Source organism: Chelonia mydas, chromosome 1 (assembly GCF_015237465.2).
Source record: "Chelonia mydas isolate rCheMyd1 chromosome 1, rCheMyd1.pri.v2, whole genome shotgun sequence".
In the NCBI taxonomy this organism is placed as follows: Eukaryota; Metazoa; Chordata; order Testudines; family Cheloniidae; genus Chelonia; species Chelonia mydas.
In genome coordinates, this window is record NC_057849.1 from 195435813 (window position 1) to 195507901 (window position 72089).

Below are 72089 nucleotides of genomic sequence, written 5' to 3' on the forward strand. Positions count from 1 at the left end.
CGCTTATAGGAATAGAGTCTGTCAGTGACCTGGTATTTGAAAGAAAGGGAGAGCTTAAAAGTGCCAAGAGATTAGCTGTTGCCTATTGATTTCCACTTTCCTAAGTCACAAGAGGAGGATCTTTAAAATGCCCTCTCTCTCCCCAGTTCAGCAGGAGCCTAGATTTTGAACAGAGCTCATCCAATTTTAATTTCATGTGTCCATTCGTTTTGGCTTATTATTGTCATTTTAAAAAAGCCATTTTGGTCCATTCATTTCCAATACTAGTCATGATCTCACCACAGTCCTTGGGAAGTAGCAGTAGACCTTTTCGGCTGGACTAATTCAGTCTGCCTCCCTTCGATACATAAAATTGTTTAGAAAACGGTAACTATCTGAGTTGGACTTTTGCTACCCTGGACAACTTGAAGTCCACACCTCTGCACAACATGGTGAAAACATCTCTGAAGTAGTAATGGAGAAATCCACAAAGATAGAGGAGGAGAGCTGGACCCAGGGAGAAGAGGACAGATGGAGTACATCTTTCCCAGCCAGGGGAATGTGTAACCCAGGCCAATATAGTGCTGGCTGGGCCACATATATAGGGAGTGGATGTGGAATTATCTATGGGAAAATGGGGATAAAAAATAATGGAAATTCTGCTCTAATACAGAGGTAGATGAGCCTGCTACAGCCTGGACTAACAGAACTGGATCTTTTAGCTCAGGCAGTAGGGGATCATGCTTTAAGAACCAGAGGCCCCAGGCTCATGCCCTGCTGCTAATGACCCAACCAGGGACTGAGCATTACACTTGGTCTATGCTATTGTAGCACCTTGAAGGGTGCTTGTGTCACACTTTACCACCTAACCAGGGTAGGGTTGCCAACTTTCTAATTGCAGAAAACTGAATACCCTTGCCCTGCCCCGCCCCTGCTCACTCCATCCCCCCTCCCTCAGTCCCTCAATCTCCCCTACCCTCACTCATTTTCACTGGGCTGGGGCAGGGGGTTGGGGTGCGGTATGGGGTGAGGGCTCCAACTGGGGTGGGGCTGGGGATGAGGGTTTAAGAGGAGGCTCCGGGCTGGAGATGAGGGTTGGGGTGCAGGAGGGGGTGAGGGCTCTGGGCTGGTGGTGTGAGCTCCAGGATGGGGCCAGAAATGAGGGGTTCAGGGTGCAGAAGGGGGCAAGGGGTTGGGGTGTGGGAGGGGGTGAGGGCTCTGGATGGTGCTGACCTCAGGTGGCTCCGGGGAAGCGGCAACATGTCCCTCTGGCTCCTAGGTGGAGGCATGGCCAGGGGGCTCCATGAGCTGCCCCCACTCACTGGCACCGCCCCTGCCACTCCCATTGGCTGTGGTTCCCAACCAATGGGAGCTGCAGAGCTGGCACTCAGGGTTGGGGCAATGCATGGAGCCTTCCTGGCTGCTTCCCGGGAGTCGTGTGGAGCCAGGCAGGGAGCCTGCCAGCCCTGCTGCACCACCAGCCGGAGTTTTAATGGCCCGGTAAGCAGTGCTGACTAGAGCTGCCAGGGTCCCTTTTCAACCGGGTTTTCCAGTTGAAAACCGGACACCTGGCAACCCTAAACCAGGGTGGTGCTAAGTCAGAATATGAATGGGTGCTGTGAAAAGTGGTGCTGATGACAGAGGGGGCAGCACTCTTCCCTGTAAGAAGGAGAGATCTTTGAGGGGGCAGGGACCTTCTTTTTGCTCAGTGTTTGTACAGCACCTAGCACAATGGGGTACTGGTCCATAATGGGGGCTCCTAGGTGCTACGGTAATTCAAATATAAATGAACAACAACAACTTCTGTGGGTGTGTAAGCCACTTATATTCTTTTAAAAACATAGTTTTCAAACTAACAGTCCAAACACAATTTCTGTAACTTGCAAATTATTACACTGTCCTGTGCAGCCAACCCTGTGCATTTAATTCAGATGATTTTGGAAAGGTACTCTCCAAATTACTATTGCACATTATCAACCTCACAGAAACACTATTTTAAGGTTGGGGTTTTTTCAGTTTGGACCTTTATTTATGACAATTGAAACCAGTTCTTAAAGGCTAGGTGCCTAAATAGAAGCCTCTAACCAAACGAAGTTTTGTATTCCCTCCCCCCCACACACACATCCGGCTCTGACAAACACATAGACATGTGCTCTAGTGCCATCTAGCTAGACGTCCATTCACCACACCTTCACCTATCCCTATAGCCTTTTTCTTTCAACTCAGCCCTGGTCTACACTAGGGGGTTAGGTCAAAATTAGCCACGTTGCGTTCATTTTAAAATGAACGCATCTACACAACCACCCCTGTTCCATCGACCTAAAGGACTCTTAAAATCGACTTCTGTACCCCTCCCCAGCAAGGGGAGTAGCACTAAAATCGACCTTGCTGAGTCGAATTTGGGATAGTGCAGACACAATTCGACGGTATTGGCCTCTGGGAGCTATCCCAGAGTGCTCCAATGTGACCGCTCTGGACAGCAGTTTGAACTAGCACTAGCCAGGTGCCCAGGAAAAGCCCCGGGAAATTTTGAATTTCATTTCCTGTTTGGTCAGCGTGGCGAGCTCAGCAGTACAGGTGACCATACAGTCCCTCCAGAATCACAAACGAGCTCCAGCATGGACCAAACGGGAGACACTGGATCTGATTGCTGTATGGGGAGAAGAATCTGTGCAGGTCGAACGCCGATCAAAAAGAAGAAATGCAAATATATATGCTAAAATTGCACAGGGCATGGTGGAGAGAGGCTACAACAGGGCCACACAGCAGTGCCACATGAAAGTTAAGGAGCTCAGGCAAGCCTACCAAAAGACAAAAGAGGCAAACAGTCACTCTGGGTCAGAACCCCATACATGCCGCTTCTATGATCAGCTGCATGGCATTCTAGGGCAGGACCCTACCACTACCCCACCACTGTTCGTGGACACCTGCAAGGGGGGAGGTCTCATGCAACAGGGAGGAGGATTTTGTGGATGAGGAAGAGGAGGAGGAGAATGCGCAGCAGGCAAGTGGTGAATCTGTTCTCCCTGGCAGCCAGGACCTTTTCATCACCCTGGAGCCAATACCCTCCCAAGGTGGGATCCCCGACCCTGAAGCCGGAGAAGGCAGTTCTGTTGAGTGCACATTTGTAACTACAGTACAGGGTTTAAAAGCAATAGTGTTTAATGTCTGATTTGCCCTGAAGACTTGGGATGCATTTGCAGCCAATGCAGCTACTGGAAAAGTCTGTTAATGTGTCTAAGGATGGAGCGGGAATCCTCCAGGGCCATCTCTATGAAGCTCTCATGGAGGTACTCTGAAAGCCTTTGCAGAAGGTTTCTGAGGAGGGCTGCCTTATTTCGTCCTCCACAGTAGGACACTTTACCATGCCAAGCCAGTAGCAAGTAGTCTGGAATCACTGCAACACAAAGCATGGCAGCAAATGGTCCTGGGTTTTGGTCTCATTCAAGCAACATTCGGTCTTTATCTTTCTGTGTTAGCCTTAGGAGAGTGATATCATTCATGGTCACCTGGTTGAAATCAGGGTCCTTTTACTATTCCCTTACAAAAATTCCCCTTTCATGCTGGGTTGTTTGTGCTTGGCTAAAAGGGATCATCCCAGAGAATAGCCATGGGGTGAGGTGAAGGGATCATCCCAGAGAATAGCTTGCTATAGGAAAGGATGGCGCTGCAATTTGAAACCATTCCCGCATGTTATGAAGGTGTAAGAAGCCAACCCCACGTACCAAAAGGCTTACCATGGCTGCCTGGAAACCAAATTCTGTTACCCAGCCATTAGTGATGTGTCACCATACCGAGAGGCACCAGATATAAAAGGCAAAATGCGACCTTGTATCTAAAGCACATGTGCTGTCTGCTGTGAATTGCCTGATTCACTGTGAAAGAGTCTCCCTTTTGTTCTCAGAAAATGTACCATCTTAAATTTTACTCTCCCTTTTTATCTCCCCCCAGGTGCAAATGTTTCTATGCTCCCCCTATCATCTCTGTCTCTGAGGTTATCGCAGATTAGAAGGCGAAAAAAACAACACTCATGACGACATGTTTTCCAAGCTCATGCAGTCCTCCTGCACTGATAGGGCACAGCTTAATCCATGGAGGCATTCAGTGGCAGAGGCCAGGAAAGCATTAAGTGAGCACGAAGAGCGGAGGCAATGTTGAGGCTGAGAGCAATAGGGGAGCAAACGGACATGATGAAGCGTCTGTTGGAGCTGCAGGAAAGCCAACAAGAGCACAGACCCCCACTGCATCCATTGTATAACCACCTGCCCTCCTCCCCAAGTTCCATATCCTCCTCACCCAGATGCCCAAGAACGCAGTGGGGAGGCTCCAGGCATCCAGCCACTCCACTCCAGAGGATTGCCCAAGCAACAGAAGGCTGTCGTTCAAACAGTTTTGATTTGTAGCATGGCTACAATAAGGCATGTGGCCTTGTCCTTCCCTCCTCCTGCACCACCTTGTCAGTTCTCACTTTTTTTTTTTAATTAATAAAGAAAGAATGCATGCATGGTTTCAAAACAATAGTTACTTTATTTCCTTTGCCAGCTGTGATCAAAGAGGGGAGGGTGGTTGGCTTACAGGGAATTAAAAATCAACAAAGGGGGTGGGTTTGCAGCAAGGACAAACCCACACAGCTGTCACACCGTAGCCTGGCCAGTCATGAAACTGGTTTTCAAAGCCTCTCTGATGCGCAGCGCACCTAGCTGTGCTCTTCTAATTGCCCTGGTGTCTGGCTGCCCAAAATGGGTGGCCAGGCGATTTGCCTCAACCTCCCACCCCACCATAAACATCTCCCCCTTACTCTGTCAGATATTATGGAGCACCCAGCAAGCAGCAATAACAATGGGAATGTTGGTTGCGCTGAGCTCTAACCTAGTCAGCAAACAGCACCAGTGAACTTTTAAACGTCCAAATGCACATTCTACCACCATTCTGCACTTGCTCAACCTATAGTTGAACTACTCCTTACTTCTGTCCAGGCTGCCTGTGTACGGATTCATGAGCCATGGGAGCAAGGGGTAGGCTGGGTCCCCAAGGATAACTATTAGCATTTCAACATCCGCAATGGTAATTTTCTGGTCTGGGAAGTAAGTCCCTTCTTGCAACTGCTCAAACAGCCGAGAGTTCCTAAAGATGTGAGCATCATGCACCTTTCCCGGCCGTCTCATGTTGACGTCAGTGAAACATCCCTTGTGATCCACCAGTGCTTGCAGCACCATTGAGAAGTACCCCTCGTGGTTTATGTACTGGTTGACAAGGTGGTCTGGCGCCAAGATAGGGATGTGTTTTCTGTCTATCACCCCACCACAGTTAGGGAACCCCATTGCAGCAAAGCCATCCAGTATGACCTGCACATTTCTCAGAGTCACTACCCTTGATAGAACGTCAGTGATTGCACTGGCTACTTGAATCACAGCAGTCCCCACAGTAGACTTGCCCACTCCAAATTGATTCCTGACTGAGCAGTAGCAGTCAGGCGTTACAAGCTTCCACAGGGCTATTGCCACTCGCTTCTCAACTGCCAGGCAGCTCTCATCTTGGTATTCCTACGCTTCAGGGCAGGGGAAAGCAACTCACAAAGTTCAAGGAAAGCGGCCTTACATATGCAAAAGTTTCACACCCACTGTGAATCATCCCATACTTGCAACACTATGTGGTTCCACCAGTCTGTGCTTGTTTGCCGAGCCCAGAATCGGTGTTCCACTATATCAACCAGCTCCACTGCCTTCATGATGTCCCAGTTAGCACAGCCCATGCTTTCAGGAACATCCGTGTTCATGTCCTCAACAAAATCGTCCTCATGCTGGTGTTTCTTATCCTGGAGTATGTGCAGACCCAGGCTAACGCGTGAGGTGTTTACAACGCTCACAACAGCAGCGATGAGCTGAGCGGGCTCCATGCTTGCCGTGGTATGGCATCTGCAGGGTAACCCAGGAAAAAAGGTGCAAAATGATTGTCTGCGTTGTTTTCACAGAGGGAGGGGCAACTGATGACATGTACCCAAAACCATCCTCGACAATGTTTTTGCCCCATCAGGCACTGGGAGCTTAACCCAGAATTCCAATGGGCAGCAGATACTGTGGGATAGCTACCCACAGTCCACCGCTCCATAAGTCAATGCTAGCCACATTATTGAGAACACACTCCGCCGACTTAATGTACTTGGTGGGGACATACACAATTGACTGTATAAAAATGATTTCTAAAAATAGACTTCTATAAAATCGACCTAATTTTGTAGTGTAGACATACCCTTAGGGTGACTACCTGTCTTGTACTTTAACGTATATCCCTTGTTTGCTGTGTGATGTCCTGTATCCTCTGTCAACATAACACGCTTTCTTCCTATCTCAAGGAAGTACTGTCACCCTGCAGATCTGGCCATCAGGCAATTTTAAGTGGTTGGGGGCAGCCCTGGGTGCCATTCCACCTAACAGGCCCCAGTGTAGAAGGAGTGGCTAAGTGAAAGAGGGTGTGGCTGGAGCACCCCTGCAAAATGGTTATTTTGAGCTGCTGAAACAGCCCCTTGGGGGTGTGGTCACCAGGCATAGGTAGCACCGAGTCTGTCCTAATTTATCTGTCCTTTTCGTCCCAGTTGGGGCTTGTCCAAACACAGCTCAACTGGACCTAAGGATCAGAATCACTATATCCACAGACTGTATCCAAGCAGCAGGGGAATTTTAGGTTGGCAGAAATAATTACCCAAGTGGAATGAGGCCAGGACACGGGGTTTATTGCCCCTACTCCCCAGGTAAACAGCATCCCAGTGTTCTTCTGCAGAAAATGACAGCCTACTCTGTGCAATCAGTCACACACAGTTCCTGAGCTGAACTGGTGCCATCCAAATGCTGTGTGTGCTCCCTCTGTGTGGTGACATTGAGGTAGCACAGCAGGGCATGAGATGAGACTGCAATATCCCAGAAAACCCACAGTCCTCATTTCCTACATGCTAAAGTCCCTGACCTGGGTAAATTTCCATTGGATGCAGCACTTTCCCATTCTGACTCAGCATTTCTGATACTCCACTGCAGCTTTTAGTACAGTCTCCTCTTACTCGTTTGATCATTTCTCAGTAGGAGGAGGAGCTAACAGACATTGCTGGAGTGATCTGGCTGCTGTCCAGCAGTGTGTATATTACTCACAGGTTTTCCTGCTGGCAAAGGGCTTTTCTTTTCTCTCAGTCCAGCAGCAGCCTCGTCATCAGCATCATTGGATAACTCAGAAGGCCAAGGCTAAAAGAAATCTCAGGCTTTACAATCAGGAAAGGAAAAATCCAACTCCTGATGAATCTTTACTAGGCTCATTCTCTGACACAGCTGAAAATGTGACTCTGGAAAAACAGATATTTATAAAGATGTGCTGCCCTGACTGGGAAAGTCTCAAGGTCATCAGGTGAAAGCAATGGCCAGATAAAGCTTTTGTTACCCAAAAACAAAAGGGGGGACTGCAAGACTTTCACCTCCACCTTTGAAATTTACAAACAAAATAGGATCCTACCCTTTCCTTGACAACCACCTTTCCTGAAGCTGGATCAAGGAAACCTCAGACCCAGAAGCTGGGCTGCTCAAAATGCCTGGATGACTTTGCACCAAGAGAATGCTGTGATTTTAATGCTAATCCTCTCAGAGAGGAAAGCCAGCCCATCCACAAATTCATTTCACATTCTGGCTCTTTTGAGTTTGGCTGAAGAAGTGAAGGACCCTAGAGGCCGAAATGCCAGCATTTCGGTTTGTGAGCCCTTTCTGCCTCTTGAGTTTTCTAGAGGGGCATAAAAGCTGTAGGCCAGCCACTGTGGGGTTGTACAAAGGGGAGAGAGTGTCCAAGGAATCTCCTTCCACCACACCCCATTGCGCTCCAGCAAAAGGACTGGTCAGAATCCTGTTAGGGGAATGCAGTCCTCTCTCCATCCTAGTGTCAACTCTTTATCTAAAGAATTTATACAGCCTCCATTACCATAGTATCTGAGCACCTCACACTCTGATGTAATATATTCATCCTCAGAACACCACTGTGGCGTAGGAACATGCTCTTATCCCCATTCTACAGATAAGGCACAGAGAGGATAAGCAACTTGCTTGAAGTCATACAGGAAATCTTGGGCAGAGCAAGAGCCATTAACCCAGCTACTCCCAAGTACTAGGCGTGTGCTGTAACCACTCGACCATCCTTCTTCTCCCTAATATTGTCAATTTTCCTCCTATATTGCTTGTGATCTTCTCCACAATAGCATTCATTTCTTCATTGCATGTATATGTGTATTTGAGTGTTTTATATCTAGCTATCAATTAAACATAAGAACAGCCACACTGGGTCAGACCAAAGGTCCATCTAGCCCAGTATCCTGTCTTCTGACAGTGGCCAGTGCCAGGTGCCCTAGAGGGAATAAACAGAACAGGTAATCATCAAGTGATCCATTCCCTGTCGCCCATTCCCAGCTTCCGGCAAACAGAGGATAGGGACACCAACATAATACCACGTTACAATTCTATGCCAAAGAGGCAATGGATGCACAACTCAAAGCGCTTGCTCAGGGTGACAGTGTGGTAACCAGTGCACTCCACTGCAAAGCAGCCATCAAAACCAAATGAGGCTAAACACAAAAGTCAGTATATGTTGCAGTAACCTGTTCTGGGCAGGAGAATAGTTGTGTGAAAATAGTACAATGACTAATGTGAATAATATGAAACACATACAGCAAAGTTTAGCATTTGCAAAAGCACAGGATGCTGAGCATGTGTCTTCACTGCAGAGTTAACTTGGATGATCAGCCACCAGGGTGGCGCACTCATCTTGGCCTAGCATGGGTGTGGCGGCCACCACCACTTGAGTGTGTGTCCACTCAACTAGGTCCACACTGGCTCTGAACTCATTCATGTGAAGAAGTAGCACTTCTGGGGTCATACCCTATGGTTCTTGGTGCTACACCATTGCTGCACCACTGTAGGAATTCTTTCCCAGTGTACTATGTGAGAACTTGTCTGTCCTTCCTGAGCACCTGCGCAAAAGTAGTAGAAATGTTGCCAGTACAGCAAGCTGCATGCAAGGTGAGGTTTAAACACCAACCTCGTGTATACGAATTAGTAGGTGACTTACAATGCAGAGCCAGGTAGATGGCAAGAAAATACAGCCCAGGGGAATTGTGAGAAGGCACTGGAGGACTAGCAGCACCCGAGTTGATTAGTCAGCATCCAGGCCTCAGTGTGGGCAGATTACCAGGTCAAGTATAAGCAGCACGTGAGCCCTGTAGCTCTAGATGGACCAGCTAGCCCATGCTGAAAGGACCACCAAAACAGAGGTGAGAGGTTCTTGTGTGGGAGCAGGTTAGGCACAACACCTGAGTAAGTTAACTCTGCAGTGAAGACAGGCCTTAACTGTGACAAGTGTGGTACTGTGCTGACAAGAATGTACGCATATGTAAGAAACTGAGAAATAGAATAAGACAGTGTTGCATCATTCTAGGTCAGAGATCAACCCACACTTAGTGCTCTGACAAGAAAGATAACAGACAGTCCCAAAACATGGACTTAGATATTCTTCCTTAATGACAAGTCAGTACCATTCAAAACAGACACAGTAGCAGAGTGTAAGATTATTGGAAAGGATGGACTAAGAACTGTGCCTGACCTCCCTGTGAAAAAAAGAAAAAAAAAAAAATCATAGCAGCTAGAAGTCAAAGATGAATCCTCATGGAAGAGCAATGCTGGCATGACACTCTGAAGAAGCTTGGAGCATGAGCACCTGCTCTAGAATGTTCTCTTAGTGCTAGGACTTGCCACATGTGTGATACTGAACACGCTTAAGAGAATCCATACCATGAAGGCTGTAACTAGGTCACATGGCATTCTCAAGTATTACAAAGCATTTCGTGGGCTAGATTGCATCAAAGGGGTAGTCTCCGTCATATCAGGGTGAATCCTAATATCCAGCCCATACTCACACAGCAAAGCGAGAGCAACACTAGGGCACAAAGTTTAAAACAAAAACAAAAACACACCTTAATTTTGTGGAAGAGAATGGTGATATTGAACATGTCCTAGACCCTGCTGGTTGGGTCAATGGGTGACTAGTGAAATAAATCATAATTCAGATTGGTCTGTAAAATGTGTAGATTCACCATAGAATCATAAAAATGTAGGGCTGGAAGAGACCTTGAGAAGTCATCAAGTCCAAACCCCTGCACTGAGGCAGAACCAAGTAAACCTAAACCATTCTTGACAGGTGTTCAACCTGTTTTTTTAAAAAAAAAAAGCCTTCCAATGATGGAGATTCCACAGCCTCACTTGGAAGCATATTCCACTACACTTATAGATGGAAAGTTTTTCCTAATATCTCATTTAAATCTCCCTTGTTGAGATTAAGCCCATTACTTGTTGGCCTACCTTCTGCGGACATGGAGAACAATTGATCACAGTCTTCTTTATAACAACCATTAACATATTTTGTGATAGACCCAGGCCAGTTAGGTACAACAAAGTAGTCCTGTTGGTATCCAGGAAGTGGGTGGGCGAATGCTGCCCACTGCTAAAGGGCCTCCCCACAGCCTAAAGGGAGGATCCACAGGTCTGGGAAACCAAATAATTCCAGGGGACAACTAATGAGATAACAGGAACAGGAGTGAGGTCACAGGGCTAAACGAAGGGAACCTGACGGGGACACCGAGCAGAGAACCCTGGACAGCGCCCACTGCTCCTCAAAGGTGTCAAGGGAACCAGTGGACGCCGCCCAGAGGAACTCTGCCCAGATATGTGAACGTACTGAGAAACGGAAATAGGCCCCACAGTCGCAGGAAACCCCGTCAGCCAACCTCCTCTCCCTGGTTTTGTAGGGATTTTGGCCAGAGCTAGGAGGAAGTTGACAAGGAGGTCCCGCAACTTTGTGGGGCCACGGATGGGGAGTGCGTAGATGAACAGGTGCAACCAAAAACGCAAAAGTATATCTAAGAGGAGCCGAAATAGGGACTGCAACCTGGTGCACTCCAGGTATACATGCGCCAGGGTTTCCCTCACGCTGCAAAAGGGGCAGGTGTCCGGGAGGGGAGTGAACCGTGCCAAGTACATGCCCATGCTCACAGCTCCCTGAAGGAGCTGCCAGCTGACATCTCTGGTGGGCCTCAGGCCCAGGGTGGAATATAGGCTGTCCCACTGGGGCTCCTCACCCTGCAGAGGTGGCAGAAGATCCCGCCACTTTATATCGGGGCGGGACGTGCGGGTGACGATGTGAAGGGTATGGAGCATGAGCGTGTACAGATGTTCCCTTGGCGCGGTCTAGAAATGAACTGGCTGCAAGTTGTGCAGACGACTCACGGTAAAGGGGCGGGATGGCCGGGAAGGTCCACAGGGCAGGGGCCCGATGAAAAGGACCAGAGGGCCTGGAGTCAAGGGTGGGCGAGGCGTGCCCTCTCACAGGACCCGGTCAAGGAAAACTGAAGCAGTGGGCGATAAAGCGGCCCTCACCTCCTGAAGTATGCACCAGGGAGTATGAGGTCTGGAGAACCCCAGGCACCGAGCGAGAGTCAGGGGATCCAGCCAGTCTCCCTGGTCGTAGTCCAGGAGATCTCTGACTCTGGTGACTTCTGCCAGGACCAACCTCTGTCGCACTGAGGGGGACTCCACCACCTGCACACGGAGCTGGGGATTGTGTAGCAGGGGCTCTGTGAGGAGATCCACCCCCTCGGTGACCGTCATGGACCTGGTTGCCGAGAGCAGATTCCAGGTCCAGAGGGGGTCCTGGTAGAAGACTGGCAGCCAGGAGAGGTCTCGTGGAAGATCTCTCAAATGGAGATAAAGAAGCTGCCCGTTGTATTGGAGCCCTTGGAAGCGACCAGGAAGGCGTGCGCCAGTATGCGCCACGCCGGACTACCTGCACCATAAAGGAGCCTCTGCAGGGCCTGAAGGCAGAAGACGTGGACCTGAGTGCACAGACACTTCAGGCCCTGTCCTCCCTCCTCCAGGGGCAGGTGGAGGACCCCTGCAGAGACTCAGTGCAGTCCTGGCCAGAAGAACTCCAGAACTAATTTCTGGAGGTTGGCCAGGAAGTCTGGGGCTGGGACCAGGGTGTTGAGCCAGTGCCAGAGCATGGACAGGACTAGCTGATTGAGCACAAGTGCCCTCCCTCAGAACCTCTAAACCTTGCTAGTTGTCTGGCAGAGACAGATGCATGGCAGAAAGGTAAACGCCGAGATAGAGCAGCGGACCCACGCTCCATCGGATGGCCTGAAGCGCGGGTGGGAGGGAGCTCGCCTGCCACCCATCCCCGACCACCAGGTTAGAGCACTTGACCCAGTTGACCTGGGTGGAGGAGGCTGCCAAGTAGATGGCCTGGCAAGCCTCCACCCGCACCAAGTCACTCGGGTCCTGGACCATGAGGAGCACATCGTTGGCATATACCGACAGGACCAGCTGTAGTTCCAGCTCCCACAGCACCAACCCCGTCAGCCTCCGGCAGAGGAGACAGAGGAAGGGCTTGATCACCAGAGTGTACAGCTGGCCCGAGAGGAGGCACCCCTGCCGTACTCCCTGCCTGAAGCTGACCGGCTCGGTCAGGGTCCAGTTGAGCTTGACCAGACACTCTGCAGAGGCATACAGCACCTGGAGAAAGCCCACAAACTGGGGTCCAAAGCCAAATGCTTGCAGAGTGCCCAGGAGATACCCATCGTCTACCCTGTCGAACATCTTCTCCTGATCAAGGGACAGAAGGGTGAATGACAGACCATCCCTACACCCGAGCGCCAAGAAATCCCAGACCAAATACAGTTTGTCAAAGATGGTACGGCCTGGGACGGTGTAGGTCTGGTTGGGGTGTACCACGTCTGCCAGCATGGACCCCAGCTGCAGCAAGATGGCCTTTGCTACGACTTTGTAGTCCGTGCTGAGGAGCAAGACGGGATGCCAATTCTGAAGGTCGCGGGGGTTTCCCTTCTTCAGGAGCAAGGCAAGCATGGCTTGCCTGCATGACTGGGGGAGGACCCCGCTCTCTGAGGACTCTGCCCAGACGGTGACGAGGTCTGTGCAGAGGATGTCCCAGAACATGTGGTAGAACTCCACAGTCAGCCCGTCCATGCCTGGCGGAGGGCTTCCGAGAACTCAGCCAGAGCGAGAGGCAGCTCTAGCCGGTCTCGGTCGCCCACACTGACTGTCGGGAGTCCGTCCCAGAGCACTCTGCAAGCGTCAGGATCGGTCGGATCCGGGGAGAAAAGGCCTGCCTAGAAGGCCCTGGCCCTCCCGCACATCTCTGCCAGATCCATGAGGGGGGTGCCGTTCTCTGTCAGGAGGCAGGTGACACGCTTCTTGGCCCCCCTCCTTTTCTCCAGGGCGTAGAAGAAGTGGGAGCCGCAATTCATCTCCCAAAGGAGGCAGATGCAGGATCAAACAAAGGAATCCCAGGCCCGATGGTCTTCGAGGGCCCGGAGCTCCTCCTGTTTCTCCCGGCATGCTCCACAGAGGGATGGATCCTTGGGGCTGGCGGCCAGAGGCCTCTCCAGCTCTAAGACCTCCCGTTCCAACTGCTCTATCATCGCATCCCTCCGTTGGCTGGTGCCCCGGGTGTAGTCTCGGCAGAAGAGCCAGGCACACACCTTCCCCACGTCCCACCACTGCTGTGCTGAGGGACAGGTGCGCCTCTGCCCTAGCCAGGCCAGCCAGAACTCCCAGAAGGATGCTACAAAGCCTACATCCTCAACAAGCTGTTATTAAAATGCTAATAGGCCGGCCCCAGCCTCTCCACGCTGAGAGAGTCCTTCACGGTCGCTAGGTGGTGATCTGAGAACGGGGCCAGCCGGATGCTGGAGGAGTGGGCCCGTGAAAGATGACAGCATGATAGGTATATGCGGTCCAACTGGGAGTGGCATGACCGATGGGCCTCCACCCGGACAAAAGTGAACGTCGAGACATCGTCTGGGTGGTGGTCACGCCAGACGTACACCAGGGAGTGATGTTCAACTGTCTCCCAGAGGACGCCTGTGGCGGCTGGACACTGCTTGATTCCCGAGCAGTCCTGCTCATCGAGGGTGGTGTTAAAGTCCCCGCCCAGGACAGGGCACTCACGAGGATCCAAAGAGCCAAGAAAGGAGGACGCCTGCTGATAAAAGTGTAGCTGCTCCAGGCCCGATGTTGGGGCATAAACGTTGACGACCAGCCCCTCCATGCGGACCCGGAGGTGCAGCAGGCGGCCCGGCACAGCCTCGGCCATAGGTCAGGGGGGAAACAGGGTAGCCACTCCAGCCATACAAGCTGTGAGATGCCTAAAATAGACCCTGTCCCCCCACTCCAGCCACCAACTTGGTTTGGCGGCCAGATCCGTATGGGTCTCCTGCAGTAAAACCAGAGTACCCCCCTCCCCAAGGGGGAGAGCACCTGGCACCTGCGGAGACCCATCCTACAGCCCCGGGTGTTTAATGCTGCAAAGATGATAAGTGCAATGGGGAGGGCTGGGGCGGATCCTCACCAGCAGGGACGCTCATGGCTCCCATTGGGACGCGCAGCAAACCATGACCTACCCCATAGGTGAGCAAAGAGTCACAGAAGCTGCAGGCCTGCTGGTAGGCCGAAGCTGCCTGCCTCCTGGTCTCTTTACCCTCCCCCAAAAGGGCCCTCACGGCCTGGAGCATTTGATGGAAATCCCCCCCATCGCTGGAGAGCGAGGTGCACCTTGTTGCAGGAGCCACGGACATCTCTGAGAAACTCCCATAGCTCTTCTTGCAGCATATGGGGGGCAGGGTCACTAGCCCCCGACTGTCCTCTGGCAGGGCCCCTGTCGAATCCCTGTAGCCTATCGAGACAGGCAGGCAGGGAGTGGACCCCTGGCATGGTGCCCGATGTGCTGGCACCACACAGCCCCCCTCAGACCCCGGCTCAGTGGGGGGCGGCGGGGGAAAATAGCAGCCCCTAGAGGGTCAGGACAGAGAAACACAAAGGCTGCTCCCTGGGGGTCATTCTGGGAAGGGGAAGGAGATGGCCCCAGGGGCAGCAAAGGCAGCATAGGAGGTGGAGGGGAGAGGGGTGGGGTCGGCATCAGGGGCAGGGCAGGGATCAGGAACAGGGTCAGAAGTGGGATTGTGGGCCCCAGCAGTTGAGCTACCAGAGGGTGGCACCTCTCAGCCAGGCTCAGGGGAGTGGGACCTCAATGATACTGGGCTCGCGCTCCAAGGTGGGTGTTATGGCCACGGCATCAATAGACAATCAGCAGTGGGGCCCCCACCCAGGAAGGAAGTCAGCTTCCCCGTAGCAATGAGGGATGCTCCTGGTGACTCAGCTTCCGGCCATGTGGCACCGGCCATCGCCTCAATAGGCTCGGCAGCCAGTAGCGGGGTACCACCTGTGGCTGGGCTGGTGGAAGTGTCCAGGGGTTCCTCAAGGGCAGGAGCGGAAGCAGCAGTTAGGGGGAGGGAGCATGAGGAAAGGGGGGGTCAGGGCAAGGCACGCTGGCAGAGGGTAGTCCTCCCCCTGCGTGACTGGGGTCAGACCCAGGGCCTCAATCTCCTCAAAAATGGAGGGGAAATCACCACCCACCACCCTGGGGTCCTCCCCCACCAGCACCCAAAGTAAGGTTTGCCTCGGGGCTCGCAGGGGCTTTAGGTGGCAAAGGAGTGGGAGGGGCTCCATTGGGGGCCCTTCTCTAGGAGGGACTCCAAAGGAGGGGCAGTGCTACCTTCCAGTGCTGCCACGTCTTCCCCAGCCGGCACTGGTGGATGGAATTCACCCAGGGGCAAGGCAGAAGGCTCGGTGTCGGCGGCCTCCTTCCTGGTCTTCTGGGGGCCTCCACATCGGATGGATGAAGCGGAGCTCAAGCCTTCCACTTGCCCCACTTCCCCTGTACTAGGGCCCAGCCCTCCATGGCATCATCTGTGGGCTGGCCAGCAGGGATTGGGTCATGGGGCAAGAGTAATGGCACAGGGACTCGGGGAGGTAGCGGTGGGGCGGCACGAGGGAAGGAAGATTTCCTCTGGGGTGGGCCTTCTACCATGCACAGCAGTACACCCACCACACCCTCCCTGACAGGCCTCAACAGACTGCACGCAGCAGTGGCAGGGCTCTCCCATTCATCTGGGCGCGCTGGGGGAGCTACCCATAGGGCCTAAGCAGGAAGAGTGGTGGGCTGGGAAGGAGGAGGGGCGGCGCCGGGCAGCCAGGGGCACCAGCGATGCCAGGGCCGGCGCTCTGCCAGGGCTCAGGGATCCCAGACGCTCCTCCTTGCCGGGCCAAGGGGCAGTCCCTCCAGAAGTGCCCCATCGCCTGGCAGAGGTAGTAGTGGGCCTTCCCCGTCGAATAATGCACCCGGTAGCGGGCCCCCGGTAGGGAACCAGAAAGGACCCCTCAAGCGTCTCTCCATCACGCGCCGCCGGCAGCAGTTGAAGCTGCACCTGCCGACGGAACGAGAGGACGTGACGGAGGACGGGGACTTTGCAGCCCAGTGGGAGAGGGCTCACAATGGAGAGGGGTTTCCCCACAGTAGAGAGGACGGGTAACAGGGCGGCATTGGGAAGGAAGGGAGGGACAGAAGTCAGGACCACTCAGAGGCCCAGGTCCTCCAGCGGCTCCAGGGGGACGAACATGCCCGCACTGCCAGGCCCTTTTCCACCACCTCCTGGGTGGCGGCCTCCAATGCTAGGAAGACGACGACCTTCCCATACATTTTGAAGGCCGCCACAATGGCCGTGGGCCCCAGCACCCTCGCCCGCACATAGGTCTCCACGTGGGGTGAGGAGGGCACCAGGAGGCAACGGACGCCGTGCTTCCTGGTCAAGGTGGGGAAGAGGCCCTGGCCGCCAGAGATGGTAAGCGAGGTGGTGGCCGGGAGAGATGACGTGGCGGCAGGCAGGGGAGCTGCTGCCGCCACCTGGGCGTACACCCTGGGGGCTGGGAGAGGGGCACTCGTATTGCTGGTGGAGGGAGCAGCAGGGAGGGACGCCGCGGCAGAGGGGGCAGCCCGCTCCATGGAGGGCCTAGTCTTTTTACCCTGGCCTTTCCCGCCGGCTGAGGGGGCTCCCCCAGAATTGGAGGGGGCGAGGGACGTGGCAGCATTGGAATCCACCCCGTTTCCTGCCACTGCCCCAGCGGGGGCGGTAGCAGATGGTTTGGCAGCAGCAGTTGAGGTGGGGGCCAGAAGGGGTGACGGGGGGGCAGACAGAGGGGGGTCAGCGGTTTCTGCCCGAGGGGTCTCACCCACCTTGTCCCCTGCCATAACAAGAGGGGAGGGAGGGAAAAACACCGGGGGGGGGGGGGGGGGGGGGGAAGGGGGGCAACCACTCCTCCCTGCTAGGCTGCAGGCAGAGGAGGAGGGTGCCGGAAGGGGAGGGCTGGACGGGGCGGGTGGGTCAGTCACCAACTCAGTATGGGATTCCGGCTCCTCTAAGTTGCACTGGGGGGTGGGGGGGTACAGTAGCATGGGGGGGCATGCAGTGATACGAGAGTCAACTAAACCAGGAGGGGCATAGGCGCATGGGGCAAGGGACTACTCAGGGCAGGGGGGAGGGGGAACAACCGGGCTGGAGGTAAGGCAGGGAAACCAAGGGGCTAGGACAGGGTAAACAAAAACTGCAGAGGGAAAAGGGTGGGGCAGGCAAACAAACTGAAGCTGCTGAGGGGCTGGGGCAAAAAAAAGGGAGGGGAAAGGGGAGACTGCTGCAGTGGGGGGGAGGGAACAGAGAGGGGGGAAACAGTCCAAGGAGGGGGGCACATGCGCTTGCTAAAAGTCAGTTTATGTTCCCTGCTGCTTCAGGCCCAACTGGTGGCAAACGGGCATGACTAGCCAGGCCAGCAGCTGAGTCCTTGAGGCAGGAGCTGAGGCAGATGGTAAGTGGCCAGTGGGGGTTCTGGAAGGGGAAGAAGAGACACAGATGGACCAGGCTCCACACCACACAACCTGTGTCCCCACAAACACAGTCAAGACCCCCACCACAAGAGCACAGTTCAAAAGTTACTCAGTTTTGGAGGCCCCCTCCACAGTTGTCTGCAGAGCCTCTGCGCGCTCCCCTACCAGCGGGCAGTCCTCTTCTTCTTCCTCCTCCTCGAGGCTCCAGCAGCAGCTCTAGCAGGTGGTCTGGTGGCCAGGCAGGAAGGACCCCTCTCCAGTGGGGATATCCACAGCAGCAACAGCTAGGGCTAGGGCCCCTTACTCCCCTTCTCTGGGGAGTGGGCCAGCAGGCCCCCCCACAGGGCTGCAGCAGCAGCAACCAGAGGGGAGGGTGGGGTCCAGCAGCCAGGCAGCAACCAGGTAGGAGAGAAGGGGGGACCTAGCCCAGCCAGGGGACTAGCTAGAGCAGGAGCAGCAGCCCTAGCAACTTCCCACCTTCCTCCAAGCCAGAGGACTATAGGAGAGAAGTTAGAGACAAAGCTACTGGCCACTGGATTAGCAGTTTTCTGTTCCCTGACTGACCAGAGCAGGGGCTGCTCTGGGCTAATGAGAACACCTGATGCCAATTAACCTCCAAAGAGTCAGGTGAGGCCATTAAGGTAATGTGAACACCTGAGTCTAATTAAGGCCCTTCTGATATTATAAAAGGGCTCACTCCAGCCAGGCTGAGGAGAGCAAGTATGGCTGAAGGGCTGGTTAATGAAGACACCCTCAAGCTCTCAGTAAGGAAGCCCTAAGGTAAGGGTGAAGAAGAGAGAAGCAGGAGAGCTGCCAGGAAGTGGCCCAGGGAAATATAGCAACTCTGGCAGTGAAAGGTCAGCTACTGCCATTAGGGTCCCTGGGCTGGAACCCGGGGTAGAGGGTAGGCTTGAGTTCCCCCCAAAACTGCTACTACAGAAACACCTCCTGGGAGGGGAAGACAGGCCCCTGTCAGGACAGGAGGCTAAACTGTTCTGAAATAAGTCCCTAGAGACAACAGAGACTGGTAGGAGTTCTCTCAACTACCTCCTTGCTAGCTTCTGATGAAAAGGGCTCAGTAGACAATAATCCTGGCCCTAGAGAGAGAGAGGCTATGTGGAGGGTTGTAGTGAGCCACTGAGGCTAGCATAAACTACCTAGAAGCATGGGACCCATGGGGACAAGGTCAGAGCTCTGCCACAATTTGAAGGCTTATCAGGTCTCCCCTCAGTCGTCTTTTCTCAAGACTAAATGTGCCCAGTTTGTTTAACCTTTTCTCATAAATGAGGTTTTCTAAACCTTTTATCATTTTTGTTGCTCTCCTCTTGACTCTCCCCAATTTGTCCAAATTTTTCCTAATTTGTAGTGTCCAGAATTGAACACTGTACTACAGCTGAGGTCTTCCCAGTGCTGAGTAGAATGGGACAATTACCTCCCATGTCTGACATATGACATGTGTTAAATACACCTCAGAATGATATTAGTTTCTTTTTGCAATGGCATGAAATTGTTGACTCCTATTCAATTTGTGATCCACTATAACCCGTAGACCTTTTTCAGCAGTACTACTGCCTAGCTAGTTGTTGTGTATTTGATATTTCCTTCCTAAGTGTATACTTTATACTTGTCTTTAATTGAGTTTCATCTTGTTGACCTCTACCCTAATAGATCTAGAGAGAATGTCTTTTCCAGAACTTGCAAAGCAAAAATGATCTGTGTTGCAAAAACCAAGGATTCATGAGTATAGCAGCTATTGGTGTAAACTCTGAGGTGGTGCATGGGAGTAGGCTTATATACCAAATATCTGAGTGTTTTTAGGGTTCATTACCAAACACAGGCAGGGGTGCTGGAATGGGGGGGCCAGAGGGCCAAGCCCTCCCACTTTTTGCCAGCCATAAGGGTGAGTGATGGGGGAGAAGGGGTGGAGAGGCACAAGCAAGGGGTGGGGCCTCAGAATAAGGGATGATGCAAGGGTAGGGTTTGGGGAGAAGGGGCAGTGCGGGGACAGGGGCTCAGGGGAGGGCAGCGTGAGGGCAGGGTCTGGGGAAGAGGCATACAAGGGCTGGGCCACAATTCAGGACCCAGTGGCACCCCCACTTCTAGGGACTTTCTGACACAAACTGAACATGGGAATTTTGAGCAGAGTCACCCTTCAGAGTAAATCTACTGTGGCTTTGAGCTAGGAGCTTATATTTTATGTCTGCCTTGTTTAAGCAGTCAGCTCGTCTTATACGAGGCTGAGAACATTGTGAGGCAACACATGGTTGCACCGTGGCTAGTTTGTGCTAGTGAAGCCAGGGAGCCCAGCACACGGAGGAGAACAGTGGCATGAGGTACCACAGCAGCACTTTTGGGGCTTTAGCCCAAATTGCAGGGAAAGGGGGGGGGTGTGATTTTTCACAACAACAAAAAAGTCTAAATTTTCCAGGGGGAGTATTTTCTGACCAGATCTAGTAATGATATATTTACTACACATATACTATTCAGCCAGTAGATGCTCTGTGTGTTGTACAGAGTTCCAAGCAAGCAATGACCCTTGGTAAACAAGGGAGACAAAGCTGCAACGCAAGCAATGTAAAAGCCTGTTTGTTGTTTTCTTTCATTACATCTCTCACTGAAGGAGGACTGTGATTCCATGTATCCTGACATGAGGAAAAATCCTGGCACAACGGGCTTTTGCACTGGATGCAGAGCTATCATAGCCAGTTCTATGCACCTCAGGCTGGAGGCTTGGAGCCCCTCATGCAAGTTCGGGGCAGGGGAGTGTTTTGGCCAAGGCATTCCCACACTTGTGGTGGTCCCAGGTACTGCAACACCCTGTAGGGCCTTTACAGATGGGGTGCAAATTAGGGCAGCACCATAATAGGCACTTATGTAATAAGAATAGTATGTCTCCTCATGCCTTATGCGTGTGTGTGTGTGAGCTCCATGCATTCAGTGTTGTTTCTCCTCTCCCTGAGTAAGAAGACACCCTTCTTACATGAAGATCTGACAAAGCAGAGGATGGATTCTGCCAGTCAGTTTGCATTTTGTGGCAGTGAAAGCTTACAGGTTTCTCACTGGCATTTTTCACTCATTTTAAACTGCATGTTAACGACTCTGACCTTTCTAGTAATTTGATTCTGACAACAGGCAACTGAGCTCCAAACTATCATTTTGACAAGGGCCAGCGGAGGAAATTTACTGCTTCAAAAATCAGAGCAAATGCTGTTCTCACAAGCCAGTCTGGGGCCCCCTTAGTGAAAAGGTATCCTCCCCCAGCTCCACCCCATTAGCCCTGTATTTATCATACAGATGTTGCAGCCTGGTTTGCCAATATAAAGGCAAATGTGCTGCAATCAACTTGGAGTTCAATTTAGCCCAAGACTTTAAAAGGAAGTGCAGAGACTAAAATGGTATTTTGAAATCATCATCTATTATTATTTTCATCCCAGTAGCAACTAGAGGTCCCAACTGAGATCAGAGCCTTGTTGTGCTAAGTGTCACGCAGACATAGAGTAAGAGACAATCCCTGCCCTGAAGAGCTTACAATTAGAGCTTGACAGAATATAGGAGCTTTTCCTGCAGAAAATTTGAACAAAATTTTCTCCATTTTCATCAATTTTTCAGCAAAGTATTTTAGCTAGAAATTAGTTTTTCAACAAAATAGCAACATTTTCTGCAGAAAGCAAATACTTTCCATCAAAAATTTAATTTAGACAAAATCTAGTTTTCTGGTGAAAACCAGTTTGGACTGCTAATTTTTGACCAGTCCTGCTTACTGACAGGACAGGAAAAGGTGGGAGAAATGAAGTTGTATTACCCTATTCTATATAGGTTCTTATACTGCACTTACCACCAGTAATATCTGCATTAAGTAACATGACCAACATCTGTCACGTTTCTCATGTTACAGATGTGGAACTGAGGCACAAAAAGGGTCCTTGTCTATGACTCAGGCTCCTCCTAGGTACCACAATACAAATGATACATGGTGATTAAGTGAATTACTTGATTTCAGAGTAAATCTGTGACAGAGCCAAGAACTGAACACATTTTCATAGTATCTTAACCACAAAAATAATTTTCCTTCTCACCTATGGTATTTTACACAATCTGCACATGAATCAATACAATGACCGGATGCTGCACACCCTCACTCATACAAGTAGTTACACTACATTCAGAAGTCGATAATGTGTACAACTGGTGTTAGTGACAGCAGAATTGAGCCCTGCATTTTGTTTAAATCATGAAAACATTTCCATTCATATTCGCTTTTATTTTAACTTATCCTCCATTTGTAGCTTTAATTCACTGACAGTGTGTCCCCTTAGCAGCAATAGTTCAGGTTCTTGTTTTATTTTTAGCTTGTCCCCTTCACATTTCAAAAGTCAAACAAAACAGTATATTAAATTAAAATCTAGTTAACTGTTCCACAAGCTTGGCAAAAGTATCCATTTTCAACCTGGCCTTCTCATTTTCTCTCCAAGCCCTTCTTGAGGACTGGCATTGGAAGGCAAGGGTGTAAAATAGAACAGGACTGAATCAAAGTGGTTCAGAATCCAATCCCACTGTCCAAAGGGTAACTCCTGGCAAGCAGCTAATTTAAGAGGGTTGCTGGATTCTGAAAAATGCCCGTAAAAAACCACAAGAGGAAATTCTGTACTGATGGTCTTCCCTGAATTCAAATCAAATGTGTTCAGGTTACAAGTAAAACAATGATTTTTTATTTTTTTTTTTTTCCCCCCCTGCTAACTGCCAGCCCTGCAAAATCAGTTCTGGGTTCTTTCCTGATCACAAGTCAACATCAGAGCTGACAGAAAAAAGAGAAGTAGAATCTTTCATGAAAAATTTCTAAATATATTTTTATATTGTTTGAAATTTTCAGTGACATAAAAATTGAAAGGGAATTTTTTGAAATTTGAACTTTGAATAATTTCATTTTAGCAGAAACACTTGCACTTTTTATAAAAAAAAAAAAAACCCAACAACCTCTTTTCCATGAGAAAAAGGAGAGGAAAAGTGAAAATGGGGAGAGAACAGGAGGGGGTTTTCCCCCACTGAAACAAAACATGTTGATTGACATGAACATTTTTCATAATTTTCACTGAGGCATTTTCAGTACCAAAAAACCAAACCTTTGATGTAAAAATGTTTGACCTGCTCTAGCCATTATCAACAATACAGAACATACAATAGTCTGTTGGTGATACATGAGCAAGAAAAGTCTCCACCCGCTTCTCCAAGAGCTCTCTTGGTTCTGCAGGGCTGACTTATGTAAAGAGAAATAAATACCTATTTTTAGCTCCCAATTTAGCAAAGTACTTTAGCATGTGCCTAGCTTTAAGCACTTCTGTAATCCTGTCGAAGTCAGATCCAGAACCACTGTAGTCAATGGAAGTTTTAAGATTGATTGCAGATGGAGCTGGATGTGACGTATATGTGGTCTGCATATGAGATGTTTTACTGGCATAACAGAGGCTCTATCTACACTACAATCAGAGGTGTGACTGCAGAAAGTGGAGACTTACCCACACTAGCTTTGATCTAACTAATTCAAATAACCATAGCAATGAAGCTGTCCCAGCGTGGGCCAGTCACTGTCTCATATATAGTCCTGTGCAGGCTTGTACAGCCTGGGCTGCCCTGGCTTCATGGCTGCTGCTATTCTCACTACATCCGCGCTTGCTCAGTTACGTCTACCTGTGCTGCAGTCACATCTCTGATTGCACCTATGTTGGTAGGATGCATAATTTTTTGTCAACATAGTTATATTGGTAAGTGTTCATGTACGCTGTTATATTGGTGTGTGTATATATAGGTGACTCAGACTGGTATGGCTTGTTTCATCTCCTGAACCAGAATAGGTTATACTGACCTGAGGACTTTTATACTGATATAACTGCCTCCACTGTACATCATACTAATAAACTTAAAGCAGCAGAAACAGTTAAAGCAGCAAAACTTTCTATTGCAAACAGTCCTAAATCACTAAAGCCCAGATTCTAGTTGGAATGGATACAGGGAACAGATTGAGTGTCAAGGGCCGCAGTGTTGCCAACCTGAAACATTCAAAGATTATTAGTCAGGCTCCAAAATACTCAAGAGATTGGCTTAAAAAACATGAGCTTTAAATATATATTGAATGTTGGGGTCTTTGTATTTGCCGTCTGAATTCTGAGCCTTTCCGGTTACACTCAGATCATGTGTTTAAGAGTTCCTCTGCAACCATAAGGGATAGACACTTCCTTGTTTTTTTTCGTGAAAGCTTCAGTTCTCAGATAAGCACCTGACTTCAGGAGCCGGGACTTTAAGTACAACACCAAATATTGCTAGACTTGAGATAAAAATGCATGTTAGCAACAGTCAGGTCCAGTTTTATGATCACTTTTCCAGATGTTAAGTGTATAGTAAGGCTTTTTATCTCCATTAGTGCAGCCTAGTGGATAGCACATTGGACTGGGACCCAGGTGCCCTAGGCTCTGCCTTTAGCCTACCTTGGCCAGTCACTTCAATGCCCAGTGCCTCCATTTCCCCATCTGTAAAATGGGGATAATGACACTGCCCTCCTTTATAAAAGTGCTTTGAGACTTTAGATAAAAAGCACTAGATAAGAGCTAAGTATTAATTATTATTAAATCCACTATAGGTGGTTGAGGAGATGCAGAGAAGGTTTACTAAATGCAACTGTAGAATATAGATCAGATATTGGATGTATATTTTACACTGCATTATTGTATAAATAAATATATGATCAGTAGTTTTCCTAAATAAGGTGGTAATCACTCTGCAGATAACACAGAAGTATTGATCTGCAATTCACCAGTCACACAGAAGACAGCATTCAGCAATGAAATACTGGTACCACATTCTTTTTTTTTTGTACCACTGAAAGCTAAAGAAAAGCCAACATGTAGGCCCCGATTCATGTCAAAGTTGCTCAATAAGTTGCTCAATAAGTGGTTTTTAGAGGTGCTGAACAGCTGTAGATTCTATTGACTTCAATTAATGATTCACCTGTTTCAATATAATTCAGTAGTTATGGGGAGTCTTTGATTTCATGGGTGAAAGCAGGTGTTCAGCCCCTCTGAAAATCAGGCCATTTATCTGCATGCCTAAATATGGATTGAAGTGCCCTTCAAGCCACCAAGTTTGAAAATGTTGGCATTAGTCACCACAGTCAAAAGTCAGATGTAGTTCTGATCAGAAATGTCACAGGGTAAAATTTTCAAAAGCACCTAAGGACTGGTATACATACAGCTTTTCTTTCACTTTTTAACTATACTGGTTTGAAAGCAGTATAACTAAAGCAGTACAACCCCGAGTGTGGACACAGTTATACTGGTATAAAGGCTTTCATTGCTTGGAGCTGGTAAAGCACCAGAGCAGAGCAATCCAGCACATAGTAATTATTGAACTCATTAGGGTTCTGCCTAGCAAACATGTAGCTTTACATGTCATAGGTAAGCTTAGCAGAATTCAGATTTTATTTTTGTTACTTTGATGGATAATATCCATGTTTATTTTTAAGCGTTTTTTCCAATTGTTATCGATTTTACATTTTTATACTTGCAGCAAATTGTGGGGAGGGGGGAAAAGAGGTCAGACAATTTAATGACAGTAGGCACTGAGATTCAAAAAGTTAAAGCTTTAACCATTAATTGTCAAAAAGAAAAGGAGTACTTGTGGCACCTTAGAGGCTAACCAATTTATTTGAGCATGAGCTTTCGTGAGCTCACAAAAGCTCATGCTCAAATAAATTGGTTAGTCTCTAAGGTGCCACAAGTACTCCTTTTCTTTTTGCGAATACAGACTAACACGGCTGTTACTCTGAAACCTGTCATTAATTGTCAGCATCACATCACAATAGACAAAGTAAATATCCTTAAACTCTAAGTTCTCAAGCAGCATTTTTCTTACTTGGCTTATCTGAAAATTTCAATTACTGATGAAAATAGTTTTACATTAGTTTGTACAGTGAAATTGAGGTTTATCGACATTTATTGATAAAAATCTAATCCTTCCAAGCCTAGTTACAGGCACCAAGGCATTAAAACTCAGAATCAAAGAAATGGTGAGCTTTACTGGACATGTCCAACCCATCTGCACAGATGACTAAGCCCTCAAAAATCCCAACCCAGCTGGCACTAGGCCCAGGGAAAAACCTGGCATGGATTCTGTAATGGAGGCCCCTTTTTCAGTTGTTTTGAAAGTCCTGGTCAGAGATCTCAGGTCAGGGGGAATCTTCCTAGGTCATTAGATAACCAAGATTAATATAAAGGAATTAACATGAATAAATAACATTTTAATCTCTAAATTACTCAAACCTGAAACGCACAAAGGCACTATCAAACAATATTGGCAATAGATTCATAATATGTGCGTAGGGTTTTTCATCCACTCTGATTAACTTTATATTGCAGTTTCATTTAGCCCCCCCACCCATTCCCAGGATCAGGAGCCTTTTGTGTTCGGTGCTGTACAAACTAAGAGGTCCCATGAAAAAACATTTACAACCTGAGACTCTCAAAGCACTGTACGAAGTTAAGTATCAACCATCCCCATTTTACAGATGAGGAAACTGAGGTACAGAGCATGGAAGAGTTGCCCAAATACCACAGCAGAGCAAGGACTAGAACCCAATGGAGGCCCAGTTGTGTGTGTTAATCACTAGACCATACCACTGCCTCAGTGAACTCCCCACTATTATTACAGTTTGATCAGCTGGTGCTACAAGGAAATTGCCCTTTGATCTAACATTTCTCATTGTGGGACCTTCTCCTTTTTTTTCTTCCAAAAGGAGTCTGGTGGGGGGAGTTCATCATTCTTAAATTAAAATAATCCCCTCTGGGCATTGTTGGCGTTTGGCACAACCCTCTCTGTTTAGGCACACTTTGTTGAGTTGAATGGCTGAATAATTCATAGATGCCACCTGGCAGGAACAGAGACACTGATATTTGAAGAGATTCCGTGCTGATAACACAGGCACCTTCTTATAACACTCAAACTTATCCTCAATGCTACTTATTCTATCAGTTCATCTCTCTACTCCCCCTCCCCACCCCAAAACCCCATGTCAGCCCTCTGGCCCCTCCCCCAATCACTGACCCTATCCTTTTCTGCCCTCCCCACAAGAAACCAAAAATGTCCATTGGGACATGCCACCATGGTGCCTCATGGGAGTTGTAGTTCAAGTGCTGTTTGCCCCCATTCATCTCCCAGGACCCCCACTCAACTACCACTCCCTCTGCTAGTTCCCTCCATTTCCCCGCATCCCTCCTGCTCCAGCCTCCAACCTATTCTCTCCCCAAGCCCTATGCACATGTGGTCCCTGTTGGTCCACCATCCCAGTCCTAAAGCAAGGTCAGGCATCTGTGGTGAAGAGTTGGGGCAGTCCTATGGGAAGTGCATTCCAGGGGACTAGTGAGGCTTTCCAGTACTGGCAAGGTGCAGCAATTTGGAAATCACGCCAAACAGGAATTTCCTTCTTTTGCAGCTACAGGAAACACCCCCCCAGACCCCCAAAATAATGACCCCCTTGGATAACTTGTGACCCTCATGGATAACTTGTGCCCTGGGAAATAGAGATGGGACCAAGGCATAGAATTGTTTCAGATTTTGCCCACTCCAGAATTCAGGGGCTCTCAAAACCAGGGCTTTGCCTTGTGCCCCCATCTCTACTGGGAACTGACCAGTTTTCAAAGGGTTAATTTCCTCTAAATTCACTGATTTTTAAAGCCACTATTTTTGGCTTTCGTACTACATTTGTGGCTGTCTGATATGCATGGCCCTGGCCTAGATAAATTAGGTGGCCTTGTTTTTGCTATCTGTGCAGCACGGGCATTTTTGCATTAATTAGATGTTAGAGTGAAATATACCAACTCAGTCTAAAGTGCCTCAAATCTTAAGGGGAGTGAGAAGAACACACACATGCGCGCACACACGTAAACAGGACAGACAATCCAAGAAATTAAAACAAAGGAAATTAAAGTTCTGTTTCCAATTTGGTTAGTTTAAAAATCACCATTGAACGCTAACAAATCATGTATTTTCCTATCCAGAGAGCACTATTGAACTGTAGAGTTATGTTGCATATTCATATCCACTGTCCTACTCTCGCCACTTCCATCACTGCACCCTCCACTGATCTATCACCAACCTTGTCTCCTCCCTGCCGGTTCACAATCTAGCCCCTGTTTGTGTGAGCCCTTTTTTGTCTGCATCTCTGACCATCACCCTTCTTCTGTCTCCACTTCATTCACGCTCTACAACTTTTCCAATCTCATCTGCTGACAATATTTTTTCCTTTTATCTCCTTAATTCATTTCTCCATTTGCTCTTTCTTGGGACTTAATTATACTTGGCACAGCTCTTCAAATTGCTTTGCAGACATTAACTAGCTAAGTGTCATAGCAGCCTTATGACATAGTATTATCCACCCCAAGTTACAAATGGGGAAACCGAGGCAAAGAAGCTCAGTGCCTCTTTGATATGCTAGTATTAAAACCAGGCTTAGAACTCAGGATGTTTTGGCTCCCTGTCCACTGATCTCACCCAAAGCATCCACGCTCTTACAAGTTTGCAGAGGTATGGACTTGATAGATAAAGTAGTCTTTTATTCTCCATTGCTAACCTGTGTGATAAGATTATTATTTACCTTTGCACCTATAGTGCTTAAGCAGCCTTTTGCGAACCCTTTGCCCAGGAGTGAACTGCACAAGGGTGAATAAGGCCCAGCCACTTGTAAATAAAAGGTCCACACTAGCTCGCTTTGAAATGAGCTATTTATTGCAGAAACATGCGACAGCAGGGAGCAAAACGAAACATTCTAATTCCTCTTAAGGAATTGCTACACCTCTGCTATATATTTGTCCTCATTGGAGAGAGCTGTTGAACAGCTGTCAGCACAGAGTGTTTTTAAAATACACTAAAAGAGCCAACCTAAACTTCCCTCATCTGGTCTGCATAATCTGCCTGATCTTGCTGTTCCTCTGAACAATGGAAAATTGCCTGAATATTTATACACGTATTGTTCTTAGGGAAACAAAATGTTCAGCTAGTTCAGTTGCCTTGGCAACGTCCACTTCTAAAAATACAAAAGAGACAATCTATAAAATAAAGGCGCATGTAAAATTGGCTGCAGGAGAAAATGCTTCCCCGTTCTTAACCCGGAGCAGTTACCTGGTAGCTGGCTCAAAGCACATTAATTTAGATCTCAGTAGAGGATTTAGAGCATGTCTACACACTGAACGTCTACACCAGTTTAATTTAAATCCTGATTTAAGTTAAACCAGTACAAATCCCTGCATGGGCACTCCTATTTTGGTTCAAAACAGGTCCTATCTGTTTAGCTTGCACCTGTAAATTTACAGCAATATAAGCCAGGTTTAAATCAGCTTGAGTGTCCATACCCAAAGTTGCACTAGTTTAAATTCACCCCTTTAGCTAAGCCAGTGCAACTCTTATGTGTAGAAAGAAAAGGAGTACTAGTGGCACCTTAGAGACTAACCAATTTATTTGAGCATGAGCTTTCATGAGCTACAGCAAGCTCACTTCATCGGATGAAGTGAGCTGTAGCTCACAAAAGCTGATGCTCAAATAAATTGGTTAGTCTCCAAGGTGCCACTAGTACTCCTTTTCTTTTTGCGAATACAGACTAACACAGCTGCTACTCTGAAACCTGTCTTGTGTGTAGAACAAGCCTTGGGGAACAATTCACAGAATGACCAGGTGTTGGGGAAGGGATGAATTGGTCTCATTTCAGTAGCTCTCATAAGCTGCATTTATTGCTGCTGATAGAGAGCATCAAACTTGCCCCACAGCTCATCAGTGGGGACAGAATCTGAGACCTTCAGCATTGGCCTCTACCATTTGAGAGCCCTCTAATGTAGCAGCCACTGCATATACTTTATATGGGCCAGCCACTAGAGGCCGACAGGCTTACACACCCTTTACATGTCAGTGTGTTAGAACAGGGTTAAGTCCTATATACATTAGTGTCCGTCTACCCAGGACATAAGTTGAGTCTGGTTCTTATTAGGGCTGTCAAGCGATTAAAAAAATTAATGGTGATTAATTGTGCAATTAATTGCACTGTTAAACAATAATAGAATACCATTTATTTAAATATTTTGGATATTTTCTTTTTCAAATATATTGATTTCAATTACAACACAATACAAAGTCTACAGTGCTCACTTTATATTTTTGATTACATGTATTGCACTGTATAAAAACCAAAATAGTATTTTTCAATTCACCTAATAGAAGTACTAGAGTGCAATCTCTTTATCATGGAAGTTGAACTTACAAATAGAGTATTATGCACAAAAAACCTGCATTCAAAAATAAAACAATCTAAAATTTTAGAGCCTGCAAGTCCACTCAGTCCTACTTCTTGTTCAGTCAGTTGCTCAGACAAACTTGTTTTGCAGGAGTTAATGCTGCCTGCTTCTTGTTTACAACGTCACCTGAAAGTGAGAACAGGCATTCTCATGGCACTGTTGTAGCCAGCGTCACAAGATATTTACATGCCAGATGAGATAAATATCATATGGCCCTTCATGCTTCAACCACCATTCCAGGAGACATGCGTCCATGCTGATAGGTTCTGCTCAATAACAATCCAAAGCAGTGTGGACTGATGCATGTTCATTTTCATTATCTGAATCAGGTGCTAGCAGAAGGCTGATTTTTTTTTTCTCTTTTGGTGGTTCAGTTTCTGTAGTTTCCGTGTCAGAATGTTGCTCTTTTAAGACTTCTGGAAGCATGCTCCACACATCATTCCTCTCAGATTTTGGACGGCACTTCATTCTTAAACCTTGGGTTGAGTGCTGTAGCTATCTTTAGAAATCTCATATTGGTACCTTCTTTGCGTTTTGTCAAATCTGCAGTGAAAGCGTTCTTAAAATGAACAACATGTGCTGGGTTATCATCCAAGACTTCTATAACATGAAATATATGGCAGAATGCAGGTAAAACAGCAGGGGACATACAGTTCTCCCCCAAGGAGTTCAGTCACAAATTTAATTAATGCATTTTTTTAACAAGCGTCATCAGCATGGAAGCATGTCCTCTGGAATGGTGGCCGAAGCATGAAGGGGCATATGAATGTTTAGCATATCTGGCATGTAAATACCTTGCAATGCCATGTGAATGTCTGTTCTCACTTTCAGATGACATTGTAAATAAGAAGTGGGCAGCATTATCTCCTGTACATGTAAACACACTTGTTTGTCTTAGCAATTGGCTGTACAAGAAGTAGGACTGAGTGGACTTACAGGCTCTAAAATTTTAGATTGTTTTGTTTTTGAGTGCAGTTATGAAACAAAATCTACATTTGTAAGTTGCACTTTCATGACAGAGTGCACTCCAATGCTTGTATTTTTCAATTCACCTCATACTATCTTTTTGTTTTTGCAGTGCAAATATTTGTAATCAAAATAATATACACTTTGATTTCAATTACAACACAGAATACAATATATATGAAAACATAGAAAAACATCCAAAATATTTAATATTTCTATTGGTATTCTATTGTTTAACAGTGCAATTAAAACTGATTAATCATGATTAATTTTTTTGAGTTAATCGCATGTGTTAACTAAAATTAATCAATGGCCCTAGTTCTTATTGTTAAACACTCTAGGTACATAGGTGGCCCTTGTCACTCTTGTATCTAAGCACCTCATGAAGATTCCTGAATGTGTCCTCACAAGACCCCTTCAGCGAAACATTATTCCCATTTTATAGCCTTAAAGAGGTTGAGTGATTTGTCCAAGGTCACACAAGATGCCTATAGTAGAAGGGAATACCTGTATCCTGTGCCAGGGTGTCATTTCAGAAAAATTCAGTGCGAGGGTGGGCAAAGATGTCACCCTACAGAACATTATCTGATTAGAATTGTTCCAGCAAAGTCATACAGCCCTCTGGAAAAGTCAGGGAAGGGACAAAGGTCTGAGGGGGGACAACTGCCCTCCTTGTCCCATAGCAAATGAGGCCCTTGCTCCCAAGACCCTAGCCAAAGCCTTAACCATATGACCATCCTCTCCCAATGACACCATTTCCTCTTGGTTTCACCTTCCCTCTCGTTTAGTCTGACTCTGTCCCTCTGCTCCCCTGCACATGGTTCCATGCTCATACTGCCCAGCTGCCTGGTTCCTTGCTCCTCTGCACACACAATCTGATTTCTTTGTTTGTTCCTCTGTTTGCCCCATTGCTAATTCTTACATAGCCCACGCTGTCACAACCATAAAGCTCCACAGGTGTAGTTGGAACATTTACATGCAGTATTTGAGGCTAACTGTTGGTTGTACAGTACTCGAAGGAAGTTAATTATTGAGACTGGAGCTGTGGGACCAGAAATTGGAGGTGGGGCTGCCCAGAGTTCTGGGAGAGCCCTTGGGCTACTGGCTTTACTTAGTTACAACATTACAGTTGACCGGTATCACAAGAGGTCATTGAAACAATCAGAAAGGACTTTCATTAAGGACAGTTTTATGGACATCTAAAACAGATAAACTCGCACGTATCCCCCTCCATGTATACTGAGCTGTACCTCATTGCCACGTGTGCTCTCTTCTGCAAGATCATCCAGATATGTACATTTGCAAGCTGAATTGTAATTATTCTATCCATAGGAACATGTTTCCAATGCAAAGTCTAGCAGGGTTTTGCATGAATAATTCCATTACAAAGTGACACTCAGCGCAGGTTTGTGAAGTGCTGATGGTTCGAGCATGGACATGCATATATCCTCCCTAAAATGGGCACATTACAACTCATTCATTTTTCAGCCAGAATTATTGATAGAGGCTGATCTCATGACACCTGTATTCTTGAGCAGAGTCTCAAAACCATTCATGGTGTAGCCCAAATCTAACACAGATTGTCAGAGACCCCTCCTTTCACAATGGCCCAACCATTTTCTCATTTGCAGTCATGCAACATCCCTGTTACAACTGTAGCAGATGTTTACAGGAAAACTATTAGGGAACCACTCAGTAATTTGTAAGTGTGGTTTATTCCCCAAGTGCTTTTGTCCCTTTGGAAAATATTAATCCTCCTGGTGCAGATTTTCAGCTGTCCCCTTCAGTGGGGAAGGGGAAGGTGGCTCTAAGCCACCTTTCCATTCTTCCAAAACTGAGCCTGCCAGAGAGCAAAAAATCAACCATAGTATAATTTAAAGAGGAGCTGCTCTAAACTATGCTGGATGCAGCAGTCTCACAGAGACAGCTGCACTGGCTGGAGGCCAGCTTTGATGGACGTGTAAATTCCAGCTCAAGGAGACATACCCACACAAGCACTGATCAAGCTAGTGTGCCAAAAATAGCAATGTAGCGGTGGCAGCATGAGTGGTGGGAGGGGCTGGGCTCCCCAAGTATGTACCTACCATCTGGGACAGGTATGTACTCAGAACGGCTAGCCCCTCCAGCCACTTCAGCTACTCTGTTTCTGGCATGCTAACTTGATCAGAGCTAGTGTGGGTATGTCTCCAAGATGGGAAGGACACCTCCACCCTGAAGTGCAGACACACTTCTAGCGTTCTCTGCTATACCCTCTCTGCCACCTGGGAAGCCCTCAGTTCTTGGCCCTACTCAGCAGGAGGAGCAAGTGGCATAGTTAGGTGTTCTACACCACCCAAGAATTCCCCATTGGGAATCCTTGGCTGCCCCTTTAAGGTGGCTTCCTCCCTGCTTTATGCTGTTGAGTCACCATCCAGAGTTGGGGTCAAGAATCTGTCCAATTCTATCCCTTTCCACGTTTTTTTCCCTCTTCTTCTGTTCCTCTCCCCCTTGCTCCTCTGCATGTGTTCCCTTCCATCTGGTCTTCATTCCCTAGACATGTTGTCTTGCTGCCAGGTTCCTCTCTCTGTTTAGGACACACAGGTGCCTGGTTCATTTCATCCCTTCCCCCCTGAACAGTGATTAAAGTAGGTTATGATAGGTGGGGAAGCTCAGCAGATTTGGAGGCTGTCATCACAGGCTTTGGCAAGTGAGGTGATGTGGCACTGTCATCTTACATTGATGAGATGCAGTAAGAAAAGGAGAATGGGAACAAGAAGTGGGGGTCATGTCCCCAGGTAGGCCCAGCAACTGTGTGTGTGGTGATGTGTGTAGCCCTGTAAGGCACCTCCCAGGTGTTTGTTTCCCACTTTCTACTGGGATGGAGAATCTGCACTGATGTAAAAGCCAGTACCAATGGGAGGCCCTGGGGATTGCACGCGCACACACACACCCCACGTACACTTTGCTTGTACTTTAAATTCAGAAAGCTCACCACAGTCTGTGTTAGGGATTATCAGCCTGCTCCGAGCAAGAAGGAGATATTGGGGGGGAGGGGGTGTGGGTGTAGTGGTGTCAGAGCTGGGAAGGGGGACACAAAGGAAGGAAACTGGAATCATTGCTTGATGGAAGTTCACCCCAATAAACATCTAATTGTTTGCTCCTTTGGACTTCGGGTATTGTTGCTCTCTGTTCATGCAAGAAGGACCAGGGAAGTGAGTGGGTGAAGGAATAAGCCCCCTAACATCTCCCAACTAGGGGAGCCAGCTGAGTGAGGAGAGGAGGTGAACAGGGGATGCCCAGCTGGGCATCTCTTCTACCCCATCCGCCACTGTTCCTGTTCCACCCGTGGGCAGAAAATGTTGAGAGCCCCAGGATCTCCCCAGCTGAACTCCAGCTCCTCCTGCTGCTCCTTCCTGATTTCCCTGCCTGGTGAGTCCTCACTTCACCAGGCGGCAATGGGGAGGAGCTGGGCCTCCTAGCCCTGGGAGAGGAGGAGAAGGGAGTTGGTCCATTCCCTCCTCCTTCCCCTTACCTTAAACCCAGATTGTGAGATCAACTGAAATGTAGGGAACGCATGGGTCAGCAGCAGACCAGAGCAGGTGGGATTGTCAGTAGGTGGTACGATGGTGATGAACTCAGCTCTCCAGTGTATTGTGTCTGAGCCAGGCCCTGCCCTTCAGCATCAGTTAAAGAAAATCTGATGTCAGGACTCTGGGACATAGAGCACAGGAGCTGGATCCTGCCAGAATAAACACTGCTACTCCCCGAGGGGATTTCCTGCACCTACAAGTACAGGTTCAGGTATTACCCAGCTGGGAAGGAGGGGCAGGGCTGAGAGCAGTGGGTCTGGACAGTGACCTCCCATCTGGTGTGATCTTAGAGGATGGTCTTGTTTTTTTCCTCCAGGTGGCTTGTCTCGTTAGAGACAGTAACAGTAGTTCCAAGTGCTCTAGCACAGCTCTGGTGTCCTGGAGCAACTCTGGCCAAAGCAGGCAGTACCCTGGAGCCCACCTGATCCTTCATAAGACCTCTCCTAGGTATATCCCCTCCAGGGGGCTGTGAACCAAGAACTAACAACATTAGTGATAAGTCATGTCATATCCAAAGTAGGAAGAAGTAAATGCACAACACCAAGATCTCTATTAATTCAAATGGTTGCATCTAATTTTAACAGTGAGATTAAGGTCTCAACTAATGAAACAGGGGCTCTCAGATTTAGTCTTTGGGCAGTGGGGAAGATTTATTTCACACCCTAGTAAAGGGGACATTTCTGCTTTCTTGAAGGGTGTTTGGCACTCCAAGGAGAACATGACTTTAAATCTCTACCCAGGAATGTAGCAGTACTATAAGTTGCCTTATGGTATTTCAAGTATAGCTGCTATTTTTCACTCTGAAAATATATGTAAGAGACTGAAAAGTTGTAAGCAACAGAAAATGACCCCGTAGAATGGAAACACTAATGTATCCTTCACTGAAGACTGCTATCACTGCACATGCGGCCCATAATTTATATAACATTCACACAGAGTCAACTCTCCTTAGAATACCCAGTAACATTTTATCTATAGTGTTGTCGACAAGCTACCTGATGCAAATACAGCCATTCCACTCCTGTACATGCTTTACACATTTCTGCTGGAGTGGGTCTTACACAAACTATAGATGCAAGAAAATGCATAACCATGATAAGATGCAGTGCACCCCTGCACAAAAATCTAAGTTAAACATTGAGCAAAAGAAACCTACAAAAGCAAAGGAGTTAAAAGAACCTTCACCCTGCTGCATCTGAGACAAACTACAAAACTTTTTATCAGAGGCTCCAATGAGAAATGAGTCATAAACCAAATTTGAGTCTCTATTAAACAGTTTGTAAAACTGAGCATGAAATAATGGATATCTGCTCACACATGTTAGGAGGACTTAGCCCTGATCTGATGCATGGATGCACCAGTGAAGAAAGCAGGTAGAGGGAGTGGGGCCAGTCAAAACTTTTCTGGAAGATGGTTTTGTTTTTGACAACAAAGTGTTTGCATTTTCCATGAAAAGTGGGGGGACTTTTCCCCACACACACCCCAAAATCAAAAAGTTATAGCCAAATCCCCCAAAATTTCAGCCCCAAACAAAAAAAAATCAATTTGGAAATGCCATGTTGCACCTTATGGGAGTTGCAGTTCAGTTGGTTCATATCCCCATTCTTCTTTATGAGATGGGTGTTCCCTCTTCCCCCAGCTACATTTCCCATGATGCATTGTGGCCAGGAACTCCCATGATGCACTGCAGAGGCTAGGCAAAAGGGGAGACTATAATGACTCATAGGACCTGTATTCAAGCAACCTGGTCAACAGCGAAAAATGGGGACATGAGGCATCACAGACATTTCCAAACTGAAATAGTTTTCAGCCAAAAACATTAAATTTTTGATGGCAATTTTTCAACTTTTGGCCAAAAATGTTGGCATCTTGATTTTTTCACTCTATAGTTGAAATTTTCTGGGGCGGGGGAGGGAATTCTGAACGGCTCTAATGGGGACCCAGGGCCCCAGGAATCAGTAGGATTTTAACCTAGTGTTTAAGAATTCTAGGGAAAGGGACTGGTTTCTTCTCCAGTCAGGCCCCAAAGAAGCATGTTTGTCAGCTAAGTGTGTCCAAGCCCACAGGTGGCTAATGTGCATGCTGTCATTTGCAGTCTGTGCTATGCAGGGGTGAATGCTGCTTGTGCTGTGCATCCCCCACATCTGGATCATCCTGTCACCCATCAGCAGTGGGCTTCCAGATGCACACCTGATGCTAGTTATTTCCCCTCACCCTACTAATAAGGGTAGGATTTCACTGCATAAGACTGTTAAACTCTCCAGTGGTGGTTCTCCTGGACTAGTATCCACTGAGTGTAGATTTCATTTGAACCCCCACAGCAAAGCCCAATTAAACCAGAGAGTTCCGTTCAGCTCTGTGTTGCTTGTTAGTTCACGTGGTTTTGTAGGACCCAGAAGGGCTACTGTACATGGGACATAAAAAGCTTCATTATGAAACTGACAGCAAGTCAGACAACTTCGTCTTGAAAGATCTGTGCCTGTCCACAAACAGCAAATAGCTTTGTGTCAAGATCTAATAGAACTGGCCCAGGACTGGAACAAAGTTCAGATGAAATTTTGCTTGTTTAGTTTCAAAACTGAAACCAAAACTCTCCAGATCATGTGGTTTGGGATTATGGAGCTAAGACTTTGCACAGCACTAGTAAGTAACTATTTTCCTGAGTAAGAGTTACCATCACTCAGTGCTATAGGCATTGTAATACATGAGCATACATCAAATGTGCTGTAATATGTGCTGTAACACAGGCTTGAAGTTAAAGGAGCTGCTGAAGCCCTCATTTAGAAACCCTCAGTGGCATTAGACCTTTAATGCCCAGAGGTAGAGAGGAAGTGGATTTATTTTTCATGTATCACTCAAATGTCACCGGTCAGGTTAGCCTTTGACTTGAATAGGGCCAGAATTTCACCCCCAGTGTCTGCTTCCCTTAGCACCACCTTCATGACCTCTCCACAATGTTCGTTATGCCTGGTATACTCTCCCCAAACTGTTTGCCTGGCCACTACCCTCTTCACATTCACATCTACCAAGGTGCCCACAAAAAGTCAATCAAGATCATTGAGGTTCTTTTATAAAACATTATTTTAGACATATAAACATTTTTAATTGTTCAACCATGCTGTGCACAGGCCTTGGTTGCATAACTGGGGAATCTTATTATGGGGATCACTGGCCTTCTTCCTCAACCTCTCCACTTCACTGATTGGTTACCCCTTGGTTGCATCACATCTGAAAATTAGATTCTATGCACTTCAGGTCTGGAAAGGTCCTGCCACTGCAAAAACAGTAATCCACCAGAACAGTAGCCTCTAACAAGCTGCCTCAGAGAGAAGAGCGCCACCTGCTGAATCACCAACGCTACTACTAGCTGCTCAGCTTTGCTTTTGGAGGTCTCCTTCACTTTGTTTTTTCTCTCCTTGGCTTCTGGAAGATCTGAAGGGATCACAGTACAGCAGTAGGCATTACACAAGACATCCTGACGATTGTCCTAGAAGTCATGATTTAGCAATGTTGTAAGCACACAGTGCTCATTCTCAAGCCATGATGATTATTTTGGGACCACCTGAGAGCTTTAGAGGGCCAGCCTTTGCCAGGAAGCTATCTGTGCTGGTGAGCTCTCCTTCAAATTCTCACATGCCATCCAATAAAAGTTTAGAAACCTAACCTGATGGAGGATCTGCCTGAGAATTCTACTTCTGTCCGCTGACATCATGAGACACAAACTCCAAGGGCTCTGTAGTAATCAAGAAACCTCTCAAATAAGCATCCGCTTTATCACGTGTTTTTTCACTTGTGGAAGAAAGTCTTGTTTCCATATAACTTCAGGCTGTGCTCTTATTGGTTCCCAGCATGCTTTGTAAGGTGGCCAGCCCTTGGATAGGAGACATGCTAGGTGAGCAAATGGAAATTTCAAAATCCTTCCATGAGGTTAAAAGCTCTAGAGATGAAGGATGGTCTTGTGATTGAGGCAGTGTCCTGTGACTCAGAAAATACAGATTCAGTTCCCATCTCTGCTGTCAGCTTCCTGTGTGACCTTGGGCAAGTCAGTCACCCAGTGTTTCAGTTCCCCTTCTTTCAATAGGGGAGGATAATCCTACCTTTCTTCCACCTTCTCCCCATCTTGCCTATTTCAGTGGTAAATTCTCTGGGGCAGGAACTCTTCTCTCATGCATTTCTGCAGTGCCTAGGGTGACAGCGCCCCCATCTTGGATGGAGCCTCTAGGCACTAGGAAAAAACAAATAGGTAATAATTGGGATAAAGGGCAATGCTTTGATTCTGTTAACTCCTTGGGGGCCTTGTAGTCTCCAGGCCATTTTGACTCTGTAAAGGTCACAGTCTCCTTAGCCCAATGATCCGAGCTACAGCTCCAAGTGGATATGTACAGGCTGCTAAGAAGTCACTATCAAATGCTGCATTGTAAGTGAAGGCAGCTAGTTAACCCACTTTGGCGGTCTCATCCAGGATGTCAAGATCTGCTTTCAGCTCTGCTGACATGGACTTGGAGAGTAGCTAAATCAGGCTGTGTAGCACTCATGGCAAAAGCTTATATTTTGCATGATAATTTGAAGGATGAGGGCATAAGAGTCATACTCCTCTGAGGGTTGTACCCACCTTCGTGACATGACATCTGCAGAGGAGACAACTGCATCCGAAATGAACTGCAAAGTAGTAGTAGCTACTGTAGGGGGAGACCTAAATGTTAGCAACATCTTCTGGGGGGAGAGCATCCTTGATATACTGTACTTCCCCATATATGACATCTGTTCAACTGGCTGTGTCCCTGGGCTACGCTCTCCTGAATAAAGAGAAGAAAGCAGCATCATTCTGTTCAGGAGACCTTACATAGACATCTCTACCTAGCCTCCCATGGAGTCCTTGAAATGATGGGCTCCAGGTACACTGGACAAGAGGAGAGGGTCCTGTCAGATTCTGTTTGAATATAAAGGTCAAAGAACATCAAGGAAACCCTTGAATATATATTGGGAAGCTATGGGGGATAGGGAGAGAGGGAGCTGGGATGGGCCAAAAAAGTGGTTTGAGAGAGGGAGAAGTTAGGGTCAGAGGATGAGTGAGGACAAGAAGTAAAAGATAGGACTGTGAAGAAGAAAGGGGGTGAAAGTGGCAAGAAAGGTAAGAGGAGTGTTTGCAGAGCGCCAGGCCAAGGACTGAAAAAGGGGGTTGACTATGCGAGGATAAGAGAAGTTGTAAGAGGAAGGGCAGAGGTGACAGGGAACAGAGTGAAAGAGAAGGGTGGAGACAGGGCAAGCTCCTTGGTGAAAGCACTTATTAAACTGAGTGCTTTAGATCAGGACTGTGACTTCCTATCTGTCTGGACAGCACCTAGAACAATGAGGTCTCTCGGTCCTCACTGGAGGCCTTGGTCCCTACTACAATATAAATACTTCTCTCTGTTCCCTCTGGACAGGGAAGATCATAGTTACTTCTAAGAACGCTCCAGATATCTCTCTTGACCTGCATAAGGATCCCAGAGCTGCAGGACAAGCTAAAACAAAGACGTTTTGCAAATACACTTACAAATAATGACACTTTTTCAATGTCTGGAATTCCTAAAAGTCCCCCTCTGCTTTAAAGAACGCTAGCAAGCTGTATGTTTTCAGGCATATCCTTCAGCAAGGACAGATCTAGGGAACTAGATGGTTTTACAGAGACGCCCTGGAGGCTCAAAAGAAGGGTCTGTTTCATAAGGAAATATCTTTACACAATCTTCCTGTTATTGTTCCTTAATCTAGACGAGCCCTAAAACACTGCTTCCTGTTATATCCCAGTTTCAGTCTCAATTGTTGCTTGTGTGCCACCTGGTCCTATGCTAGTAGGGGGAGAGTGTTGATGCCCAGATTGCTTGGGGAGTCAGTGAAAAGCTATTTACAGTATTGCCAGTTGCCATGATATTTGGTGTTTTTCTCTAAGTCCCACCTCTTGGAGTCATGTGGTTATGTGCAACTCTCCACTTTCAATGTTTAATAAAAGTAAGTTTCTAGCCCCCATGGTTGCAAAGAAAAATGTGAAAATGTGCACCCTAAATGGTTCAAAAATCAGGAGGCAAATTATTTTTTTTAAAACTCTCAAGGTTTTAAGCAAGTTTCATGACTATTTGAGGTCTGAGTCATGATTTCTGAATATTTGGGGTTGGCAATATTTTCCAAAAAGGAATGGCAGTCTCAGGCTATTTCCTCCTAGTCTGTTTTATTCCCAAATCCCATTCACACTGAAGTGAGAGGGCAAACACAAGTGAAAAGCTTCACACAGCTAATTCCGGTAGTAGAACTGAAGATGAGGGCTCATTTTTATTGGGAGAATTTGCACAGGTGAAACTACAGTAAGTTACTGGCAGGGCTGGCTCCAGCTTTTTTGCATCCCTAATCAGCTGGGAAAAAAACCACTGATTGAGCTGCCGCCAAAGCGGAGGGAGGGAATGAAGGACTCGCTGCTGAAGACCCGGACGTGCTGCCCCAATAACTGATGGAGTGCCACCCCTTTCTATGGGCTGCCCCAGGCACCTGCTTCCTTCACTGGTGCTTGGAGCGATCCCTGGTTACTGGCGTGAGTCACATTGGAGCGATGTCTCAACAATGGGGTTTGCACAAGCAAATTTCCCTAATCCAGCTAAGCCCTAAAACACTGCTCTGTACTGTCCTAGTGTCCAACCCTGGGACCTACCTCCACCACTCTTGTCTCTCCACTTTAGCCCCCCTAACCCAAACCAACACCTCTACACACCTTGTGGCCTCTTGTTCTCTCTGCTGCCCATAGTTTGGTCCCAGTGCAGTCAGATTCTCCATCCAGAGAAAAGACAGTAGTCAAGCTGACATAAGTATCCTTAACTAAATCCTTGGCTGTGGTGGTCAGAGAACCTTATCCTAAAATGGATTATTTCCTTGAATAAAATAGCTTCAATTTATACCTTTGACATAATATCTAGTAATGATTCTTTGGAGCCAAGCATCCAAATAAGTGTTACAGACTGTATTATACATATATAAAACACTTTAAGTACAGCCACTAGTAGGGTGGAACAAGGAAACTGTTTAGTAGTTTACTGACCAATAGTTTAGGACAGGGAATGAAGTAAGACATTGTATCCACCTGATGCTACAAGAGGAACTATTTGACTTGGAATTTAGTCACAACAGCAGGAATAACAAATCTACCTTTACAAAAAGTTTCATGAGAGGTTTACTAACTGCTAGTGATCAGTGTGATGATATGTGGAAGCACAGTCTGTCTTAAACAGGAAGTATTTTTAAAGAAAACAAATACAACTACAAACAAGTTTCCACACAGCTTGAGTTCCAGCTTTGTCTCTTTTGTTTACCATATTTTTAAAAAATCATGTTGGTCCCTCTTCTCTGCCTGCAGCACATAATGGTTTAGTCTTCTGAGAGCTGTAATATCTTGGTCTAATGTCAGTTGTTGGGTTTAGCTTGGGGATGCTGGGTGGTGTTGATGGCGTGTGTTAAACAGCTGGACAGACTAGATGATCTGGCAATCCATCCTGGCCTTACGTTTTATGACTATATAATTATAATCAGTACCATGGTTTTATATCTCATTCAAAAGATAGTACCCTCAAAGCACAGCTCCCCTCCACCCCCAGCACTGTGCTAACGCATTTCTTCACTACTGACTCAGATGCAAGAGTGTCACCAGCATTACTTCCTGCAGCACCCTGGTTTTTCTTGGAGGTTTCTCTCCATGTACTAACAAGCCAACGCTGCTTCACCTATAAGGTCTAGTCAGCATGCAGCCCACGATGACATGGCGGCAAGATTCTCAGTGACTTGGTCACTAGGAGGTTTAAGAAGGAAAAAAAGAAAAGATTATTGGGGAAAATAATATTTCACTGAGATTTAACAACTAGAAGACCATTTCCCTCCCTCTCTCTGCCTCCTGTGGGGAAAGTGAAGCAACTTTCAGGCCTTGAAATAACAAAGACTCTGCCTCCTGCGGGCAGGTGAATCTTGGTGCTTTTACTTTGGGGTCTGCGTGACGTTTATGATTATGTAAGCATTAGAAAGAATTACACAGAAGAACAGAAAAATATGATGTCCCACGCAACCAGGGCCGTCCTTAGGATTTATGGGGCCCTACGCAGTATTATTAAGCTGGTGCCCCTATGCTCATTGAAGGTGGCCCCCAGCCGGTGCCACTGACCCCAGTGTGTTGAGGGGGCACAGCTACCACCCCTGCCCGCAGAACCCCTGCCCATTGCTGACACACACTGTGCTTTGTACGCAGCAGATGCTGTGGCAGTGGCTCAAGGCAGGCTTTGCGCTGTTACATGGGGGCTGCATCTTGCCAGAGCCCACAGCCCTCCTGCAGCCCCTTGCCACTCCTGGCTCACCATGAGCATTTTGACAGGAAGTACCAAGCAGTAATAACTATAATACGTGTGCGCGTGTGAGAGTGTGTATGAGAGAGAGCCAGTGCGTGTGAGAGAGCCAGAGAGAGACCCAGTGTGTGTGTATATGACTGTGTTGGGGGACTGTGTGACAGTGTGTGTGTGTGTGTGTGTGACCATCTGTATTGGGGAACTGTGACTCATGAGAGGCAGAATATGTAGGTGTGAGAGCCTCTGTAAGTAAGTGTGAGAGACAGTGAGTGCACTGTCACTAAGTCGTCTGTCCCCCCCCGCAACGCTGACTCATGGAAGTTTTGCTTCTCCTGTCCTGGCCCCAGCCCTGCCCCCACCAGAGAGCAAGCGGTGCAGGCAGGGTCCAGGGCAGGACTCTGCTCCGGGCAGTGGTGGGCTGGGCCGCCAGGCCGCCAGTGACCAGCCTCGCCACTCTGGGCTCCCTGGGGCTGGGGCTGGGGCAGCAGAGCCGGAGGCTGGAGCCCTCCGCCGGCCAGCTGAGGAGCAAGTGAGGGAAGTGGCGGGGTTGGGGGCAAGGAGAAGCCCACCGGCTCAGCACGGGGGAGGGGGCCGGAGAAGAGAGGATTCCAGCCACGGCCAGTGAGCGGAATGGTGCCCCACATTTTCGGGTGCCCTACGCAGCCATGTATGCTGTGTATGCCTAAGGATGGCCCTGCACACCACCTTCCCCCTCACCTTCTTCCTCGCAACACGCAGTTAAGGAAGCAGCCTCTTTTGTCTCATTTGGTGTTCTGTTGCACAGGTTGGACACCAGTTTTTAATACTTCATGGCTTTCTATGTAGAGAAGCCATGGCCATCGGATAATGGTTGCCAGTCAGCATGGGGAATTGGAATGTAGACCTTTAGCACCAAAAACATAGGCCTCAGGCCTGGTCAGCTAAAAAAAGCAGCCCTAACAGGTTAGCCCACAGAGGGAAGATTTATTCACTGAAACAGAACTGAAATAGAAGTCAGAGGTACATACCCACACGCAAACATTCACATAGACATGGGTCATGTGCAAACGTGCTTATGCATACAGGCACTCCCATGTACCACAAACACATTTATCCACTTGAACAAACAGGCATCTGCACACACACTCATATATAGCCACATGCTCAAAGCCACACCGGCACATACAGCTGTCCTTCTCCCTCAGCTCAAGGGGTGAAACATATCCCTCAGAAACAGGCAGCTACAGGTTCTCCTCCCCTTCCCTATGCTGCTTGTAACTCAGTGTATCTATTTGGCTCTTTGCTTCATGAGCTGGTTGATTGATGGTCTCTTTGGTGTGATGTTCTCACTGGCAGTGGACAGAAATGACAGGACGCCACTGTGCTGAATCCTAAGGTAACTATTTTGAACCTGCTTAGTACTGACTGAGATCTGAGCAGCTCTCCCATTGCTCTCTAACTCCCTCCCAGACTAGCTAGCATAGCCTGTGGTGCCCATCACAATGGGATCTCCCCAAGTACTGCTCTGGACTAGACAGTCATGGACTGTGAACTTCATTACGCTCCAGAACAGGCTTGTATAGAAGGAAGCGTAATAATATAGCCAGTGACCATTTCCTTCATATTGTCCCCAGCCTCAGTGAAAGAATCACCGGTGGAGAACAGGGTGGGTAGGAAACTGCACCAATGAGGCAAGAGTGAACTAGGGAACCAAGAAGATGACTCAGCATCCAAATTATCAGGGAGCCACATAGTCATCAGGCCTGACTCAAAGATGGAGGAAGTAGTTTAGTGAGGCAGGGCTAGGCAGGCGGTAACAGCAATGCTGTGGGGGGAGAGAGAAGGCCCAGGAAAGAGACAAGGTAGCAAATGGTCTGTCTGTATAAAGAAATGGACAGCAATGAATAACTGGCTAGAGCTGCTGGAACATAGGAGTGGGGCATTGATAGCATGTTACATGTGAGAAAGGCAAACTGGACTCTGTTTTGGTTTTAGTTATTCCTAAGTAGATTGTATCTAAATGAGAGAGAGCCCTGTTAGCAATAGATTTGTGTGTGTGATAGATAGATATATATATATAACACAGCATCTTTTGTCCCACAGGATTCCCAAATATTGTATGTAGAATTCCTGGAGTCTTAAAGTTCCACCTGCCCTGCAGGAAAAGAAAGCGTTTTGTTGGGTTTTTTTATTGGGTGTTTTTTTTTTTGGGGGGGGGGGGGTTGTTTGTTTGTTTTTACAGGAACTCAATATTATTAAATGGGATTTTCCTTGCAGGGCAGGAAACACTCTGCAGGACTGGAGGAATTTGTAGAGTCCTGAACTGGACAAAATTAACTTTCCCCCAATGCTGAAATGTAGCTACTTCTGGGTTGGAAAGCAGCAGCGGTTTAACAGTGCACAACACCCCTATGCAATAGTTCCAGATAAGAAATGAAGACTTCTATATCAGATAGAAGCTGCTAGGAGAGATTTACATAGGTAAGATGTAATTAGCCATATGTATTTTAGCCAGGACATATGGGTAACACCCTTGTGGGAAAAAAAATGCCTTAGGATTTTTAATAATCGCACAGAGGGCAACTTCAAGAACACAGCTTGAAGGCTGCTGGAACAATTTGTATAGTGGAGGTGCTAAGAGCCATTGAACCAAACTGTAAACCCTGTGTATGATGGAAACTACTTCGAGCCAGAGGGTGTGGCCGCACTCCCAGCACCCCTAGTTCCAGCACCTATGCACAGCATCACCCCGACACCATCCTAGGGACACTGGTTCAGCCCTGCCTCAGTACTCCAACACCTACACCACGTCCAGGAGTGGCTTTCCCTTGAGTCCAATCCAAGGGCTGATCAAGAGTAAATCTACTTAGTAGGTGAGATCAAACAAGATCACAGAGCAAAGTGGCGTGACTCCATGCAGGCATTAGAGCGGAAAACACATTTAAAGTCAGTCAGAGTATGACTAGCCATCACATGCTGAGCTCTTTTGAAAATCTAGCCCTATTCATTTCTAACAACTTCATTATTAACTTAGTCAAACAATTCAATCACCAGTCAGCAAAGACCCATGAACTGTGGATCGCTGGAAAGAGACATGGAATAAAAATGGTTTATAACTAATTCAACTGAAAGAACTAATTCATTTTTAATGTTCTGTCATTACTGGGGGCGGGGAGGGAAGGGAGAAAACCAGAGGATGCTGTGGTAACTTGAAGCAGTAGTGTGACTAAAGTAATTAAAGTGGCCCATATGGATTTTCAGACCACCCACCCACCCAAACCTTTAGTTAAGTCAAAACAAAGCATTAAATTTTTTGAAGAGCAGCAGCTACGGAAAATATAGACCTCTGAAAAGCCTGTTATTAGACACTGCCAAGAGGATTTCTGATCAGCAGTTCTGTTAATTTGGCAACCTGAACAAAACACCAGAGGTTTCAAGTTGATATGTAATGTAGGCTGAAGCTGGAGTTTCTTTGAGTCTTTCCTTTCAAGACTTGTCTCTCATGCGTAGGAGGCACAGGCTGGGGCATGAGACTTAGTGTCATCATGCATGATATATTGTCAGTACTGCCAAGTTTTCATGCACTGATCTCACAGATAAAGTAAAACTCCAGGAGTCTGATTCTCCTCTCATGGGGGGTAAATCAGGCATAACTTAATAGAAACCAATGGATTTATACAGGCATAAAACCAGTCTGAGATCATAATCAGACTCTTGACATATAATATAGAGCAGGGAGCTACAGTGCCCAAATTTGGTGCACCTTGGTCCCTCCTATTCTTTGCTTGTGGCACACAATGGTTTACTCTCCTGAGGGCTGTGATCCTTTTGTCTAATTCTGGTGGTTGGACTTGGTGTGGAGGAGGCTGGGTGGTGTTTAGTGATCTGTGATATACAGGAGGTCAGATGAGATGATCTAGTGGTTCCTTCTGGCCTTTGACTCGAACTACATTATTTCTAGGGTTGAGGACAAACCAAATTAGAAGTCGAAGACCCATGATATGAACAGCCCCAGGCTTTGGGGTGTTTGAAATTGGAACCTGGATCTTACTATCACAAATGGCCCAAGGGTCAAATTATCTAAAGCACGTAAGTAACTTAGGATCCTACATCCCTTTTACTTTCAATGGGAGGTATACTCCTAAGTCATGTAGGTGCTTTTGAAAAATTTACTCCCTTCAAAATTGGCAAAACCAGATTCTGCAGCTCCAAGCATAATTTAATTCTGGTACATTCAAGATCTGGAGCTGATTTTTTGTAGCTCAATCCTTTCTCATTATTCCCTCTACACTGATAGGATCTTCTCATGTCAAAATGGGCAGGGAGTTTACGGAGTGTGGGGGTTACCATATAAACCCATGGACATCAATCCCCAGGACACTGCTTTCAAACACAACAAACAAATACATACATAAGAGACAATGCCTGCAAACTAGTGAGTGCATTCATTCTTATAAGACCAGTTTTCAGGTAGGACATAACGGACCCAATTTTCTTGAGGGCTACAATATATTCACCGGTCCAGAGGCATTTGAGGTACTGGGGCCTAATTCTCCAACCTCAGGATACAAAATAGCTCCCATTTAAGTCAATGGGAGTCTGAGCAGGTTGTATTCTCCCTCTGCTCTGAAAAAAAGCAAATATACTCCATGTACAGTGAGCTCCTTTGAATTTGGCCCAGCATATTACTATTGCCCATTATAGATAAGTGTGATTTGGGCAGTCAGAAAGGGGGTCAAGATAGGACAAAGTTTGGGATCCTTTGCATTAGAGGGTGCTCTTTAGAATTAGTCTTTTTCTTCTTGTTTTTGAGATGTTATATTACATTTTTGCCAGACCCAGTCAGAGGTAGTTAGTGTGATACAGACAACAGCTCAGGAACATCGGTAACACAGGCAGAACAGAGTGAGCTTTTCAATAGTCACTGACAAGAAAAAGTGAAGAGACAGAGCAATTGCAGCAAGTACATTTTCAAGGTCAATTCTATGACAGGGAAGCAAAAGACAATAGACTTTGCGGTCTGGCAGCTGCTGGGTTGGACTCTGCCTGCTTTATGAGCTGGGACAAAAACATAGCGCTGCATATTATGCTTATGTTTCAGGTGGGTGAGTTTTGAGAGACTCTCCAATACGTTAACATGCCAAGTTCCCACAGCTGTGCTAGGTAGAGTTCAAGGTGATAGATACTTAGGACTTATCCATAAACAAAAGTTGTACAGCTTTAGCTGTACCAGTATAGTTAAAGCCGTACAACCTCCCTAACCTGGATGCAGCAATAGGAATATGAAGGTGCCTTATACCGGTATAGCTCTTCCAATGAGTATAAACAAGACACACACACATTCCCTCCGAAGTGAAATAGTCATACTAGTACAAAAACTGTGTGTAGGCCAGGCCTCAGAACTACTTACACTAGATATTTGGTTTACACAAGCCAGGTGCAAAAAAAAAAGACCCCTAGACATACAGCTGCTACACCATGCCCATGTGGGGGAGGGAGCTCATTTGGTTGAAAGTCACCCCACTGAACTTGCCTAGCTAAAAACTGGGGTAAGTCTGTCAGCATTTTTGCTCAGGTATTCTGGCATTTCAGGCAAACTTGAGCTCAGCCTGGATTCTCATGAAGCTCTGGGAATTGAAACACCTGGGGGATTTTTTGTTAGTTTTTTAACATAGCTGTGCAAGGGAGAACCTGTTACCTTGCTAGTGTAGAGTTTGTAACCCACCTTAGTTCCCCTCTGCTCAATTACCTTGAAATGGCTTCCACTTGCCTCAGTCCATTGAAAGTCTCCTGGTCAGTGGCACCAGCAGGGAGCAGTGGTACTCCAGCTTCTGAGGGATGGGAAAGGGAAAAGACTGTATCTCATTTTGCTAAATAGCACTCCCTTCTAGCCAATTAATGAGCCACACTGAAAGGCACTGAGGGGAAGTCCTGTGTAGTTGGTGGCCTCAATTGTGTAGACTCAAAGGGGGAGGGGGATACAAAGTGGAAGAGGAAGAAAACCATAGGAGTTGAATCCTGCTATATTAATGGCTGGAATGTAGAACACCCTGTAGTTCATAGGTTACCCAGTGCAGTCTGTGTTTGCTGGTATTATGAAAGGGAACTTTACCTGACTGATTTCCAGTTCCCTTTGCCTGGGTAAATGGAGAGTTTCAGCCATCAGTCTCTGTGTTTTTACCTTTCATTAAACCTACAATTACATAAATTCTTTAAAGACCCAGCCTATTTAGTCTTCCCTAAACTCAGATTCCTTTACCAGAGTTGCAGTCAACTTTTAATAATACAACCAGATTTATCTGAAATCCCTCCTCCACCCTATGTAATATCAACAAATTTTATTTAGTAGTATACATTGCAGTACTGGAAACAGAAGACTATGTCCTATTGTATTTGTGCTATATAATAAAGGTAGCATGATTCAGTGGACTGGGCAGTGGAGAAGGAATCTGTAAACCTAGGTTCTACTTCTGACTCTCTTGTGTTTGGCTGTTATCATCTGTCAGTGCCTCAGTTTCTCTTTCTGTAAAAGGGATTTAATGATACCTGCCTATGTATAGTAATTGCAGACCTATAGTTGACAAATGCTAAGTTTTCGTGATCATGGAACCTATCTGTCTTGCTCACGCTAGCAATGTGGAAGTCCACAAAATAAGAAGCACACGTCACCAAGATAAATTGCTAGCTAAAGAATTTACTCATTGTGATAAAAGCACCTATCCAACAATCTGTACACAAAGCCATAATTATACACACCACCTCCAATGGCTCAGTCTCCTTCTCCTGCAGGCCTGTTTAACACTCCTGCCCCTGAGAAAGCAGGTTAGCCTTGCTGCACATCCTGATGGTCATCAAACCCAGGATCCTGCAGACCAAGGGGAAAGTGAGGTCCAGAATCAAAGACCTTTCTTTGCGATCACTCTGCCAACTGCCTCCGCTCATTTAGACCAGGGGTTTTACACTTAAGAAACTTGGCTGAACACAACAATAGCTGTACTGTGTTCTCAAATCCAGGCATATAAATTAGTGCACTCAGATCCATATCTGTATGCTCAAATGTGTGCTTAGGAACTTAAGTGAAATATGAAAGTGGAAGAAAGATCTTGTGCTTAAGGTACTAGCCTGGGACTCAGGGATCCAGCTTCAGTTCCTAGGTCTACCAGATTTCAGAGTAACAGCCGTGTTAGTCTGTATTCGCAAAAAGAATAGGAGTTGGTTAGTCTCTAAGGTGCCACAAGTACTCCTTTTCTTTTTAGGTCTACCAGAGGCTTTCTATGTAACCTTGGTAAGTTACATGCTCTCTAGGTACTTCAGTTTCCCTCTGCAATGTGGGAACAACAGCACTATTCCACCTCACAGGGGTCTGGTGAGCATAAATACATAAATGACTGTTAGATGCTCAAATATTAAGCTGATAGGGGTCATACAAGCAGCTAGACAGATGTGCCTAACAAACAGCTGTTACCCTATTTTGTTTCCATTCACATACTGACTTGGGCACTTTTCCTTACAGCTAGAAAGCTATCGCATCTGCAGTCTCTCATGGCTTAACTTTTAATTAAGTTAAATGCTTAATAAACCCTAAGCACAAAGTTCATAAGACACAGTTCCTTCAGGAATGCTTATGGTGATAACCTGTAGGGTGAAGCTAAACTCGGTCCACTTATGAAATCTTCCCATCACTTTTCTGTTTTTATTTATCTTTGCTTGCTTCCCACAAAGCATTTTATATGGTAACTGGGTCACTAAAAGAAGTAGGACTAATAGGTCCTGTGGTTTATTTTGGGAGACTCAGTCAACAATCTGGAGGCTGTGCAGTAGTGTAAATTCCCCCTCCCCACATAATTTTCCAATATTTGAACACTTTTTTCAGCATCAGCTCTTGAAATAAGTTTGGAAGTCTGGAAGTCAATAGATCCCCAATTGCCAGAGGGTTGTGAGGACATCCTGGTGAATTTGAGGTTAATTTTTATATGAACAACATGAGACAGTTTTCTGGCTCTTCTTAAAGTTCTCAACTGCCTCCCAAAGGTTGACTCAATTCTCCATTCTTTGCCCCACCCATTGCTTTGTGATGTAGCATCAGTACATGATGAATTGCAGCTGTGTGGCACAACATTGCACAAACATGCAGGAGCTGACCACTACAGAACTACTTTGGGCCTGTGATGGAAGGATAGAAAGGGATTGGAGTTAAGGAACAGTTTCTCTGCTTATTGGACTGCACCCAGAAGGTTGTAAGACTCACTTTTCAAGAAAAACTTCCCCAATAACTAAGGTTTTCCTGGGATACTAAAGAGGAAAGCAGAAAGAAAGAAAGAAAAAAAGGACTGAGAAAAGCAAATTTATAAAGATCTGTTATGCTCTGTGTGATGACTGTTTTTACTTTGTATAATTACAGTAGCATGATCCTGCCGACCACTAATTCATGCCACTACATGACTGAATTACTTTATTATTCCTTAGGTTTGTACTTAATACATCTGTTCAGAAAACAGATAAATTAATTACACTGTGATTACAACAAAGTTATCATGCACTTTTTGTGGAGGTTGCATGTATCCGAAAATAAAGCTACAAAGTAATTAGTGTAAACTGCAGTGTATTTGAATGTACCTGGATTCCAAAAATACATATATTAATTACCAAACTCTTGGATTAGGTGCAAGTAGTTTGATTTTTAAGCATAAAACTTTTCAGGAAGTTTAATATAAGGATTGTTACAATGCAGTGATTTAAGTATTTCAGGTCTTGTCTCCATTTAAAACTCAACAGTGGCACAGCTGTGTTGCTGTCGCGTTTCAGTGTAGATACTACCTACACCAATGCGGAGAGGGGGTTCTCCTGTCAGCTTAGGTAACCCACCTCCCCAAGAGGAGGTAGCTAGGTCAACAGAAGAATTCTTCGTTTGACCTAGCACTGTCTACACTGGGGGACGTAGGTCAGCTTAACAACACCACTCAGGGGGGTGTGGATTTTTCACACCCCTGAGCAACATAGTTAAACTGACCTAATTTTCTAGTGTAGACCAGGCCTCAGTCATATAGTTTCAATTCCAAGTACATGAATTAGGGGATATTTGGGATATGGAACAGTGTCATCACAGCATAATTACAATGCAACTGCAATGTAATTAGGGTGTACTTACAGTCACTGTATTATACAGTGTAAAAACCTACACACACAGTATTCACTTAATAAATACTGCACCCTGTCAGGCGGCCTTCCTTTTCACCAGGGCAGAAGCAGCAAAATCAGACTAAGCCTGTCTTTGAAGGGTCCCTCATTGGTGAGGAAAGTGCAAGAACTCTGAGAAAAGATATACATGGTATCACTTCATTCACTGACACTTTTCTTCCAGTTAAATGAACAAAGTAAGTTAATTAAGCTTGGTAGTGCTGTCTTAATGGAAGATTGTGCTGCCTAATTCTCCAGGCTGCATTGCCAGTGTTTGACTAGAACACGCAAAGGTTTTCAGGAGCTTACTTTTCTGAAAATGCTCTGGTGTGTTTGCCCTTCAACTTTTCACCCATACAGAGCACTCCCTCAATCAGGCAACTGCTAATCAGGTTTCTGGCTTGCCTAGCACAATGGTAAACATTGACCTTTGAGTAACTTCGCACTGCAGGTTTACGTTACACTCTCAGCTCCTTGCAGCTCAAGGAGAGGAACCTACGTCAAGAAGTAGTGGCTCTAATTACTGGGAATTTACTGCACTTACTTGGCGGTGTCCCAGGTAATGTGGGCAGTGATACAAAAGAGGCTGTGCTATGTAGTGGTTAGAGAGGGGATCATTAGAAAGCCTGGATTCCGTCCTCAGATCTACCACTGACTTGTGTGGCATTAGGCAAGTCACTTTACCTCTCTGCACCTTAGTTTCCTCATCTGTAAAACTGAAACAACACCACCAACACTTATTTGGTACAGTCGTAGTTGCTGAGGGAGAGGTTCGTGCCCATGAATGGCATGAGGTTGCTCTACTGACTTGTGATTCATGGTGCAGCCTGATCACTCTGATGGGCTGGAGAGGCAACTCTAGTGAATTTAGTGTTCATGACCAGGCTGTGGGCAGTCTTGCCTCATGGTCAAGAAGGCTGACCTAATGGTTGGAACAGAGGTGAGCAGGCCTAGTGGTCAGAGCCCAAATCAGGAGCCAGGTTTCCAAGTCCATTGAGTGAGACTGAGCTGGAACCAGAATTCAGGTGCCAGGAGTCAGAGCCAAGGTCAGAGACAAATACCAAGTCCCGGGAACAAACTAAGGCCAAGATCCAGGAATCAGTGGCAAAATATGTAGATAACTCAAAGTTATTAATGTTAGTCAAATCCAGAGAAGACTGTAAGGAACTTCAGAAGGACTTAACCAAGCTAGAGGAATGGGCAACGTGATGGCAGAGGAATTTCAATAAATTATCATTATTTATTATTTGCATTATCGTAGCATCCAGGAGCCCAAGTGATAGACTAGGTACTGTACAAACACAGAACAAAGAGAGAGCCCCTGCCACAAGGGTCTTACAATGCACAGTAATGGACATTGAAGAGGAAAATTTGAACTATTCATTCACCTTATATGGGTCTAAATTAGCTGTAGCAGCTGAGGAAAGGGACCTGGCTATCACTGTGGACAGCGCAATGAAGGGTTCCATTTAGAATGCATAAGGAAGCAGGTGGAGAATAATGCAGAAATTCTTACAATACCATTACTTAAATCAGTGGTGTAGCCTCACCATGAATACTGTGTGCATCTCAAAAAGGATATTGCAGAAATAGAAGGGATTTAGAGAAGGATGACAAGTGGATTAGGATGATGGAAAAGCTTTCATGAAGAGAGATTGAAAAGATTTGGACTTTATTTTAGAAAGGAAATAACAGGGGACATGATAAAAGCAAATAAAGTAATGAAAAGTCTAGACAAGGTGGGTTGTGAGTTTCTGTTCTCCCTATTTCACAACAAAGGAACATTCAACAAAACTGAAAGACAGCAAATTCAAAACTGATAAGAGGAAATACTTTTTCACTCAGTGCTCAATTAGACTGTGGAACTCACTGCCGCAGGATTTTTTTAGGCCACGGATATAGCAAGATTCAAAGAGGGATTGGACATTTATATGGGTAACAAGATTATCCAGAGTTTTAATTATTAATGCAAACAAGTAAATAGCCCCATGCTCCAGGGTTTAAGGCAATCTCTAACTATTAGGGGTCAGGATAAGAACATCATGAGGGCAGATTATCCCACATCTGCATACTGTGGGGTATCTTGCACCTTCCTCTGAAGCATCTGGTACTGGCCACTGTTGGAGACAGGATACTGAACTAGATGGAACTCAGGTTTGTTCTAGTATGGCAATTCCTGTGTTGCTAGATAAGCTACCTACAGACGAAAGAGAGGCTCCATAGCCCATTGACATTCTCTTGAGCCAACCCACTCTTCTGAACTTCAGAAATGTGGCATTTCTTCACAGTTCCTCACTTCAACAGGAAATTGTCCATCAGGCAAATCTTTAGAATGCCTTCATCCCAACGAAGCTGCTTCAGATTCCCCCTTCTAACCATAAACAGCATCTAGCTGGAGCATACCAGCTATGCAGAAGGAAGTAAATAGGTCAGATGTCCAGGTGGTACCACCATAATTAAATCTTCTCTGTCCAGTGACATATAATTTAATTCCACTCCATCTGATTGGGGGAATTTTTGTCTAATGAATAGGCTGCTCTATTTTCATTTCTTTCAGTGCCTTTTAAGGCCTGGAATCAAAACTACATTGAGTTTATTTAACACCCTCTCCCCATCATTCTGGTATTGGACAGGAGGATATTCTGTAGTCCATGGGCTCTCAACCTGGAGGCCACAACCTGGTTTGAAGGGTTGGGACTGTCCTCCCTTTCATTATAGAAAAGGGATCCCCAAACCTTTTGCTCTTGTAGCATGGGGAAGGGGGAAAAGAGTTCAGGAGAGTTGGCAGTTTTTTAAAGAAACTGTATTAAACTCACAGGAACAAACTATCCCAACACAAAAATACCACTGAATGCATCCGATGAAGTGAGCTGTAGCTCACGAAAGCTTATGCTCAAATAAATTGGTTAGTCTCTAAGGTGCCACTAGTACTTTCTTCTTGCGAATACAGACTAACACGGCTGCTACTCTGAAACCTATCCCAACACAGAGGAAAGATAGGAAGTATGGTAAGAGATCACCCTGGCTTAACCAGGAGATCTTCAACAATCTGAAACTCAAAAAAGAGTCATGTAGAAAGTGGAAACTAGGTCAAATTATGAAAGATGAATACAGAAAAACAACACAAGCATGTAGCGACAAAGTTAAAAGGCCAAGGCACAAAATTAAGATTAAACTAGCTAGGAACATAAAGGGTAAAAGAAAACATTTTACAAATACATTAGAAACAAGAGAAAGACCAAGGACAGAGTAGTCCCATTACTCAATGAGGAGTGAGAGACAATAACAGAAAATGCAGCAATAGCTGAAATGTTAAATGCCTTTTTGTATCAGTTTTCATCAAAAAGGTTAGCAGTGATTGGACGACTAACATAGTGAAAATCAGTGTAAATAGGGTAGGATCTGAAGCTAAAATAAGGATAGAACAAGTTTAGAATTACTTAAACAAGTTTTAGATGTCTTAGAATCATCAGGACTTGATGAAATACATCCTAGAATACTAAAGGAACTGGTTGAAAATGATCTCTGTGTCATTAGCAATTATCTTTGAGAACTTGTGGAGGACGGCAAAGATCCCAGAGGATTGGAAAAAGGCAAATATAGTTCATGACTATAAAAACAGGAGTAAGGACAACCCATGGAGTTATAGACCAGTCAGCTTAATTTTGGTATCTGGAAAGATAGTGGAGCAAATAATCAAAATCAATTTGTAAGTACCTTACAGTGGTGACCAACCTGAGCCTGAGAAGGAGCCAGAATGTACATTGCCAAAGAGCCACAGTAACACGTCAGCAGCCCCCCATCAGCTCCCCCACCCCATTTCCAGCTCCACCCACCCACCAGCAGCTCTGCTGATCAGCGCCTCCCCCGCCCTTCCCACACCTCCTGATCAGCTGTTTCTTGGTGCGCAGGAGGCTCTGGGGGGGAGGAGCGAGGACACAGCAGGCTCATGGGAGGTGGCAGGAAGGGGTGGGGTGGGGGCAGGGCCTGTGGCAGAGCCAGGGGTTGAGCAGTGAGCACCCCCTGGCACATTGGAAAGCTGGCGCCTGTAGCTCCAGCCCCGGAGTCGGTGCCTATACAAGGAGCCGCATATTAACCTCTGAAGAGCCGCTTGTGGCTCCGGAACCACAGGTTGGCCACCCCTGACCTAGAAGATGATAAGGTGATAAGTAATTGTCCAACAAGGATTTGTCAAGAACAGTTCATGTCAAACCCAGCTAATGTCCTTTTTTGACAGGGTAACAAGCCTTGTGGATGGGGGGAAGCAGTAGATATGATCTATTTCAACTTTAGTAAGGCTTTTGATATTGTCTTACATGACCTTCTCATAAGCAAACTAGGGAAATATATCCTAGAGATGAACCTGTTATAAGAAGGGTACACAATTGATTGGAAAACATACTCAGAGAGTAATGATCAATGTTCACAGTCATGCTGGAAGGGCATATGGAGTGGGGTCCCACAGGGATCTGTCTTGGGTCCGGTTCTATTCAATATCTTCCTAAATGATTTGGATAATGGTGTAGAGAGTACACTTATAAAGTCTATAGATGATACCAAGCTGGAAGGGGTTGCAAACACTCTGGAGGAAAGGATTAGAATTCAAAGTTATCTTGACACGCTGGAGAAATGGTCTGAAACACATAGGATGAAATTCAATAAGGAAAAATGCAAAATAGTACACTTAGGAAGGAATAATTAATTGCACAAATATGAAATGGGAAATGACTGCCTAGGAGGGAGTACTGCAGAAAACGACATGGGGGTTACAGTGGATCACAAACTAAATATGAGTCAACAATGTAATATTGGTGCAAAAAAAGCAAACATAATTATGGGATATATTAGCAGGAGTATTGTAAGCAAGACATGAGAAGTAATTGTTCCACTCTACTCAGCACTGATAAGGCCTCAACAGGAATACTGTGTCCAGCTCTGGGCAGCATACTTTAGGAAAGATGTGAACAAACTGAACAAAAATTATTAAAGGTCAAAAAAACATGACTTATGGGGAAAGATTGAAAAAAATAGGTTTGTTTAGTCTAGAGAAGAGAAGATTGATAGTGTAGGGACATGATAACAGTTTTCAAGTACTGTACGTAAAAGGCTGTTATAAAAATAAGGGTGATAAATTGTTCTCCTAATACACTGAGGACAGGACAAGAAGTAATGAGCTTAATTTGCAGCAAGGAAAATTTAGGTTAGCTATTAGGAAAAACTTCCTAACTATAAGGATAATTAAGCACTGGTACAAATTACCTGGGGAAGTTGTGAAATCTCCATCATTGGAGGCTTTTAAGAGGAGGTTAGACAAACACCTATTAGGTGGTCTAGATCAGTGGTGGGTAACCTGCGACCCGCGGGCCTCATGCTGCCCAACAGGGTAATCCACTGGTGGGCTGCCAGACAGTTTGTTTACATTTGCACGGCCGCCTGCAGCTCCCAGTGGCCACGGTTCGCCGTTCCCAGCCAATGGGAGCTGCAGGAAACAGTGAGGGCCACAGGGATGTGCTGGCCACCACTCCCTGCAGCTCCCATTGTTTGGGAACAGTGAACCGCAGCCACTGGGAGCTGCGGGCGGCCGTGCAAATGTAAACAAACTGTCTGGTGGCCCGCCAGTGGATTACCCTGACAGGCCACAGGTTGCCCACTACTGGTCTAGATAATACTTAGTCTTGCCTCAGTGCAGAGGACTGGACTAGATGACCTATTAAGGTCCCTTGCAGTCCTACATTTCTATGATTCTATGAGGTCAAGATATGGAAAAGATTGAGAATCGCTGCTATATTTAATCAGCGCCATGTGAGAGAAAAGAGGTGTAGGACTAGATCCTCAGTTGGGGGAAATCAATTTAACTCTCCTGACTTTAGTTGAGCTACACTGATTTATACCAGCTGAGGAACTGGCCCAATTCTTTTGATTACTGCTGCACCCAGAAACTAACCAAAACACTCCTGTTAGATGCAGTACCACATATGATGATGTTTAGGGTTACCCTGTTCCAGAAACAGGTAGTGTCCACTCACAACATCATTTTGCACATTCCTTGGGCTGAAGTTCCCCATCTTCTTTTTTCCATGTTCCATTTTTTAGCCACAGTCAACCCAAGACCTCCTGTTTTAAACACAAGAGGGGACAGCTGGGCAGCCTGGTACTCTTGTAGGAAATCCATAGTCATGCATCTGCAGATACCACCCACGCATGGGCACAAGGACCTTCTCTTTCCAAAGGACAGAGCTTAGACATTTGAGCTAAAGCTGAATTGCCTTAAATGTACTTAGATCCTTTTGCAGTCCCTGGTACCATCACAAACTCTTGAGTCTTCAGCTGCTTTGATTCTCTTCAGTAGAGGGCAGTCATGTTCATCATACCAGCTGCTACATTACACCACATTTCAAAAGAGGGGAAGAAGCCCATAAGCTGTTTATCAGTGATAACCTTCAGCACTGATCCACAGCAGAGAATCTATACCCACTTTGTGAATGAGAAAGTAAATGAAACATGATCACACCCAGTGTCCTATCTAGTGTTCATTCATTTATTTCAATTATATTCATTGTTCTGTGATTCCTATGCCCATCTGTGCTGTAAGTTCTTATATTATACCCTCCATTCCCACCCCAACCCAATGAGCCTTGGGTCTGGCTAATCCAGAGGAAAATAAACCGCTAAGGGCCTGACTTCCAGAGGAGCTCCCGTTGATTTCAATAGCACTCTGCGGGGACTGAGCATCTCTGAAAATCAAGTGCAATCTGTTTAATAGTGCTTTCACTTATTGCAACATTCTAAGGGCACCAAATTGTTTGTGTTCCTTCATAGCTTCATATTATTCGTAAATCTGATTTGCTCACGCCACACCATTCTCATCAAAGATGAAATTCATCCCTTTGCAAAGCCTGTGCAGCACTTAAACCTTATTTTGAAAGTTGAAATTGGGTTTAAGGGTAGCATAGGCCTCTGTACAATAGTGAATTTCACTCATGTAGATTTTTTATACACTAAAAAGATCCTATCTGCAAGTTGCAATGAGAAAAAACTGATTATCCCTATCACAAATCTCAGCAGAGATCTGACAGGGACCATGTATCCATTCACAATACTCTGATCAAAACAAGCCATGCCTCACCTTGTTGTTTACCTGAATGAAATGGCAGCTGTTTATTACTTCATGTACTATATATAGCCACATGTTATTGCCAAGAAATTCTGAGCATTATACCTTGTAGCAGACCAGATATTACTCTCTGTTGAGAAATCCTATTTGTGTTTGAATCCTAGGTGTTACGGGGAATTCTACATGTATTGAAACAATTATTTTTTAAAATTATGATCAGAAGAGAGATACTGACAAATTGCCTTGTGGACACAGAGCCTGGCGAGTGCAAGTTCAAATACCATTTAAAAGAATCCTACAGTCATGGGAAGACAGCCGTTCTTGGGGTGCAAAGATGTTAATTTTACTTGGGATGAGAAGAGATATATAAATTATATTATTATTTATTACTTGCCTTATCATAGCACAAAGAAGCCCCAGTCATGGAGGAGGTCTCTATTGTACTGGATACTGTACAAACACAGAACAAAATGTTAGTCCCTCATTCTGAGTATATGTAAAGTGTATGTAAAGAAAGATTGTGTGATAGGAATTGGCAACAACCAAAAAGAAAAGGAGGGGAAGAACCTGTGTCGGCCTATGGGGACAGGAACTAAAATTCTTTACCCAGGAAAAGAAATGGAGTCTTGGATGAAAATGAAACATACACTATATATTGGACCAGAGCAAAGATGCTGTATGTGATAAGAGCAAATGTTATTGTCCAAATGTTACTAAAAGGAATCCCTGGTATAGTACTGAGCAAGGTCACATCTGGCTACATCAAAGTGGCGTGCTGAGTATAGTTGACAAACTTGCACTGCACCTGGAGTGGCTTCTGGCAACTCATTAAACCTTCAGCTGGTTGCTGCAAATTTCTGACATTCCAAGAGAGACCCAGAACTCGAGAAATATAGCCATCCTATTTTCTGATTTTGTTTCTCTACCTTCAAGGGCGTGGGCCTGGCTGGGTGAGCTTAGGGAGTCTTAGACATAGGTTTCAGAGTAGCAGCCATGTTAGTCTGTATCCGCAAAAAGAAAAGGAGTACTTGTGGCACCTTAGAGACTAACAAATTTATTTGAGCATAAGCTTTCGTGAGCTACAGCTCACTTCATCGGATGCATTCAGTGGAAAATACAGTGGGGAGATTTAGATACATAGAGAACATGAAACAATGGGTGTTACCATACACACTGTAACCAGAGTGATCACTTAAGGGGAGCTATTACCAGCGGGAGAACGGGGCGGGGGGAGAGGGGGAACCTTTTGGGGCATTGCTGGCACATGATGGCATATATCACATTGGTAGATGTGCAGGTGAACGAGCCTCTGATAGTGTGGCTGATGTGATTAGGCCCTATGATGGTGTCCCCTGAATAGATATGTGGACACAGTTGGCAACGGGCTTTGTTGCAAGGATAGGTTCCTGGGTTAGTGGTTCTGTTGTGTGGTGTGTGGTTGCTGGGGAGTATTTGCTTCAGGTTGGGGGGCTGTCTGTAGGCAAGGACTGGCCTGTCTCCCAAGATCTGTGAGAGTGATGGGTCGTCCTTCAGGGTAGGTTGTAGATCCTTGATGATGCGTTGGAGAGGTTTTAGCTGGGGGCTGAAGGTGATGGCTAGTGGCGTTCTGTTATTTTCTTGTTGGGCCTGTCCTGTAGTAGGTGACTTTTGGGTACTCTTCTGGCTCTGTCAATCTGTTTCTTCACTTCAGCAGGTGTGTATTGTAGTTGTAAGAACGCTTGATAGAGATCTTGTAGGTGTTTCACCTCTGTCTGAGGGGTTGGAGCAAATGCAGTTGTATCGTAGAGCTTGGCTGTAGACAATGGATCGTGTGGTGTCGTCTGGATGAAAGCTGGAGGCTTGTAGGTAGGAATAGTGGTCAGTAGGTTTCCGGTATAGGGTGGTGTTTATGTGACCATCGCTTATTAGCACCATAGTGTCCAGGAAATGCCTCCAGCTTTCATCCAGACCACACCACACAATCCATTGTCTACAGCCAAGCTCTACGATACAACCGCATTTGCTCCAACCCCTCAGGTAGAGACAAGACAGAGACAAGCCCGTTGTCAACTGTGTCCACGTATCTATTCAGGGGACACCATCATAGGGCCTAATCACATCAGCCACACTATCAGAGGCTCGTTCACCTGCACATCTACCAATGTGATATATGCCATCATGTGCCAGCAATGCCCCTCTGCCATGTACATTCGTCAAACTGGACAGTCTCTATGTAAAAGAATAAATGGACACAAATCAGACGTCAAGAATTATAACATTCAAAAACCAGTTGGAGAACACTTCAATCTCTCTAGTCACTCGATTACAGACCTAAAAGTGGCAATACTTCAACAAAAAAAACTTCAAAAACAGACTCCAACGAGAGACTGCTGAATTGGAATTAATTTGCAAACTGGATACAATTAACTTAGGCTTGAATAGAGACTGGGAGTGGATGGGTCATTACACAAAGTAAAACTATTTCCCCATGTTTATCCCCGCCCCCCACCCCCCACTGTTCCTCAGAGGTTCTTCTCAACTGCTGGAAATGGCCCACCTTGATTATCACTGCAAAAGGTTCCCGCCCTCCCCCCGTCCCGTTCTCCCGCTGGTAATAGCTCCCCTTAAGTGATCACTCTGGTTACAGTGTGTATGGTAACACCCATTGTTTCATGTTCTCTATGTATCTAAATCTCCCCACTGTATTTTCCACTGAATGCATCCGATGAAGTGAGCTGTAGCTCACGAAAGCTTATGCTCAAATAAATTTGTTAGTCTCTAAGGTGCCACAAGTACTCCTATTCTTTAGACATAGGTGTATTTTCTGGTATCATTTGTCTTTTTTTATTTTTGAGTTCTTGATTTTTTTTGTCTGAATTTCATTTGATTAATGACATGTTTGGGTCTTGGCCTCTTTGAATGAACAATTCACTACAGCACATTCTCTGAGGCAATGAAAATCAACTTCTGTTCTCTACTGAGTGACAGAAATGGGTGGGGAGGCGGTGGACAAAGGAACCTGGCCTGGGGCACTTCCCAAACCCAAAGGTGATACCTTATGGGGGTCACCAAACACTGCATAGAATTGATAAGGTGTATGAGCAAAGCCTGAAAACCATAAGGAAAGACAGGAACAGGGGATGTCAGCTGATCAGCATAAGGGTGAGGGAGGAATTTTCTCCTTGATGTCCAGCTTTGCATTGTCCATGTGCACTATGGGTATTCTTCCTCTGAAGGATTATGCATTGCCCTATTCCAGAGACAAGATACCAGACTTGGTTGGCCAATGGTCTGATCTGTTATTGCAGATCTGGTATGTTCTAGAAAGAACCCCATCAGGAAACTTGAAAATTCTTGTCAGGCAGTCCAGTGAGATGTACAGCAAAACAAATGTGAGAAAGATAAGAGTACAAAAAATATAAGCCTCATAACCAACATGTTCAAGAGAGAATAATAGCTTTTCTTAAACAGATTAAAGCAGAGTATTCACTGCAGACTGCCCACGAGTGCATTTCACATTCTAGCTCTTCTGTTTCCATTGAGAATCTGGATAAGTTCAGAAGAATTGGCAGAAATTATATTAGCCCCCTTGACTGAGGGAGGGTGCCTGCAGTTTGTTACTGAGGCTTGCCACCAAGGAGTCTTATTAGATCCCCCACTGCTCCTAGATATCCTGGTACTAGCAGTTGCCAAGACTGTGTTTTACCATCTGTGCTTGGCATCCTTTCCTTTTGGCTGTGGACCTTGCTACCATTATTCATGCTTTTGTCACCTCAGGAGAAACACAAACAGACATGAGCATTGCAAACAGCACAGCTGCATGCAAAGAACATAATGCAGCTCTGGAATTATACAAAACTGACCAATCTCTCCCCACCCCACCCACCTCCCCCCCCTTTCATCTACTACCATGAACCAGAGGACGTCACTGGATAGATTTTTTTTTTCTTATTCCAGTTTTTCTTTCCATAAAAGGCCGGCAATTGGCAAAGCGACTCAAAACCATTTTTATGAGGCATGGTCTAAGCATCCCTTTTCCCAGCTTTCAAGTCTACTTACACCATGATTAGGGTAAACAAACTAAAGGCAGTTGCCGCTCTCTGCCCTGTTCTCTGGCTGAAACCTCACTGTTGACCCAGGGCCTGATCCAAAGCCATTAAAGTAAAAATTGCAATTGACTTCAATCAGCTGTAGATCAGGACACTAGGGCCCTATCCAGCATTTCTTGCATGGCCAAAACTGCCATGGATTTCAATGGGAGTTTGCAATGTGCAAGGAGTGTAGCATCAGGCCCCCTAGTGGAGATCTTCTCTGTTGCCCTCTGCACAAGGCACAAACATTTACACCACTGCAGAAGGGCGGGGAAACGCTACCATTCAGATCTGGTAGCATTTTACATGCACGCTGCACTCACTTTTCATTGGTGTAAGTAGCTAAACAAGGTGTAGCACAACAATGAATCACCCTTGAGTCTTACAAAGGGTTGGAAATGGTGAGTGGGTTTCATTGGTTTTAGGGATGGCCAAACTGGTTCAGAGAAAGTAGCATCTGACCCCAAACCCTCCTCTAGACTTTGAATGACACCACCACCACCCCTTTTTTTAGGTTCAAAATCATTTAGTTGCCTTTTTTTTAGAATGGCTTCTTTTTTGTACATCTCTGCCCTCTGGGCTCAACTAGAAGTGTTAAAATCCCATGGAAGAAGTCTGGCCTTATTGAATTTCTGGCCTACTTTTGCAGAGACAAGAGGGATGGAGAGTGTATAAGGCTCAGAAAGGATCTGAACACTCGGGCGCTTTTCCTGCCCTCTGAACCTTCGGACACTTGCCCATCACAATTCCAGATTCATATTGTGTTGTTCATCACAGTACAAGGATTGCACTCTAGGAATGTCAATTTCACTAAGCAGCTGCCAGACTATTTCATTTTGGAAACTACCTTTCACTGAAACAAAATATTTGTTTAGGATGTCCTGTTGGTGAGAATTTTTTTTTAATGGAGTGCCCTAATGAAACCATGAGCCAATATGCCTTTTCTAATGAGTTTTTAATCTTTCCATTTCTGGGGTTACAATGAAAATATCTTATATGCAATGTGTTTCATTTTTCAACCCGCAGGATGCTGACACCCTGAACAAAGGAGGTTGAGGGGAAAATCTACCCTGACTGTATGGGGAAGGCACGAGAGCGCGAGCAGAAAGTACTCATGTGGGGAGGGGAGGGAAGACATGGAAAGGGTGGTCAGGGATTGCATGGTTTATGGGATTAGATACTGCAGAGATATAAAAATATAAAACTTTAAGTCTCTGGTGTGGACACCGTGTACAGCTTGCTGGACGGGAAGGGGTTGAATGCTGAGCAGCCAGAGAGAGGCTCATAGCTCTGCCCTACATGGTGCCAGACAGCCCATACCTGGAAAAAGTAATTGAAATGCCCCTGTGCAGCTGCATTGTAAAAGAGCACATAATACTTACTGACACAGCTCCCCTCCACAGTATGTGAGGCAGGGTGCTGGCAGAGCTCTCTTCCACAGCGGTTTCATTCTATATGGCTGTCCACATGGGTTTCTCATGTACTAGCCAAATCTGCCACATCAGAGAATTCTTGGCTGCCCTGATAAATGTCCTCCTGGTTGGACCCATGGCATACGTGGGGCCATGGGAGCACCAGTGGTTTGTTGGGTGCTTGCCACATTCTCTGCAGCACTACACACCACAGCAATGTTGGGTTCTGTGGTGGCATTGCTTGCAAAAATGCAGCCAGCGTTTCAACAGAGAAGTTACTTCAGGACTAGGTGACCCTGGAGCACTGGAATGCATGCAGGTACCAATACAGGTCAATCCAAGTGTGAAGCAATGCAGTGTGGGCCACTAGCTGGAGGACTGCCAGAAGTGCAGAGGTTTTAGCAATTGGTCCACATGAACCTTAGCGTGAACAAACTCACTACAAAGTGAAATTATTCCTTACTACTTACTTACTGCGACCTAAGATGTTAAATAAATTGCTTTGAGAACAGGTTTTGGATGGACACACGGCACTGTAAGGTGAACTAACTGTAGTTACAGTGATGTAAAACCTGCATGTAGACAAGGTCTAAGGTACTTATCTGGCCATAGTATGGGAGTGCCTCACAATCTTTTTAATATATTTATCAGTACAACGCTTCTGTGAGAGAGCAGAGTAGTTTTATTCCTGTTTTACTGATGAGGCACTAAGGCACAGAGGGACTAAGTGACTTACGCAGGGTCACAGAGGAAATCTGTGCCAGAGCAGGGAATCAAACCCAGGTCTCCCAAGTCAGCACCCTAACCACTAAGGCATCCTTCCTCTCTAAATTGTTGTGTTGTGTGCATGGGAATAGGGGAGAAGTTTCTACTGGCCACGCTGTACCTGTTCTGTGAGTAAACTGAGGGTTTCTCTTTCCAGGGCTATTTATTCATAACCTTTCACCAGCACTAAATTCACTTGCAAGTGCAAGTTCTACTTTGAAACTTGATTATGTAAAAAATGGCATCATGGGGCTCTGTGATCAAATGTGCTCAGTTAATATGTAAAAAGATGTCTATTTTTTCACCTGCCAGCCCTATAAAATCCCCAGTGGACTCAAAAGTCAAGCTGTGTTCTTTACTTCTTGCACATTAACACCAGTCTTCAAGTTTCTGCAGGCGAAATTCTACTTTCATTTTGTCTTCTATGAGTTTGCACAGGTGTAGCTGATTGGAATTTAATAAGTAATTAATTACATGTAGTGGCGCACAAGAAAGAGTAGAATCCAATGCATTCTCTTAGTACTGTAGAGCTAAAAGGAGGGGGAAAAAATCCTTATTGTAGTCAGCTAAAATCAGCAGATTTGACTCCAATACACTCTTGAGCTGAGCTGTTGAATAAGAAGTGGTCATTTTTATATGGCTATTTTTTAGAATACAACTGCACTTCAAAAAAGATTAAATGCAAATTCTTTGGAGTAAAGAAGAGTGTATATTGCGTCTTCTTCCTTTCATAGTGATATCATAGAAAAGTGTAGATATGACAGCTTGTCAGATCTACATCACTAGTTCTTAAAACAACTGAGATTACAAACTTTTAACAGTAGGTTTTCTTCTTTCACTTAAGAATTGATTCAACCTAGTAAACAAACACATTCTTAACAGAATTAACAGTTTATTCCATTTTTAATGAGCCACATGATGCTATCTAAATATCATTTATCCTATAATCGTCTTTCATGCAGAATCCCAAATGTTCTGATTGCCTCATTAAGGCAGCATTCCCAGATTTCTTTCTTTTATATTTGCCTGGCTTCCAAGAAACTGGCTACAGCACATTCTGATGTTTGAGTGCATTCATTCTAAAATGTCACAATATTCTAGGTACACAGGAATTGCCATACTGGCACAGACTAACTGTCCAGTTAATACAAGAGTTTGTCTCAAACAATGGTCAATGCTGGATGAATCAGAGGAAATCATACTCCTGATATGCAACATTGTACCCTCCAAGGAAATGTCTTCCTGATCACAGCTGGTGATCCGTTTATGCCTAGCTAATGTAAGTGCTGTTTTTATTCATGATCTTTTATTTTAATAAGAGGTTTCAGAGTAACAGCCGTGTTAGTCTGTATTCGCAAAAAGAAAAGGAGTACTTGTGGCACCTTAGAGACTAACCAATTTATTTGAACATGAGCTTTTGTGAGCTACAGCTCACTTCATCGGATGCATACTGTGGAAACTGCAGAAGACATTATATACACAGAGACCATGAAACAATACCTCCTCCCACCCCACTCTCCTGCTGGTAATAGCTTATCTAAAGTGATCATCAAGTTGGGCCATTTCCAGCACAAATCCAGGTTTTCTCACCCTCCGCCCCTCCCCCCCCCACAAACTCACTCTCCTGCTGGTAATAGCCCATCCAAAGTGACCACTCTCTTCACAATGTGTATGATAATCAAGGTGGGCCATTTCCTGCACAAATCCAGGTTCTCTCACCCCCTCACCCCCCTCCAAAAACCACACACACAAACTCACTCTCCTGCTGGTAATAGCCTATCCAAAGTGACCACTCTCCTTACAACGTGCATGAAAATCAAGGTGGGCCATTTCCAGCACAAATACAGGTTTTCTCCCCCCCCTTCCCAAAAAACACACACACACAAACTCACTCTCCTGCTGGTAATAGCTTATCCAAAGTGACCACTCTCCCTACAATGTGCATGATAATCAAGGTGGGCCATTTCCAGCACAAATCCAGGTTTTCTCACCCCCCCCCCCACCCCCATACACACACAAACTCACTCTCCTGCTGGTAATAGCTCATCCAAAGTGACCACTCTCCCTACAATGTGCATGATAATCAAGGTGGGCCATTTCCAGCACAAATCCAGGTTTTCTCACCCCCCCCCCCCCAACACACACACAAACTCACTCTCCTGCTGGCAATAGCTCATCCAAACTGACCACTCTCCCCACAATGTGCATGACAATCAAGGTGGGCCATTTCCAGCATAAATCCAAGTTTAACCAGAACGTCTGGTGGGGGGTGGGGGGGTAGGAAAAAACAAGGGGAAATAGGCTACCTTGCAATAATGACTTAGCCACTCCCAGTCTCTATTTAAGCCTAAATTAATAGTATCCAATTTGCAAATGAATTCCAATTCAGCGGTTTCTCGCTGGAGTCTGGATTTGAAGTTTTTCTGTTGTAAGATAGCGACCTTCATGTCTGTGATTGCATGACCAGAGAGATTGAAGTGTTCTCCGACTGGTTTATGAATGTTATAATTCTTGACATCTGATTTGTGTCCATTTATTCTTTTACGTAGAGACTGTCCAGTTTGACCAATGTACATGGCAGAGGGGCATTGCTGGCACATGATGGCATATATCACATTGGTGGATGTGCAGGTGAACGAGCCTCTGATAGTGTGGCTGATGTTATTAGGCCCTGTGATGGTGTCCCCTGAATAGATATGTGGGCACAGTTGGCAACGGGCTTTGTTGCAAGGATAGGTTCCTGGGTTAGTGGTTCTGTTGTGTGGTATGTGGTTGTTGGTGAGTATTTGCTTCAGGTTGGGGGGCTGTCTGTAGGCAAGGACTGGCCTGTCTCCCAAGATTTGTGAGAGTGTTGGGTCATCCTTCAGGATAGGTTGTAGATCCTTAATAATGCGTTGGAGGGGTTTTAGTAGGGGGCTGAAGGTGACGGCTAGTGGCGTTCTGTTATTTTCTTTGTTAGGCCTGTCCTGTAGTAGGTGACTTCTGGGAACTCTTCTGGCTCTATCAGTCTGTTTCTTCACTTCCGCAGGTGGGTATTGTAGTTGTAAGAATGCTTGATAGAGATCTTGTAGGTGTTTGTCTCTGTCTGAGGGGTTGGAGCAAATGCGGTTGTATTGCAGAGCTTGGCTGTAGACGATGGATCGTGTGGTGTGGTCAGGGTGAAAGCTGGAGGCATGTAGGTAGGAATAGCGGTCAGTAGGTTTCCGGTATAGGGTGATGTTTATGTGACCATTGTTTAATAGCACTGTAGTGTCCAGGAAGTGGATCTCTTGTGTGGACTGGACCAGGCTGAGGTTGATGGTGGGATGGAAATTGTTGAAATCATGGTGGAATTCCTCAAGAGCTTGTTTTCCATGGGTCCAGGTGATGAAGATGTCATCAATATAGCGCAAGTAGAGTAGGGGCGTTAGGGGACGAGAGCTGAGGAAGCGTTGTTCTAAATCAGCCATAAAAATGTTGGCATACTGTGGGGCCATGCGGATACCCATAGCAGTGCCGCTGATCTGAAGGTATACATTGTCCCCAAATGTAAAATAGTTATGGGTAAGGACAAAGTCACAAAGTTCAGCCACCAGGTTAGCCGTGACATTATCGGGGATAGTGTTCTTGACGGCTTGTAGTCCATCTTTGTGTGGAATGTTGGTGTAGAGGGCTTCTACATCCATAGTGGCCAGGATGGTGTTATCAGGAAGATCACCGATGGATTGTAGTTTCCTCGGGGGGGAGGGGGGGAGAAAACCTGTATTTGTGCTGGAAATGGCCCACCTTGATTTTCATGCACGTTGTAAGGAGAGTGGTCACTTTGGATAGGCTATTACCAGCAGGAGAGTGAGTTTGTGTGTGTGGTTTTTGGAGGGGGGTGAGGGGGTGAGAGAACCTGGATTTGTGCAGGAAATGGCCCACCTTGATTATCATACACATTGTGAAGAGAGTGGTCACTTTGGATGGGTTATTACCAGCAGGAGAGTGAGTTTGTGTGGGGGGGGGCGGAGGGTGAGAAAACCTGGATTTGTGCTGGAAATGGCCCAACTTGATATCTCACTTTAGATAAGCTATTACCAGCAGGAGAGTGGGGTGGGAGGAGGTATTGTTTCATGGTCTCTGTGTATATAATGTCTTCTGCAGTTTCCACAGTATGCATCCGATGAAGTGAGCTGTAGCTCACGAAAGCTCATGCTCAAATAAATTGGTTAGTCTCTAAGGTGCCACAAGTCCTCCTTTTCTTTTTATTTTAATAAGTTAGCAAGCTCTTTACTTCACTAATCTTGAGCTATGCAAGTACCAGACAACCCACTCACAATGGACATTATTACAATATGTCATAAATCAAACAGATAGTCTTTCATCAAGAAGAATCCCAAAGTGTTTTATTGTGCTTATCTATCTGATATATTGTACAAACTCCAAAGTACTATGTTAAGTGTTCACTTAACCTCCACTGAAATGGAACCACTCCTGGACTGAAACATCCTCAGTCTCTAACAGCAAACAGCAATACTACACAGACATCTAGGGCAAGAAGGGAGGACTATTTTATCTGATTGAATCTGCAGGGGAAAATCTGGGTAGCCAATGTCCTTGCCAAAGTCCCCTGTGGATAAACGCTCCGGCTCTTGTAAAAGCAGCACGAGAACTTTAATAACCACAAGTGGACAAGCTCTCTGTTTGACAGCCCATTCAACAAACAGGGCCACTGTGCTCCCTGTAAGGTTACTGAATCTCACCTGTCTTCCATAACTTTCAAAGATAATCGCTAATGGCTCAGATATCTCCTCAGTCAGCTCCTTGAGCATTCTAGGATGTATTTCATCAGGCCCTGGTGACTAGAAGACATCTAAGTTGTCTAAGGGCATGGCTACACTTGCAGTTGTAGAGCGCTTTGAGTTAAACCAGCCTTCGGAGAGCACAGTAGGGAAAGCGCTGCCGTCTGTCCACACTGACAGCTGCTATTTCACTGGCGTGGCCACGTTTGCGGCACTTGCAGCGGCACTGGGAGCAGTGCATGATGGGCCGCTATCCCACAGAGCTCCTCTTCCCATTCTGGTGCTGTGGCTTGTGGGAAGGGGCAGAGGGGGTGGGGCATTCTGGGTCCTGTCCCAAAGCCCCGTGATGCATCAGTTCGCATCCCAGCAATCCCTGTGCTTCGGTCCACATTTGGTGCCATCTTTCAATGTTTTTTGTACTGCGCGCTCTGTCTTCCCTTTCGGTCTGCGGGAATGGAGCCCAAACTGCTGAGGAATATGCTGATGAGTCTCGCCAGCACCCCACGTTTGGCAGTCAAGTTACTCCTTAAGATCCGAATTGACAGTGAGCCCTGATATTGACTCACGTAATGCATACGACACAAGATTTCTTGCGGCATACACGGACATGCTCACCACCATGGAATGCCGCTTTTGGGCTCAGGAAACAAGCACTGAGTGGTGGGATCACATTGTCATGCACGTCTGGGATGATGAGCAGTGGCTTGCAGAACTTTTGGATGAGAAAAGCCACTTTCATGGGACTGTGTGAGGAGCTCGCCCCCACCCTGCGGCGCAAAAACATGAGACTGAAAGCTGCCCTGACGGTGGAGAAGCAGGTGGCTATTGCATCCTGGAAGCTGGCAACTCCAGACAGCTACCAATCGGTCGCTAACCAGTTTGGAGTGGGAAAGTCGACCGCTGAAATCGTGTTGATGCAAGTTTGCAAGGCCATTAATCGCATCCTGCTCGGAAGAACCGTGACTCTGGGTAACGTGCATGACATTGTGGCTGGCTTTGCACAAATGGGTTTCCCTAACTGCGGAGAGGCGAAAAATGGAACACATATTCCATCTCTGACACTCGCCCATCTAGCCTCTGAGTACGTTAATCGGAAGGGGTATTTCTCTATGGTTCTCCAAGTGCTTGTGGATCACCATGGGCGTTTCATTGACATTAACGCAGGCTGGCCCGGAAAGGTACATGACGTATGCATGTACCTTTCAGGAAGCTGCAATCCAGGACTTTTTTCCCCAGACCAGAAGATCACTGTAGGGGAAGTCGAAATGCCCATTGTGATCCTTGGAGACCCCACTTACCCTTTAATGCCGTGGCTCCTGAAACCCTACATAGGGAGCCTTGACAGCAGCAAGGAGCGGTTTAACAACAGGCTGAGCCAGTGCAGAATGACTGTGGAGTGTGCTTTTGGCTGTTTAAAGGGCTGCTGGCGCTCTCTGTATGGGAAGCTGGACCTGGCCAATGACAGCATCCCTGCGGTTATATCTGCATGCTGTACCCTCCGTAACATTTGTGAAGGGAAGGGTGAAAGATTCACTCAGGCATGGAACTCAGAGGTTCAACATCTAGAGGCTAAAGTTGAACAGCCAGAGAGCAGGGCTATTAGAGGGGCCCAGCGTGGGGCTGCAAGGATTAGGGATGCCTTGAGGCTGAAAGCCAGCAGTAATATCTGGTGCCCTGCACGGGAGTCAAGTGCAGTGGTTCCAATGTTAGTAGGAATCTGTGTTTGCTACACTGACTTGCAGGGCCTGTTTCTTTCCTGGGCTAAGGTATCTTTTACTTCATGCAATAATAAAGGATGTTTTCAAAGCCGAAA

At 46.1% G+C, this 72089-nt stretch overlaps 3 long non-coding RNA genes across 3 annotated transcripts in view; 2 read left to right on the plus strand and 1 right to left on the minus strand.

The window, feature by feature from the left end:
- The window catches only part of LOC122464162, a 20640-nt gene extending 19968 nt beyond the window's left edge, over positions 1–672 (plus strand). Inside the window, exon 3 of the long non-coding RNA XR_006288084.1 lies at positions 1–672. This exon is cut by the window's left edge and continues 203 nt beyond it. This is a non-coding gene — a long non-coding RNA (uncharacterized LOC122464162).
- A 4836-nt stretch (positions 673–5508) lies between these two features.
- Positions 5509–48898, minus strand: LOC122464164. The gene is made up of 3 exons (XR_006288086.1): positions 48725–48898; positions 7119–7208; positions 5509–5894 (listed from the first exon to the last, which is right to left on the minus strand). It is a non-coding gene; the product is annotated as an uncharacterized LOC122464164 (long non-coding RNA).
- LOC122464163 lies at positions 18496–46095 on the plus strand. The gene is made up of 2 exons (XR_006288085.1): positions 18496–18564; positions 45253–46095. It is a non-coding gene; the product is annotated as an uncharacterized LOC122464163 (long non-coding RNA).
- Positions 48899–72089: the final 23191 nt, after the last annotated feature.